The sequence below is a fragment of the Lactuca saligna genome, chromosome 5 (genome assembly GCF_052625555.1).
Source record: "Lactuca saligna cultivar CGN05327 chromosome 5, ASM5262555v1, whole genome shotgun sequence".
In the NCBI taxonomy this organism is placed as follows: Eukaryota; Viridiplantae; Streptophyta; class Magnoliopsida; order Asterales; family Asteraceae; genus Lactuca; species Lactuca saligna.
In genome coordinates, this window is record NC_136421.1 from 217,227,471 (window position 1) to 217,299,559 (window position 72,089).

General features: G+C 34.7%; 2 protein-coding genes and 1 non-coding gene across 5 annotated transcripts; 2 read left to right on the top strand and 1 right to left on the bottom strand.

Annotated features, from left to right (window-relative positions):
* Window positions 1-1,066: 1,066 nt before the first annotated feature.
* Window positions 1,067-1,173, top strand: LOC144999196 (small nucleolar RNA R71). The gene has a single exon (XR_013660716.1). It is a non-coding gene; the product is annotated as a small nucleolar RNA R71 (small nucleolar RNA).
* Window positions 1,174-16,839: 15,666 nt separating this feature from the next.
* LOC145044892 (uncharacterized) lies at window positions 16,840-22,792 on the top strand. 3 transcript variants are annotated; one of them, XR_013681696.1, is made up of 9 exons: window positions 16,840-17,989; window positions 18,071-18,358; window positions 19,724-21,019; window positions 21,104-21,253; window positions 21,437-21,754; window positions 21,842-22,105; window positions 22,266-22,330; window positions 22,421-22,525; window positions 22,607-22,792. XR_013681696.1 is itself a non-coding variant. In XM_078993241.1 (9 exons), the coding sequence occupies exons 1-8, from the start codon at window positions 17,126-17,128 to the stop codon at window positions 22,522-22,524; spliced, it is 3,333 nt and encodes a 1,110-aa protein (XP_078849367.1). In that variant the 5' UTR covers window positions 16,840-17,125; the 3' UTR covers window position 22,525; window positions 22,607-22,792. The 3 variants fall into 3 exon arrangements, 2 of the variants coding, with proteins under 2 accessions (XP_078849367.1, XP_078849368.1); XM_078993241.1 differs by having other exon boundaries at window positions 22,437-22,525; XM_078993242.1 differs by having other exon boundaries at window positions 16,841-17,989; window positions 21,107-21,253; window positions 22,437-22,525.
* A 202-nt stretch (window positions 22,793-22,994) lies between these two features.
* On the bottom strand, window positions 22,995-25,557 carry LOC145044893 (glycerophosphocholine acyltransferase 1-like). Its single transcript, XM_078993243.1, has 8 exons — window positions 25,122-25,557; window positions 24,933-25,031; window positions 24,571-24,628; window positions 24,358-24,458; window positions 24,111-24,206; window positions 23,933-24,026; window positions 23,618-23,855; window positions 22,995-23,524 (listed from the first exon to the last, which is right to left on the bottom strand). Exons 1-8 carry the CDS (start codon window positions 25,206-25,208, stop codon window positions 23,170-23,172), a joined length of 1,128 nt encoding a protein of 375 aa, XP_078849369.1. The 5' UTR covers window positions 25,209-25,557; the 3' UTR covers window positions 22,995-23,169.
* Between the last annotated feature and the right edge of the window lie 46,532 nt (window positions 25,558-72,089).

Here is a 72,089-nt window from a genome sequence, read left to right on the forward strand (position 1 = left end):
TTTTAGTAAGTTGAAGTACTTGGGTGTTGTAAGCATCGTCTCTACAAATGGCACATTGACTTGGAGGTCTTTAACATGATTCATAAAGGATTTATAAGCTTCCACTTTTTCCACAGGCATGGCTTTGATTGGGAATGGCAGAGGGGGATTGTATGGCTTTAAGTGGATGGTAGTTCTGTCTTGTACGCATGGACTCGTCGAGTCCATTTGAGGGACTCGGCGAGTCAGGTCGGGTTTAGCTGGAACTGACTCTTCTGTCTTCTCTGTCTTGCTATTAGGGACCCTTTGTGCCTGTGTGAAATTTTTTTCACAGCTGGAAGTTACCATACTCACATTTTCCATTCTTGGATTATTCTCGGTGTTACATGGAAGTTGGCCCGATCTTCTTTCATTCACTTGATGTGCAAGCTGTCCCAGCTGTTTCTCAATGTTGAGAATGGATTCCTGCTGATTCCTTAACATATTTCTGGTCTCTTGCATTGCTACATCGTGATCATTGTGTCTTTTTTTGGACGAGGTTATGAATCTAGTGAGCATTTATTCTAAATTGGCTTTCTTTTCCATCACCGGCACTTCCTTTTGATAGAATCCCCTCTCCTTCTACTTGTATTTCTCCTCCTTAGCCTTTTTATATTCTTCGTATGGGAGCCATTCCTTCTTCGGTTTCCTCCAATCTTCATCGTATCTATCGCCACTAGAGTAGAACACTTGAGCCTTTTTATTTCCATTTTCATCTAGATCACAATCCTTGGTGAGGTGGGGCCCTCTACAATTCTCACATCCAACTCGAATAGCATGGATTGTTTGATCCATTTTTGTCATCCTTCTATCTAGACTATCGAGCTTAGCTATTACCGCTGCCATGCTATCATTCACCAAGTTTACTGCTCCCCGACTTACTTCATTTCTCGGATTGTGGTATTCTCTAGAATGCTTAGAGAATTCCTCAATTAACTCCTTGATTTCCGGAGGCGGCTTTCTAGTGATCGGGCCTTGTGAATCGAGCAATTGCCTTGTGGTGACATTGACTCCATCATAAAAAATGGAGACCTCTTGTTGGCTATTAAGGTCATGGTGTGGGAAATTTCTAAGCAAACCTTTGTATCTTTCCCAAGCTTCATAAAGAGATTCACCGGGTTGTTGCTCGAAGTTGGCGATGGCTTTCTTCAACTTAGCTATCTTAGAAGGCGGGCAAAAGTGGTCTATGAAGTCCTCTTTCATATTGGCCCATGTGGTGACCGATCCGGGAGGAAGTGACTTGAGCCAATCCTTCGCAGCACCTTTAAACGTGACTGGGAGCATGCGAAGTAGCTAGGTCTCGCGAGGCACATTTGGTACACTGAAGTAGTCAGCCACGTCATTTACTTCATCCAAGTGCTTGTAGGCGTCTTCGTGATCTTTCCCATAAAAAGGAATCTCCTTGAGTTGAGCGACAATATGGCCTTTTAGCTCGAAAGTAACGGTTGCGGGAATTGTGGGTTGCACAAGTCTCGGGCCGGTGTCATCACGCATCCTCTTCTTCCATTCCCCCATGGGGATTTCATCGATATTAGCCATAGCAGTAGCTAAATCGTCTTCAAACTCGGATCCGTGCTCGTATGTGGGTTCGTCCTCTTCCTCGGTCTCGTACTCGATGTTTTTTTGAATTGGATCTTCGATTGTCAACGAGGCACTGGATGCTCCTGATTTGTTGCTCCTTTTCTTGCTGAAAACAGACTTGAGGTTTTTGAGTGGTGAGTTTCTTGAAGAAGCGGATTCTCCAACGGTTTTGCCTTTGCTCCTTCTTAGTGCGGTTTCCGGATCTTCAAGAGGGGGGACCAGAGGTGTATCAGATCCTCGGGTCATGAAACAACTGCAAACAAAACAGAAAACGCATAAAAAGAACAAAAAAAAATTAAATTAAATTAAAGTTGATTCAGCGTCGTACTCGCCGAGTCTGCGCGAATGCACTCGGCGAGTCCAAGGTAAAATCAGGTTTTTTTTTATTTTTTTATTCATTTTTTTTTTATTTTTATACTACCTACTAAATTAAACAGTAATTAACTTTGTGTAAGATAAATTTCACACAAAGGATAGATTGAATTAGAATTTAATGCTAATTTTAGAACCGTTCCACGGCAACGGCACCAAAAACTTGATGTGCGTAAACTCACTTAGTTTTAATCCTAGTTTTAGTTGTAAAATAAACACACAAAGGTAGTGTACCTATCAATTGTGGAATAGTTCAAGCAAGTAGGGTATCGAACACAGGGAACGGCAAATTAAAAATAAAAACTAATTCTATCTAAATTAATTAATAAGTAGAGGGTTTTCTCTAGTTTTACAAGACTAGAAACTTGCTAACTATTACTTAATCTAAAAACTAGAAAAAACAAAGAATTAACTAGATTCAATAATACGAAGGGACTTCTGTTTAGTTCAAGTCAATTGATCCTATGGTTGATTTCAAGGTAATAGTGCAATGGATTAATTCTTTTGTTGGTTACCGATTCAAGTGATTAGGTTCGCGTTCACTACACTAATCCTTAGCAAATAAACTAACTTAAACAGTGATCAGTTGTCTAATTCAATTTAGTTCACTAGATTAATTATTCGGATTACTTTAGACTCACAATAGTTAATCAATTTGGTTTTAAGTAACTTCTTGTTGATGGTCATCACACAAGCTTGCACATGAATTTACTTAATTTTCTTATTAATCCTAGTTTCATGTTCATTAGTCCTACACATATAACAAAGTAGTCACAAGGTATATGAGGTTGATAATCAAACAATGTTCATGCTATTTAATTACCTTCCTATTAACAGAAAACTAATTATCATTCACACACAAGGTTCTTTAGCAAGCTAAAATAACAAATAAATCACCAACATTGAATTAATCCTACCAATAATCAAACCATAGTCTCAATTTTGTATCCCCAAACAGAATTTTAAGAGTTTTAGCTCATGATTGAAGTAAATAACAGCATAAAAACGAATTCTAATTGTCTAACCATAGTGGAAAACAAAAGATTAAGTATAATGATGAAATTTGCCTCAAATCTCCTTCGGGATTGAATTGTAGCTTCTATCTTTATCTTCTAGGGTTTCTCTGGCCTCTGAATCGCAGCTAATTACTCCAGAATTATCCCATAAGTTTTTTTCCTCGATCTGAGAAGTTATCTATATACTTGCGTATCGACTCGTCGAGTCAGGTGGCGACTCATCGAGTCCGTCTCACAATATCCGTATGCGATAAGCATCTGGGTTCCCGAGTCATTATCCTCACTTGGACTCGCCGAGTAGTCGACCCTACTCACCGAGTAGTCGACCCTACTCACCGAGTAGGTGTTATTTTTGGTGTTTTTCTTCTTTATCCAATTCCCGAGCTCCTAACCGCTTCTCCTGCTTCCTTTTGCTTCCGAGCTTCATTTTTGGACTGAAAACACAATTCAAACACTTTTAAGTACCTTTTGTCCACAAAATGCAATAATTTAGCTAATAAATGAATAAAAATCTATACTTAATACAAACTAAATATGCACATATCAGAAATGAGTTGCATTTAATGTTCTAACCTTTATGGAATGAGTTGAATACTGATGTTGAAGGATGAGTATGGAATGAAGTGGGGAATAGAAATCGTCAAACGGCGATGGGATGTTTACTTTATGAAACGTGCAAACGTGGTGAGGATTTCTAGGTTGACAAGATAAGCATCTTTGAAAAGTAACCATTTGAAAAACGTTTCACCCTAAAATCCTTTAGATTTACGAAGCATTTTGGAATAAAATCAATTTTAATTTCATAAGCAAAATTTATTTTGAAAACATCTAGAGTAAACTTTGAAAACATTCTGGAGGAAAGAGAGTAATTACTACCGATCTGGATTTGAATTTCGGTATGATCTTATGAAGTGGATTCCGAGATGAGATTATGATCAATATGACTACATTGGTCCTTGGACTTCAAAAAGTTTAGAAACTATACAACTTAACACCGAGGTGGAAGGTTAGATTAAAAGACACATAAAATGACCCGAATTGTTCCGAGAGGAAATGATTCCGAAGAGTAAAATGATTTTGTTCCGGAATCAATTTATATTTTTTGATGTTGCCATCAAAGAGTACATTTCTCTTGAAAGAATAGAGGATCAGGCATCATCATACCCATTCTGTTCAGAAATCCATTGAATTTGGTTTCGTCTAATGCCTTAGTAACGATATTAGCAATTTCATCGTCAGATGGAACAAAAATAACTTCAATATTGCCATTTAAAACATGATCTTTTATGAAATGGTACTGTATATCGATGTGCTTCGTCATGGAGTGTTGAATTGGATTGTGTGAAATGGCAATTGCACTTTGAGAATCACAATAGATTGGAATCCATTGAAAATGATAACCATAATCCACAAGTTAAGACTTCATCCATAGAACTTGAGAGGTACAGCTGGCAGCATCAATGTATACAGCTTCGGCTATAGAGAGTGCAATGCAGTTCTGTTTCTTGGATGTAAAATTAAACAATCGACCACCGAAAGAATGACAAACTCTTGATGTACTTTTTCTATCAATTTGTAAACCACCATAGATTGAATCTGATTATTCTTGAAGTAAGAAGCTCTCATTTTCTGGGTACCAGATTCCGAGGTTGTTAGTACCTTTAAGGTATGTGAAATTTTGCTTAACTGCCAAGAGATGAGACATCTTTGGATTGACTTGAAATCTGGCACAAAGGCATGTTGCAAACATGATGCTCGGACGAATTGAAGTGATATAAAGTAGGGATCCAATCATTCCTTGGTACTTCTTTTCATCAAAAGCTACACCAGATGGGTCCGAAAAGATTTTGTGTCCGAAACCCATGGGTACCTTAGCTGAGGCACATGTGTCCATTGAGTACTTTTTGAGAAGTTTAGAAAATATACTTCTCTTGATGAATAAAGATTCCTCTATTGGTTTGTTTGACTTGGAGACCAAGGAAGAAACTCAATTCACGATTCATGCTCATTTTGAAATGATTGGCCATCAGTTTAGCAAATTCGTTTACCATAGATGAATCCCTAGACCCAAAAACGATATCATCAACGTATATTTAGACAAGCATGAGATGTTTTCCATTTGTTCTTCGGAACAGGGTGGGATCAAGAATACCACATTGAAAACTAGAACGCTTAAGAAAATCTATGAGATTTTCGTACCATGCACGAGGAGCTTTCTTGAGGCCACAAACAACTTTCTGGATCTTGTAACAATAATTTGGAAAAGAGAGATTAACAAAATCGGGAGGCTGTTGAATATATACTTCCATATCAAGTTCACCATTAAAAAAAGCACTCTTAACGTCCATTTGGTAAACTTTGAAGCCTTTGTAAGCAACATAAGCAAGAAAGATTCTGATAGCTTCAAGACGTGAAACAGGAGAAAACGTCTCATCATAGTCAAGGCCTTCGATCTGAGTGAATCATGTGGCCACCATTCTTGCTTTGTTTCTAATGATAACTCCAGTGTCGTCAAGTTTGTTGCGGAATATCCATCTTGCACCAACAATAGGGTGATCCAAAGGAGGAGGCACACGAGTCTACACTTCATTTCTATCGAATTCTACCAATTCTTCTTGCATGGCTGTCATCAGCATGTTCTAATGCTTTCTTGATGGATTTGGGTTCAACCATGGAGATAAATGCCAAAAAATGACATTCATTTTAAATACTTGTGGTAGAGTGAGTTTGAACACAAGCATTAGGGTTTCCAGTAACTTGGTTTGGGCGGTGATCTCGATTTTAGATGTCAAGACTTGTTAGTTCTTGAGCAGCAGAAAATTTGACATCGACGATAGGGTTGTATTGCTCCTCCTGGATGATTTGAATCTATGGGTGATGCTCCCCCTAAACATCGAAACTGGACAGGTTGATATCATCCTTATGAGGGAATTCAAAATTTTTGACTTCTTCATCATTGTTGATCGGATTGGAGTCAAAATCAGCAGTTGCATCAAGAAATCCATCTACATTTGATTCAAGAGACGGTAGACCATTCTCCCCCTTAACCTAAGAAGGTTGAAACGGTTCGGAATCAAATGGAGAAAGAGAGGGTAGAGGACCGGAAACAGGTTGTGAAGTAGGAAGGGAGAATGAGGGTTGACATGATCGAGATTCTGAATCAAATGTTGTTTCGGAAGGTCCCAAAATAGTTTCAAAATCGACTTCATGAATTATCTGAGTATCCGGACATTCTAGAGGTGGAGCATTGGACTCCATAATGTGAGTTGTAACATGTGTGAGAGCAGAATTCCGAACAAAATTGTCGTTAAAGGTGACATCAAAACTTTCTTCAATAACTCGAGTTCGACAGTTGAGAACTTTATGCGCCTTTGACTTTAAAGAGTACCCAAGAAAGATTGCTTCATCAGCTTTGGGTTGAAACTTTGTAAGCTGATCATGATTATTTTTGATGAAACATTGACATCCGAAGACATGGAGAAATGAAATACTCAGCTTTAGACCATTCATTGCTTCATACAGTGTCACGTTGAGGCGTCGATTAATGATACTCCGATTTTGAGTGAAGCATACAGTTGATACGACTTCAACTCAGAGATAGAGTGGTAGATTTGTGAAGTTAAGAATGGATCGAGCAGCTTCAACAAGAGTTTTATTATGTCTTTCAACTACACCATTCTGTTATGGAGTGTAAGGAGCTGAGAAGTTATGGTCAATTCCTTTCTCGGTGAGGAATTTCTCGATGGTTCCATTGGTGTATTCCAAACCAGTATCACTTCGGATACGCCTAACATGAAGTTTGATGAGGACTTCAATCCCTTTAATGAAGTTGATAAGTTTAGAGGCTATTTTGGATTTCAAAATAAGGAAGAAACCCCAAGTGAACCTTGTATAGTCGTCAACCAGCACAAGAATGTCTTTCTTGTGATGAAGACTTTGTACAGTGGATGGTCCACAATGATCAATGTATAGAAGCTCTAATGGTTCCGAGATTGATTTTTCGATGATTACAGGATGAAGTTTCTTCGATTGCTTTCCACACTCACATGCAGCACATAAATGATCATTTTCAAATTTGAGGAGAGGTAGACCTCTCACCATTTCACTAGTTACAAGATCATTCATGTACCGAAAGTTCAGATAAGCAAGCCCTCGGTGTCATAACCAACTGACGTTAGGAACGGCTTTGGAGAGAAGGTAGAGTTGCGGTTTTCCAATAATCTTGTTGATGTCGAGTGGGTACATATTCTTGTTGCGATTTGACTTGATTAAACATTCTTTTCGGTCTTCAATCATTACATAGTTGTGCTTCTTGCAAAATTCAACATGTCGATTTGAATCAATGAGTTGTGCTACACTTAGAAAATTATGTTTCAGATCAGCTACATAAGCCACATTTGAGATAGAGAAATTTCCACTGGAGAGAATTCCATAACCACGAATTTGAGAATTGGAGTTGTTGCCATACGTCACGTAACCAGCATTTGGAGAAAGCTTGAGACCCGCAGAAAGTTTTTCTGCCCTGTTATGTGCATGGAGCAAGCACTATCAATATACCATATTGTTTCTCTCTCCAAAGCACAAAGTGCCTGCAAAATTAGTGAGTGGTGGAGCTTTTAGGCTCCGAGTTAGGTTTAGGGACATGGGCATGGGCTTTGGACTTTGATTGTGACTTCGGAACAACTTTTGTTTCTTGGGAATGCTTTTTGAGTTCTTAGGAAACAAACAAAAGGTTAATGTCTTCTCATCTATCCAATAGTCATATTCAATGACTTGAGCATTCAGGATGGCTTTCTTCGGACATGATGTTTCTGGAGCAATGGAAGTCACTGTCTCGTTCGGAGTTCAAGATTTTTTCACTTTCCAAACAAGTTTTTTTTTCTGGAGATTTTTGTGAACTTTTTTTCTTTGAAAATTTTGCTGTGGTTGATGATACATTTGATTTTGAAAATGATTGTGGTTTAAAAGTTGTACCATCTGATTTTGCAATAAAAACTGAGGAAATGGTCCAAGAAGAGTCATTTCGGATAGATTTAGTACTGGGTACATAAGTGCTTTTGATGGTTTTCTTGGGATCTAACTGACTAGGGGGATTTGGATTTCATTTGAGAAACTTAACAAAAGCAGATGTGTGTTGATTTTGTGAAGAGGATTTGTTACTACCCCTAGGCATGTCTCTTTTGGAATTCACAAGAAATCTAGAATTTTGTCTAGATAACTTCCCTTCTTTAGGGCATTTTTAGCTTCCTCTTTAGGACTAACAACATCTTTGCAATGCAGTGAGGGTTTCTTTTTCAGATTAGATGTTGATCTTGATGTTTAACTATGTGAAGGATTATCAAACTTGGGCTGAATGGGCACCAAGGTGGTTTTGGAGGTAACCAAGGAATTCGATTCAAATGAATAAGATGAGACATTACTTGATGTTTCAACATTTTCTTCTAAGGATGCCCAAGCAAACTCAGAAGTAATAGGTTTGGATGTCATAGGAATGATTTCCTCAACTATACAATTGTTAGGAGGATTATGTTTCGGAACATAATCTATGCGATTGGAAACACTATAATGAAAATCAATGGTTCGATTCAGATACAGGTTTATCAGAGGAGGAAGAGGCACGGAATCAAGACATTTGACAATAATGGGTTGAAACTCAAGAATCAGAGATGCGAACTAGTCATTAGTCTCTGAAAGGGGTGGCAGGGGAGAGATAGGTGCGTCTGAATGTTGATGGTTCGGAACATCTCCCATAAAGGTCATATTTTGAAACTCCTTCAAGGGACTAGCTATTGGTTTCGGAAACTCACTTCCTAGACTAGGAGCTTTAGACCAAGGATGACGAAAGTTATGAGTCATTCGTTGATTTGTTTCAAGTGTGTCAATGGAATTATGAAAAGCATCTATTTTTGCATTGAGACGTTTGTTATCGGAAATTAAAATGTTTCTTTCAGAATAAGTGATTTCACATTTGTCTTTTAGAATGATACATTCATCTTTTGACATTACAAGCTCATGCTCTAAAGACTCGATTTTCAACTTTTTATCCTCAAAACGTAACCTAAGACATTTTAATTCACACTCCTTCTTCTCACTGGCTTCTATGGCGGACTCATAGGCTTTATAGATGGTGTTCATATCTGTTTGGATCTGGGTTAGATAAGGTTCACAAAGAGGCAAATCAAAATTATTATCAGAAATCATAGATTTTACTTGCTGAACGATACTTCGACCAGGTCAATCATTGTTGGCCATGTAGCAGTAGTGTGGTTCAGTACCATCATCTTCATCTTCTGACCCATAGGATACATATCTTTCATCACATTTAACAGTTTGTCTTTCCACATGTTACTTCCAATCACCATGTCATCATCATTTCCGAATGACCAATATCCTTTGACATCCCTTGATATAGTTGTTATAAAATCTTTTTCACTTTCTGCTATCTCTTGAGATTTTCGGGTGTAGTATGTAGAGTCCTTGATCTTTGGTTTTTGTGGAGCTTCATCCAAGAAATCTTTTGCAAAGTGATTTGCATGTCCACACTTGTGACACACAATTTTCGGCTTTTCAGATTTTGGATTCTGCTATGGTTCCGGAGTAGAGTTTGGCTTTACGATGTTTGGTTTATACACTGGAGGGTTTTCCGGAGTTGGTTGTGGTTCTGGAGCTGAGTATGGTTGAGGATTGTTTTGGTGAGAAGCATGAAACCGATTTTGATATGGTTTGTAAAAGGGATTGTAAGGATGTTTGTATTTCATGGAGAATAGAGCAAACTCATGTTGTAAACCGAGTTCAGAGTCCATGGCTTCAGAATCATCAACATGATAGTTAGGTGAGGGTAAGATAAGTAAGGAGGACTGAACAGATGGAACAATGGGTTTGAAGGGGTCCAATTTGGATATGTTCGGAATAGTAGGTTCAAAGGAACTGAAAAGTGCAAGAGGACCTCCGGAGAGTTCCCTTATGGTCTAAGTAACATTAGATTCGTGACCTTGAAGCTCATCAAAGAGTTGATAAAGCTTTAACTTTTTCAAAGAGCTATTACTATGGAGACAAGATTTCATATTTTCCCATCCTTTACCGAGACTGTTTATGAACTTAAGATTGTACTCCAATGGAGTTCGGACAATCCCATGAGCAATCATGTTGTTGACTATGATTTGGTAACGGTTAGAGGCTGAGGCCACCGATTCACCAGGAGTAGTAGTGAAGGTGTCAAAAATATTGACAATCGAGGTGAGACGCTTGTCTTTCATGTTTTCCGAACCTTCGATCAGGTCTTGGAGAGTGTTCCAAATCTCTTTTGCTGATTTACACAACTTAATGTGTTCAAAGAGTGAGGGAGGAACACCAAACACCATTTCTGAGAAAGAAACTTGATTAGCATGTAGCTTCTCAATATCATTTATAGTTAGAGGAGCTGGACGAGTCTCATCTTGACCCATAAGCTGAGCATCAGCATCTCTCACCACTGTTCGTACAGGAACATTGGGACCTTCTTTGATGGATCTATAAATAGCTTCACCTTTCTCCTTAGCAAGTAAAATCTTTCCATTCTAACTTTCCAGTGATCATATTCTTCCACAACTGGTAGTAGGGCACGAGTAGGGTCACCTATGCTATTTGCGATTTGCATTGAAATCATTTGTTGAGTGTTAGAAGCAGCCATTGAAGTTAAGGTATCTTCAAGCAAATGTGGTATATAAAAGAACTTTTTGATGGGTTTTGGTCATAAGACATCCTATGTACTCATACAAACCCTAATGCTCGGATCTAGGTTTCTCTATTGTACATGCTTTGAATCCAAGACTATAAACCCTAATTCTAGCATACATATAATCATATTAACATGAGAATAAGTTTATAGTGTTACCTTGATTGTTATGTAGCAATAACAATCCCAAATCTCCTTGTATTGACTTTGGAAGGCTTAGAGTCACAAGTGTCACTCCTCTAATGGCTCACAAACACCATAAGCAAGTGGAGAAGGTATAAGGAGAGAAGTGAGAGGTTAGAATTCGTATCTAGGACCTCTTGGGAAGGGATACACGAATTCATGGCCCTAGGGGTGTTTATATAGGTGTAGAGATAGGGTTTCAGTCATTATCCTTATCTAGTTGATTATCCATTAAGCAACCAATAAGATAATCCTTGAATCCTTATCATACTCGAATTCTAAGGGATTTACACCTCAAATTCGTTCACCATATATATAAGATAATCCTTACCTTATTTTGTAACTATCACATAATTACAATTTAGCCCCTCTAGTTTAATTAATTACATTCGATCACAAAACTAATTCTTAATTAATTATTGACCAATATTAATTAAACACATATGATTTCTCCTTTAATATATTATTCTTATAACATATTAATAAATCATATTATCCTCTCTCTCTTTATTCATTTCTCCAATCAAGTTGCTTTGGTGAAGGCAACCCAAAAGGACCATGCACCATCGGGTCAAGTACATACCAAAATAGTTATGGACTTAGACACTAATCCAACACTTTTATCCTTAACACGAAAATGGTTGAAATACCAAGGTAATTTCAAACCAACTATAATCTGATCTTTTGGATTCAAAGGACAATAACTCAAGCTATGATACCATTTGATAGAGCAAATAGATCTAATGCGCAGGGGCAAGGTTTGAAAACTCAAACCTTAAGTTAATGCTTAAGATCAATGTCTGCTTACTAATGAATATTCCAGTTAAGTCTAGATAGACCAATCAAATCTGAGTTAATGCATTCAACAAATATTCAAGCCATAAATGAAGAATGAGAATCAAGATCAAAGTAAAGTTAATAAATGAAGAACAAAGAGAATGTTGTAAAGAAAAAGAAAGTGAAGTAAATGAAATATTGCTAAAAAGTTTGAACAATCTGTCACTTAGATTTGCATTAAAAGCTCCTATAAATAGGAGAGCATGATACATGGTACAAGTAAGGATACATACATAGGACTGGATAAAAAAGGTGTTTCTGAAATTCTGAATGTCCAAGTTGACAAACAGACTAAGTCCTATGAAATGTCTAATCATGCTAAGTGACAAAACTAATTAATACATAGTGAAAAAGGTATTGATTCGGAAGCTCTAACATTATGGTCCTAACATTCATTATGGAATGTCTTCTATTCATCTGCTTCGGATACGACTTGAGTTCCGGACTCCAACTAATTCCGTACCAACTTATCACTTCGGAATTATTGTTGACTTCGGATCTTCGATAAGGATTGAGGTTGCTAGAGGTTCACTTTCAGGTTCCAACAGTAACAGCTGAGTATGTGGGGTGTACTCAGCCAACTTGACCTTCCCTTGATTTTTGACTTTTTGATATGGAGTTTGACCAAGTTTGACCTAGGGGCATTTTGGTTATTTTGAGCTGTGAATTGAGTCTATGTTACTGTTTTCTGTATAGGTGACCCGTAGAGTTGACAGTTGGAGCAGCATTCTTTTCTGGTATCTTTTCAGAATATGAGGTAAGTTTTCCTCACTATAGTTGTGGGTCGAAGGCACTGATGTCGGTCTAGTATATTATGTATTATGGTTTGGAATGTTGCTATACTGTAAATAAACAGTTAACATCTGCATAATTATCTAGTTGCTGTTATGTGTTTATTTTTTTACAAGTCGACATAGTGTGGTTGGGTTGAGACTGTACTGCTTTGTGCTACCAGTCAACAAACCCGAGCAAGACAACCGAAAGGTTATAGAGCGGTGACAATCCAACCATGAGGTTGTGGACCAGGAGATGTCAATCCAACCATGAGTTCATGGGCCATGGGTAATCTAACCGGGAGGTTATGGACCCAATATGTATTATCTGTATATGTTCTATTTTGTGGTACTTTGGGGGAACTCACTAAGCTTTTGTTTATAGTTTAAGTTCCATATTTTGGGCGCTTCAAATGATCGAGGGAAAGCGAAGGCGTGATCGTACACATTCTTCAGAGATATTTTTAGGAGATTTTTGTTACATTATGGTTCTGAGATATTTGTATTTGATACTTGGTTTTGTCTTGGGGGTTGTTTGAAACCCATGATTTTTCCTTAATTAAAAATAAAAAAATTTATTGTGTTTTTGGGGATGTTATATTAGATATCTTAAGATCAGAAGAAAACGGATTAAGCGTGTTTGAGTTATTCAAACTAGTCCCCACGTCATGGCCTTAGGTTACCACAATGTGACAACTGGGGAATCATCGATTGTTTTGGCATTTTGTATCAATGACATAGCCAATGAAGGCCATCACGTGGAGGGTTGGTGTTGGCAATTTTGACCTTAGCTTTGACCATTGACTTTAAGGGTTAACTTTTAGTCAAATTTCTAGTTTTAGAAAGATGGCCTAAGTTTGTATCTTGTATGGTGATATAGGTGGCAGTTAGCACCTATCTCTTGATTTGCGAGCCGTTGACCTTTGACTTCATTAGCGAGGTGAGTCTTCTCACTATACTTGAGGGTCAAAGGCACCAATGTCAGCCCACTAGATTGTGTTATGTAGGATTCTAGTTGTCCTTATGACACTTGTATGTATGTTTAGGTTGAAACATACCCCAGGGTTGGGCCCGCTATTGTATGTTGGATTGAAATATACCCTAGGGTTGGGCCCTCTAATGTGTATTGGGTTGAAATATACCCCATGGTTGGGCTTATTGATGTGTATTGGGTTGAAATATACCCCAGGGTTGGGCCCACTGATTTGTATATTTTATGTGGTATTTTGGGAAACTAACTAAGTTTTATGCTTATGGTTTTGTGGTTTAACATTTCAGGTACTTCCAATTGAAAACGAAAGGGCCCATGTGATCACACAACATCTCCTTAATTTAATTCTGTAGTGACATTTGATTTTACTCTGATGATTGAGAAGATTTTAAATTATGGTTGATTTGATACGATTGGTTGTTTTTTTTTGTTAAAAAATGAAAATTTTTACCTCTATTTTTGGGATGTTACAGTCTATGTTTGGTCCACCTCTTATATTGTAGAGGTTTACATATGTGCTCCATAGACTATATATATTTTGCTTCATAAAAAACAAACAACCCCTAAAACTTATAAGGTTGATTGGAAGGTAGAGAACCGATGTATTCTAATCAAGGTCAACCATTAGTCCGTCAAAGAAAAAACTAACAACTGAACATATATGATATGGTTAAGGTTGCCAAGGTAGCTCTCATACCATGAAATTATATATTCTCTGATTAATTGACAATGTACAAGAACCATTTATATATTTGAACAACACATGGGTAAGGGTTGTTTGGTACAACATCTAAATGAACTCTGAACAAGTCAAAATCTTTGGAACTGTCACCGAACAGTTAAGCAATCTTACATTCTCTTAACCATTAAGAGGTTGAAACCATTCAATTTAGAATTCAACGTGATACCAAACAACCACTAAGTATATAAAGCTAGTCAGAATCCTATATCAAGATTCCAAGATTTTGAAATCACGATATGAGATTTGGAGGGATTGGCTATCAAAGGGAACACTTCATTAAAATATGACATTTTAGGGAAAGAATTTTTTTTTCGAGAAAAACATGCTCCAATGTTATATAAAAAGCTTGGGCTGTTTTTTTCTTTGCTAGCTTGCAAATAAGGGTTGGAGGGATACCATACTCCTTTCACTGCCACGTAAGTCTCACGTCAGTTTTTACCATAAAAGCGTGGTTCTTTGCCACACACAAGGAGTGGTGTCACACTTGTTCTTTAACAATTTAATTTAAATAAAAACTTTAATTTTAATAAAAACAAAACATATTATTACTTCAAAATAAAAAAAATAAAAAAACATTACCTTGTCTTACTTAAAAAAAACATAAAATGATATTAAAAAAAATCTTAAACACTTAGAAATAAAATGCTAGAAATCTTAAACTTACAAAAAAAATTACATTAAATAAGAAAAACAAATACTAAAATTAAAATAAAACATACTACATGAAGTCTTCATCTGAGAACTCGTCTTCCGAGTCATCCAGTGGATTCAAATTAAGGTTAATGTGTTAAATCCCGTAGATGTGTTCCACTAAGTCCATGCAAAGATTGTGAAATATTTTAGTGCTATGTATCACTGCTTTCCTATCCATGTACTCGTCACCACCAATTTCTATTGGCTTTGTCTCGGGGATGGTTTCATGCTCGTTATACGTATATATCGCTCTTCCTTCATCTTTAATAATCATATTATGTAATATGATACATGCATACATAACTTCTTTAAGTTTTCCCTTGCTGAAAAAAATTGTTGGTTTTTTCAATATGTACCAACATTTCTTAAAAGCTCCAAAGGCCCACTCGACATGCTTCCTAGCTCTTTATTGAGCTATCTTGAATTTCTTACGTCTAGAATCATGTGGAGATGAAAATGATTTACCAAACACAACATACTCAGGATAGATTCAATAAACAAAATAATAACCATACTTATATGACGTTCCATGCATTTGAAATGAAGAATCTGGTGCAAAACCATCATATATGTTGTTAAATAAAAGTGAACAATTAAGAAGATTGATGTCGTTAATCGAGCCGAGGGAACAAAAAAAAAGCATTCTAAATCCACATATCTTGTAACGCCGCCTCTTCAAGTATGACCATCGGTTGACCATGATCACCTCACGTAAATTGACTATGGTATGAGGTAGGGAAACTTTTCCATGCGTAATGTAGACAATCTAAACTTTCTACCATTCCAGGAAAGTCATGTATGCTAGCATGATGAACTTGTAATTGTAAAATGTCATTGTGTGTAAGCTTACGTAAATATTTGGATCATAAATTCTAATAACATATTTGCAAAACAATATAGATTATCTTGTGCGGTCCTAGCGGACATCCTTAAACTCTCGTCTAAAGCATTATGAGGAGTGTCATATGCTAATTGACGAAGTGCAGTTGTGCATTTTTGTAAAGGAGTGAAACCGGGTGTATCTCTAGCATCACTACATTGTTGGAAAAACTACACTCTCTCGTTAAATCTTCGACTAGACATTCATATAAATATTTGAACATTCTGAAGCGTCTTCGAAAATAGTACCCTTAAAAAGTGGCATTCTCATCAAAGTAGTATTGATGCAAGTGTTGTTCGGTCGGTTGCTTCACGGTTTCGCTGTATATACCTTCGTGTTCTTCGTTCCGCACTTGCGGCTTCATCATTACGTAAAGTGTTATACGTTTGACAACAACATCAATCATAAACTGAAATTCTTTAGAAGGCCCAAATGACAACATTTTCTAGTGATTTTGAGAGAAATAAATATAAAAAGATATAAGAATTGGATTTTATGTTTAGAGAAATAAGGGTGTGAGGTTTTATTTATAGGTAAAAAAATCTCAAATTTAACCATTGAATGTTGGAAGAAGAGACAAATGAATAAAGGAGAAGAGTCAGATCACAATTTCAGTCTACCACATGGTGTAAAACCGTGGTCAGGAACGGTCTTGAAACCATGGCAAAGGTGCGGTAAAATCGTATACACTCCCTTGAGCCTATGAAGTTTGTGAAACAACATATTAAAAGCTTTTGATGATTTAACTTAAAGTGTTCACGAATCATAAGCGAAATCATCTTGTGTCTCGAACAATTAACGTGGGAATTCATGAAGCTTTTTTTGTCATTTTAATGGATATTTTGTGATAAGATTGTAAAACATTGTTATGTTCCCATGTTTGATTATATTAGTGATTATGTGTAGATTTATTACATAAATGTTGATTACGAGAATTCTTAATTTGACTTAATTAATAGATATTTAAGTTAGTTTAGAGATAAATGCAATGAAGACACCTACTTCATCACAATTATATAATATTCCCCATGACTTGACATGTCTTTCATTTATGGAGGTGTCATTTGCTTTCATACCTCTCTCGTCTTCTACCGGCTTCCGCCATTATTAAATTCAGCTTTCACTCTGTTTCAATTTCATCACATTTTTAAAATCCCTTTTGAGAGTCCATGATTCTGTCATCCATTACTGTTCTCAAAGCTTGACGTTTAATGCTCCTCTGTTCCGGCCATCATTTGTTGGATTACAACTTCTATTGCATCGTATTTTTTCAGAGATTTGGTTCCTGATTTCCAACAATCCAGTGACCGGAAGAGTTAAGAATAATGTCGGAGAACAGAGACGGGCTGGATTACCTCCGAATTCCGTTCGAGAAGATCAAGTTTGGTAAGAAACTCGAGGGTCACGGCTATGGAAGTGTGTTCGAAGGAGAATTTGGAGATCGACGAGTTGCGTTGAAGCAGTTGAATATCACGAACCTCGGTAACATTAAACCGAAGCTATTAGGTGAAATTTTAACGATTTCTCAATTCCGGCAACATCCAAATCTCGTTGCTCTTCTCGGTTTCTGTGACGAAAGGAGCAATGAGATCATTCTCGTTTACGAGTATGTCGCAAATGGACATCTAGCTGATACGATGAGAAAACGTCTGAATACGATCCAGCGCTTCGAGATCTGTCTCGGAGCTGCTCGTGGACTGGATTATTTGCATACCGGCGTTAACTCCACCACACCTGGAATCGTTCATGGTCATGTTAAGCTTTCGAAAATCCTGTTGAATTCTGATTCAAATTCATCGAAATTTGAAGCAAAGATTTCGAGTTTTGGATTATCCAAAATCGTGCCTGGAAAAGCTCAGAAGGATCCGGAGGATGAAGTCAACGAGAAGCCGACGAAGGAATCTGACGTCTACTCTTTCGGTGTGCTGTTGCTTGAAGTGCTGTGTGGTGTATCGGAATTGGTGGATACCGATGATTATCAGGAACGCCATGTGTCCGAATTGGTCCCGAAGAGACTTGAACAAAATAAATTACGCAAAATCGTGCATTTCGATATCAGAAGAGAAATCAAAACGGAGGCGTTGGAAACTTACGCGAAAATCGCGTGCCAGTGTGTAATGGAAAACCCTGAAACACGCCCTACCATGACTCGGGTTGTTGAAGAACTCGAAAAGGCATTGAGATTACAGGTAAGTTCTCCACAATCGACGACCCAATTTGACTGTTTGTCGACGTACTATTTGGTATTTACTTTTGAGCTTTTGATGCAGGGAGGAGAGGTCACCTATGTTCAAATTCTTCGTAGCGAAAACATCAACGACGTAGCAGATGAAACAGTCGTAGATGATGGTCAGAAAGAGGACGGCGATGATGAGACGGTGGATTCAAAAACACTTGACGAAGAACCCCAGGAGGCGGAGATTGTGGCGGTTGAAGAAGATGCTAAGCAGGTGATCTCCGATGTCGCCGGAGAAGATAAAGCAGATGAAATTAGCAAAGTTGACAAATCTTCAGAATCTACCATTGATGAGACGAATTCACACGACAATATAACTGCGGTGAGTTGTTTTTCTTTTAACTTTTTTTTTTTTTTTTCCTAATTCTAACATATAATAATGTTTATATAATAAAGGTTGATGCTACAATAAATATTGACACAATTATAATCATTAAATACCACGTTGTATACATTATCACACATAATTTTTTACCATAATAAATACAAAGACTTACACGTTATATACATTATCACATATTAGTTATTTACCATAATAAATATAACATTATGATTAAACGTTTCTATAGATTAGTTTAACTTAAATAAATACTTACATTATACTTCTCTTCTAAAAGAACCTTTTAAAATGTAATCATTGTTTTGACTTACGTTATCAAGATCTTTTTTTTTTTTTAAGAAAGAAATTATTGATGTATCACATGTGCTAATTTCTTTCACATATATAATTTATATATTTTTCTAGAAGTATTTTTTAGTATTTAACTTTTTTGCTTTTTGTAAATAATAAACCAAAAACCATTTATATATTATGGGCCATACTGTTTCAAACCAAATAAAACATTTCATTATATATCTAAACTGCGAGTTAATATTTTGTAATCAATCTTTGTCATTTAATATTTTGTAATCAATATTAAAAGTTACCAAAATTTTGCCATTTAAAAAAATATATATATTATAATTATAATATGATACTTTAAAAATGGAAATTGTAGCAGATAACCTTCTTGTGAAAGCCTAGTCCATGTCACACCACATACTCTTACCTAAAAACAGTATGAATTATGAAACGTGTTTTTTTAATTATTATATTTGATAATTTTAAGTTTATTTATTTATTATTATTGTCTTTTTTTTTATCTATCTAAATTTTTATTTAGGTATGGTATTTTTAGTATTGCAGTTTAAAAAAACTATTTATATTAGTAAAACACTTCTCTCGTAATTTATTGGAGCATATGGTATGGGCAACGAGAAGTGATATTTTTGCTGATGAGGCATCTCATAACATGGTCATAACACCATAAACACCATTTCCCCCTTGGTGTTATGGCATATCTTGTTGGCGTTATAACATATTGAAACGAGAACATTGATTAGCTACACATTTCTTCTCTCTCTAATTTTCTCCTCTTAACCTCCTCATAACATGGTCATAACACCATGAACACCATTTCCCCTTGATGTTATAAGTTGTTATAACACCACCTCAATGGACCCATACCTAATGCTTTTACAAAAGTCTTAGGTTATAATTTATTTTGATGTATAAATGGATAATGATCAAATCTATAAATTATTCGATTTTAATAAATTATTAAATTATTGACTGTGTTTAGAATGAAGTTTGTTATGATGTGTCAAAATTGTATTTTTCTTTTCCTGAAACAATGGTTTGGTGCAGCAAGAGCGGAGCTTCGATGCTTCACTTCTAAATGGCGTTAATGGTGAGAGTTTAACTGACAATTCTCATATCGAAGATGCTGAAAAGGAGAGTAGCAACACTGTGATAACGAACACCAATGATCGAGAAACCACAGAAGAAATTACCGACAATTTAAGCTCCAAAGAGGAATCAAACATCACTGAAGACGATAACCAAAACTTAGTCCAAATTGGAGACGATCTAGAGGAGAGTACCAGAACTGCGATTGCGAGCATCAATGATCCAGAAACCGCAGAAGAAATCACAGACGATTTAAACTCCAAAGAGGAATCGAACATCACAACAGAAATCGAAGATGATAACCAAAGCGAAACTCAAATTGAAGATGCTCCAGAAACCACAAACGATTCCAAGTCCGAAGAGCAATCGGACACTGGAATTCCGGAATCAGGCAATAGGTCATGGAACGAGGTTGGAGACGGACTGGATGACCTTCGAATTCCATTCCAGAAGATCAAATTTGGAAAGAGAATCGACATTGATGGTTACGGAAGCATGTTCGAAGGAGAATATGATAATCAACAAGTCGCATTAAAACAATTAAACATCACAAACCTCGGCAACATTAAACCCAAGCTTCTATCAGAAATTCTAAACGTAGCTCGTTTCCAAAACCACCCAAATGTCGTTGCTCTTATCGGCTTTTGCGACGAAAAAAACAACGAAATTACGATCGTTTACGAATACATCTCGGGGGGGAATCTAGCGGATAGTTTGAGTAAACATCTCACCACGATCCAACGACTCGAGATCTGTCTCGGTGCTGCTCGTGGAGTCGACTATTTGCACAGCGGTCTAAACCCTACGCCTGGTATAATCCACGGTGACATCAAACTTTCGAAAATTTTGTTGAAATTGGATTCAATTTCATCAAAATTGGTAGCTAAAGTTTCAAGTTTTGGGTTGTCGAAACTTCTGCCTGGAAAATCTCAGAGGATTCTGGATCCTGAAGGTAAGACGAAGGAATCTGACGTTTATTCATTCGGTGTTTTATTGCTTGAAGTTTTATGCGGGGTGCCGGAGTTAGTGGATACCGATGATTATCAAGAACGACATGTTACTGAATTGGTTCCCAAGAGGCTCGAACAAAATATGTTACGCAAGATTGTGCATTTCGATATTAGGGATGAAATACGAGCAGAAGCGTTGGAAACTTATGCCAAAATTGCATGCCACTGCGTAGTAGAAAACCCTGAAGAACGACCAACCATGGCTCATGTTGTTGAGGAACTTGAAAAAGCGTTAATATTACAGGTAAATTTCACGCTAAACAAAATATTAAACGATTTGGTTGATAACTTTTGTGTATAGATGGTGCTCATAATTTGAGCTTTGAAGCAGGGCGAGGGTGTAACCGACATTGAAGTTCTTGGTAACAGTAATGGCAATAACCTACATGAAGAAAGTGTTGATGAAGATGACAATGGTGAGACGATGGACTTGAATACAGGGGTGGAAGAATCCAAGACTGTTGATGACGTCACTATGGTGAGTTCATCTTAAATTACAATATTTAATAATTTCAATATTTTGCTTTTCCAATTCGTTCAATTAGATATTCAAAGAACTATACATTGTAGATGCTCTGGGTCTTGGACTAATACATGTCAAAACACACACAATAAAACACTTTTTGTTCAATAGATGATTTAGAAACATGGAATAATGCAGGAAATGGAGAGCTTTCCTGTTATTGATATACCCGACATAACGCATGTTGAAGATGCTAACAAAGAGATTGACGAACTGTTGGTTGAATCTGAGAGCATAGAAGAAACCACAACTGATGTACAATCCAATGAGGAATCAAACATCATTTTGGAAAACGAACTCGAAAACAAAAGCGAGATTCCACTAATATCATTAGAATCCAACAATGGTGACATTGAGAACGTCGAAAAAGAAAATGAAAACACACTTCCAACAAACACCAAAAGCAAAGAAGAAGAAATCACAGATGATAAGATTACACCCATGGAGATTACTACGGTGAGTTCATCTTAGCATATACCCTAATCATATAACAAAAGCAAATTTATTTAAAAACATTCTTCTGGCAAACTTAACCGGATGCAGGAAGTGCACAACTCGGAAGAAAATGATAATAGCAAAATTAAGTTACATGGCACCAAGAAGGAACCCGAGCCAATCATCGCCACAAGAGAAATAAATTTCAATGATTTTGACACCACCAACTTAATACCCATCACAAAACCCCAAGAATCTGAAACCAAGAGAAGCAGTAGTAATAGTAGTACAAGCTCCGAGTCTAGCAATGGCGAAGGCACCGCTCCCTCAGATTCTTTACTGCAAAAAAGTTCTCCAAATGGTAACACCACGGTAAGAAAATCTTCTAACCGCTCTTTTCCAACTGTCTGTAGTTAAGCGTTACATATTCTTCTGTCTGTAGTTAAGCGTGCTTAGGCAAAAATAATATCAGGTTGAATGACCCTTTACAAGTCCTCATGTGTCTTGTTTTTTTCTTTTACTTCTGATGCAGAAGAAAACATTGTATGGCTCAAGAAACTGTTGTTCCTGCTCGTGGTGGAACCTTATCTCCAACAGGTTCACTCTCGTCCTCGTTCTCGTTGTGTGCTTACTTATGACTCGAGCTGCTTCAGGATCGAGAATCGATTTCTGATTTCTACTTTATAGTCTTACTATGTTACAGAGTTGCTTCGTGCGGAGGTCAATTTTGGAATAAATCGAAATCATGTTGTGCGTGTATCGGAGGGCAATTTTCTAGCAAACATGACTAAGGTATGTAATTATCGCATCTAAAGTTTCATCATTGTATAATTATGTTTCATGATGTTGGCTAATATGTTGTTTATTTTACAGAACATTGTGCTCCTTGTATCTTCTGTACAAGATGGGTCATTGTTGTTTTTACTGTTTTCTTAAATGTTTTTGAAATTGAGAGAGAAATATACCCATGATTGTTTTATCATTTGTACACTATTGACTGTTGTGTGTACATATGTTGTTCTGAGCATGAGAAAGTAATATATCTACGGATTTTTTTTATTTTTGTACACAGCATGTGGATTAACTTGACGAAAAGGGCATTATTGTAACTTACCATATGTCCAAGTCTCACTGTCATGAGACGAAAACTGTCACCTAAGGTGATTAGCAATGGACATTAAGTTCATGTAAATGACCATTTTGCCCGTGTCTCCATCATCCTCTTTAATAAACCATTGTATGCAAAACAATATAACACTCGTTTAATAGCGGAAACAAACACACTTTTTACTTTCAACCATGTTTGTATAATATACAAAAAAACTAACTTACAACCAAATATATAAAAAAAAAAAAAAAACAAACAAACTAGAACATAAATTTCACCACACTAAACAAATTCGAAACACACACAAACACAAACACACTGTATACAATTACATTTCAGAAACATTATTTACCTCGGTTGATTTTTCATGATCCAACTCTTGCTGATGATTTTCTTCTACAGGCTGCACCACTTTTTGTTTCCTTTTCTCCTTAAGAACAACTTGCCTAGGCATAACTTCTAATAAAAACGAACCTCCATTCCATACAGTCGCCGAAACTTTAAGCATTTGAAAAGCAAGATGCAATTCATATGACCAAAAGATAGGCACGGTAAGAGCCATCGTTGCCACCGTAAAAAGCGCTTGCAGTAAAATATACATAAACATACGGTTTTGGTCCCCAAGCAACCCACTTAACCTCCACCACAAGTTATTCGCTTTCTGTGCCTTTTTCGAAAGCTCCCTACAATAATCATACCAGACACCAAATCAATATCAGATATCCGATACATTAACAATAATGACAAAATAAGAGAATGTTGTGTAATTTACTGACCTGTAAGAGGTCATGACTTCAGGGTCCCTTAACAACCTCTGACGACGAAGGACATTGACTATCAGAAAGTACAACGCCTGCCAGAGACTGTAGGCGATTAAGGGGACAGTAAACAGCCATGTCCAGAGGAATGATTTGTTTCCCACATAAGGCCATGAAGCTCTCATTGCAGTTCCTTCTGGATGCATTGCTTCGAAAAAAGCCGGGTCCCACCATCGTATAGTAAAAAACACCACCCCTGTAAAAAAAAAAATGGGTAATAACTTAAGTTGATCCAGAAGTTATTGGGAGAGTCTGTAACAAGTAACAACTCACCTGGTAAAAGATGTATGAGGACGCTTACGAGTTTGTCCACGGAACTAAACACTAAGCTACAACGCCAAACGATCAACGCCCATGCTAGTGGGCCCTACAAAAATAGAGATTATTATGATGAATGGGATTATTAGCAAAAAGAAAATGGAAAAATGATATAATATAGACATATAGTTACCTCCGCAAACGAGAAGCAAACCATGAAAAGTTTTTCATTTTTGGGATAAAATAAAAGCATGATCAAGAATATGGTGTTGGCATAATAGCAGAAATCCTGCATAAAATATGAAGTACATTTAACTTTTGGTATGCTTCAAGAAATTGTCAAGGATTTTTATTTAAGTCTCATTGTGAGAATTTCAAATCCAATGTCAGCCCACTGTTGTGTACACCCAATATTGAACAGTTTGGTTGTTGGAATTTACCAGAAGGTAATAATGCCATTTTTTATATCGATAATAAATCCATCGAAGTGGAACGAAGGTGACATAGATCAAACAGTAGACGTATCGGATATCTTGTGGCCCTAAAACAAACAGAATATCAATGGATTTACAAACAAATCTTCATCAATATTACATTTTAATTTCCAAAAACTAAATTAAAACCACATCCATGGCATATTTGATATTACTCACTTGCACCCAAAATAAAGCAAAATCCCCCGAAGCCAAAGACACCCATAAAATGAGTAACCTACAATAAACACATCCAGGATTAATGTTAATCCCATGCTAATATGAAAAAGTAAAAACTCTAAAATTAATCAAACTTTGACTTCTGATGCGAGCTATGAACCTTCAAAATGCATTTTGTAACGAATTGAACAAAGTATGTTTCTTGTTTGTGTTTATTACTCACAGTTTGATTAAACTTTAATGATGTATATTAGTTTTGAACTTGATAATCAACCAATTTACATCATAAAGCAATTCTATCGACTTAACTCTTTAATAGAATCAATGTATCTATCAATCCATACAACACAATATATATTTACCTTAGTGATAAAACTTTCATGTTCTTCAGCCTGTTGAGCGATCTTAACAGCTTGTTTTGACAAGATCTCCTTCGTTTTTTCTTTCGTTTGAGCAACTTTCTAAGCAAACCAACAAATTCCCAATTCAAAACTTCGAAATACTGTGTAAACAATCAACAAAAACAAACAGAATCGAACTCCAAATCATACCCTGGATCGATCTTTTAATCTCTGCTTCACTCCTTGAAACCGATGCCCATTCGATTGATAATCATCCGCCTCTTCAGTGCTCGACATGTTTTCTTTCTTTCTTTGTTTTGAAGTCTTATTATGATGATTGTACTCTATTAAATCCTTTTCAGCTTTTGATTGAGAAGTGTCTGGAGAGATCGAATAATAGATAATAAAAAAAAAATGGGCGGTGGGGTTGGGATTTGGGAAGAACGAAGGCGGTGGTGACGCTTGCTTTATGCTTCTCACTAGGTTATTGATTACAATAAAGACTTCAAGTTTTCCGATTGTTTGCTAATCGATTCTGTGATTAAAAGGGGTTTGAGGATTACAGAAATGGGTATCGTTTTGATTGAAGAGGTTTATGTCTTTTTGTAGTTTACTTAATGGTCTTAATAACACGAAGCAATTTGAAACTGTGGACACGTAAAGACCTTGTCATCACAGAATTTTGCTTGCTCAACTTATCCTACCTTAGTTTTTAATTTAAAATAAAATAAGGTAGACTTTTCTACTATTCATATGATTAGTTTTTTTTTTTTTCATTTGGGGTATTTAGTATTAAAGAACATTAAAGTTTGGAGTTTGGTTTTAAATGAACATTTAGTTTTTTTTTTAGATCTATAATATAATTAAATTTGAATTTTACCTATCTAAAATACTATTTTTGTTAAAAATTATTCGGTTTGGTTTCCCAATTATATTGCTCATTTATACATTGACTTCTAATAGTCAAACATTTTCTAAGCCAATGAAATTGAAGATTGGTTCCCAATTATTGGTCAATCTGGTAAACAACCAAAACCTAATTGAGCGACATGATTACAACTCCAATTTACCTCTTGTGAAGAGAAGAATGAAACATCAACCGACGGCGAGGAGTTCTTTTGCTTGAAGGATAGTTATTTTCTAGTGAGAGACGGTGGGATTATGACAATGTATTAGGATGTTCACATGATTGAAAGCATGTTACCAGAAGTTAATCGAGAGAAGATGGTAGAGAGTGTAATATCTTTAAGTAGAGAGAGTGTTGGGAGGATATTTTACATGCTATATTGGAGGCGCATCATCTGGTTTACATTGTTGGTTGGTTAATTTACGATAAGGTGAAGCTAATCATAGGCCAAACGTGTCATTGCCAAATGGTGAAGATTTGACTCTTAGTGAGTTTTTGAAGTATAAATTAGAAGAAGGCATAAGAATGATAATCATTCAAGATGGGCCATACCAACACTTCAACGTTTTGATCAGAAGGAAGTGAATGGTGGAGTCAATGAAAGAAGTGGTTCCCATGTTTCTCGATGCAGGTGCTAGCAATAACACAACAGTAAATGATCTCGAGTGGGAATTATTCATAAATTCTCATAATCATGAAGCAAATCCCACTACGACAGAGCCCAATAACTACAATGAGTGGGAGGTTTTCTTGAATGTTAACAATCTTGAAGCAAATTCAGGTTTAGCAGGTCAGTTTGAAGACTACAATGATGCAGAACAACTACTTCCAAAAAGGCAGTCGGGAGTCTTCGAGCAACGTGAAATGTCATGCAAATCAAGTGGAGCCGAGTAAAGCCTCTATACACAATAAATCCCTAAATTTCCAATCCCTGTGAGAAAGACAACGAGTAGAGTACGTGTATCAAAAAATCGACAGTGTGATACATATTCTTTGTTGTATATAAAACCCTAATTCGATGTTGTAAGAGGAAGAAGCGTGAGAGAGTTGAGCGTGTTTTTAAGTGATGAATAATGCAGTCAAGATGCAATGCACAAATAAAAATGTATTTTAAACAAACATTTGACAATCAAAAGTCAATGTAACCGAGAAAATGAATGATTTTTGAGCAAAATGGTATTTTAAACAGATAATTTTTTATTTTAATGGTTTAACAGGTCAAAAAAAATTTTAATAGTCATTTAAAACGAAACACAAAACTTTGATGTGCCTTAATGTCAATAACCCTTTTCATTTTAAATACACATTTTATTATTTAAATACAAAAGTTAGAATATATTGTTATCTTATAACAAAAAAATGTTTGCCACAATTTATAAAGAAGCTACTACTTTGTGCTCAAATATGTATATAAAATAGAAAAATGTCTTAATAGAACAAATTTTTTGTATGGTATAACACCATTCAATTTTGTTTCTTTTTACATTTATTATAACATTTAACTTGTTAACGTGAAAAGAAAAAAAACAATATCAATATTTGGATTAATAGGTTTGTATTGATTTGATACTTTTTAATTTGTTTTTTAATATGTATTGATGTGGTAATTACGTGTCATACAAATATCTTAAAATCTTCCTATCTATCCTAATAAATGAAGATTTTTTTACCACATATCAAATTCTCATTTAATTTGTCAAATGTCATTTTGTAGTTATTTTGAATTAATTTTTTTTCCACACGTCATTTTATAGGTTTTTTTTCTTATTTTATTAAATTCCACATAATATTTTAATGTAATAATTATAATAAATATAATAATAAATGGATATCAATATACTAATAGACTTAACTTTTAAATTCAAAATTCCTAAATTAAAGCTTATTATTTTCTTTTGTTTATTTATTTAAATTAAATTATTTGTTTAAATTTAAAAGATAAAAAAATTTCAATTTTAACAATTCACTACTTTTCTAATTTTGTTATAAACTCGAAGTTCTCAAGAATTTAGACCTTTATACTTAACATTTTTTTTTTTTAAATTAACTCATATAATACAGAACTCTCACAACTAGTTATAATAATATACTTGTTTTTAGGGACACATTTCCATAAAATAGTCATCTTCTAATTTCAATTCTTAGCCAATAATCTCTAATATATCATCAAAAATTACAATAAATCAATATACAAATCATATCCAAACTTGAATTTGGTTGAGTAGGACTTCATTTACTTCATACATACCTCGAACGTAAAAAGCAATAGATCATCTCCACACCGCCTTTCTTTTGATTCTTCTACATGATCCATAGCCACGCGACCCCATTATCATCGGTCAATGGTTGCGGACCTTTGAAACACAGACCATATCAGGTTGTAGTTATAATTTCAATCTTGATTCTAAGTTTTAATCTTGATTCCATTTTTCTAGCATAAAAATAAACGTATAATGTTGTCTTGCTTCAAAGTTTGCATGTTTCATTATTGGAGAAATTTGAGCCTCTTGGGCTCCTGATCAACTTTGGTGAAAAAGGATTTGAGAAATTCCCCCAAAACGTATCTTTTTTTCGGTTCCTCATTACATTAAAGATCTATATCTCCTTTAACCTATCGACATATAATTAAATTATCTATCAGTACTTTCATATCACTACATGTGATACAAGGAAGCTAATGGGTCAGGTTGGAAAACTTGGTGAGTACATAAGGTTTTCAACGCATAATATTATAATATTTAATTATATATTCTTCAAAATTTAGATAACCCAATCACCCCACTCACGTTATTTTCACTTACTAATCCTAATATGATGATCTCGAGGGATCGTTCTTAAAGGACCTTTATCAATAGACATCTATAATTCCTAGGTGATTAGGCACGTTAGTATGATAATAATTTGGGTAAACACGACAACATGGTAGTACATTAGTATTTTGGATAGTTACGACAATACAATAGTACTTGGGATAGACACAACAATACAAAAGTACATGGAATAAGCATGGCAGTACAAAATTACTTAGGATATACACAACAATACAAAAGTACTTGGAATAACACAACACTTAAAAGTATTTGGAATAGACACGAAAAACATAGCTTATTATTTCACGCGACTTTCACTAACCTATCATAACCACTATCTCACACAACCCTATCATCACCTCTCATTTGTTATTTAGCACAACCCTTCACTGTCCAATCATATTATTAAGTATGATAAATGTACGGTTAAATCAAGTAACAATCATATTATACGACTACATTAAACACAACAAAGACAACACATATAGCAATTAAGCATTTAGAATACTTGTATTTATGTGTAAGCAGAAAGTAACTATGTACTCACCTGAGTTAGGTGGGTGGTTGGAGAATTCGGCAGCGCTCCGCCAAACTCCTTGACCTTTTTTTCTGATGTGACCTAGATACGAATGTCACTAAGTCTTACTCTAGTGTTCCTAGTGACTAATAATAGTCTAGATTCCTCACTAATCTCAATGTCTGAATCAAGATCTATCAAGTAAAGAACAACCAGATATGATCATATCAGAGGCAGGGTCCGTTTAGTATATAAAGTATACAATTTGCAAATCTCACTTTAAACACCTCACTAAATCCAACTTAGACATCATCCCCGTAAGTGGATCAATTAGTATAATGACTTGGAATTACTGATTGTAACAACGCAAATGTTCAAACCAATTTTTTTTTTTCATTTCAAAAATAAAGTATTTTCATTCAAACCAAGCATAATTATTCCAAGTGTTATGTCAAAATAAAATTCATAGAATTCCTAAGATCTCAAAACATTAATCAGTGTGTACACATCACGCCGGCGCCTTCCCACGGTCCTCGCTAGTACCTGAAACACATACATAACAACTGTAAGCATAAATGCTTAGTGAGTTCCCCCAATATACAACTTACGAATATACGCCTTTCCAGGCCCTGACCTTCCGGTCCACAACACAACGCCTTCCGGCCCATAACATAATCGCCTTCCGGCCCATATAACATACATAGCACGCATAACAATTAACTTACCACATATAGCACGTATATCACATATCATATCCGACCTTCCGGTCACACAGTCAAACCCTTCCGGGTACAGTATAGTGAGAAGACTCACCTCGTGGATACTGAAAGCTAGCAACTCCTGAAACCACTCGTACTTGATCCGCCGATCTACAAACTCCCTATAACATCATATATCTCTTATTAACACTTTTATCTTCCAAGTTAACTGACCCTAAGAAATCACACATAGGTCAACTCTGGTCAACGGTCCACGGTCAACTCGACCGGACTCGGCGAGTACCCTGGCGACTCGGCGAGTCTAGTCGTCCTCCAATCCTCTAAGATTCCCTTTCTACTCGTCGAGTATCCTCCTTGACCCGACGAGTTACTCCTGGAAGAATCGTGGGGCCACCCCGACTCCACTCGCCGAGTCTGAAGAACAGCTCGACGAGTCCCAGTTATTCTTCAAGCTACTCGCCGAGTCTGTTCATCGGACTCGGCGAGTCCATGCCATGCAGCCGCTCAAACTGCTTCCTAAGGTCAGAACTGCTCCGACCATTCATAGGTCTGGCCTTCCTAGACTGGTCCATCACGTAAGGTCCTCATTTCGGTGCTCATGCTACACCCCAAGACTTATAATTTACATATTGACCTAAGGCATAAGGATTTCAATCCAAAACCTTCATCACTTCCCGAAATGCACAGGCATGGGACATTCTGGACCTCCAAAGGTCCCAACACGGGGTTACAATCGTTTGGGGGACTAGGGTAACATTCAATCTATCCACAAAAAGGGTTCCATAAACCCTAATCCTCTAAACACATCACCATAGCAGAGCATACTCGAATTCTTACCTGGATGATGTACTCTCTGTGTCCCCAATCCTCAGAACGTGACTCCCTTGCTGTTCCTTTAGCCAAGCCCTTCTCTTCCTTGCACAACAACTCCTTCAAGATCACCAATGGCCTTTAACCTTGCTCTAGATGCACACAATCGATTTAGGGTTCCTCTCAGAAGGCTAAAACAAACAATGACGGCCAATAAGTCCCTTTTATACGTCCCAAATCTGAACGGCTAGGGTTTTCGCTAAACAGCGCAGACTCGCCGAGTCCATATCTAGACTCGTCGAGTCCAGTCGCGAACCCGCGACCAGGTCTGCGATCCTACTCGCCGAGTCTGGCTCCAACTCGCCGAGTCCCCTCTTAGAACACCCCAAAAACATAATTTTAACAATACCTGAGATTCCGGGCTGTTACACTGATAAATCTTAATTATAGGTTTATAATAATGACTATGACTATAATTAAAAGTTACACTTGAATAAAATAAGTGTAGCTTAAATTACATAGTATTCTGATGAAAACTAGGAATTAAGTGAGCAGAACTCTGACTCAAGAGCTCCTAATTGCCGACTATCGATACTACAGGGCTTCACCGACTAAAAGCTTAAGGAAACTCTCGACAAAAATCCAGAGAATCAAGAAAGAAATGTTGGAATGGTGTGGGATTTGAACTGAAATTCGACTGCTATTTATAGGGATATTTCGTATGCGCGCTGCACATAGATAAGGTATGCATCGCGCATCTGATCGGAAGAGGGTGAAGTGTCACTTTCTGCATGGTGCCATGTGTCACACTCTAGGTGGAATGACAATGCGCGCGACATACTTTGTTAGTGCGCGCAACATACTTTGTCAGTGCGCGTGGGTGCACGCGAAGAATTTATGTTCCCTATAAAGTTCATATCTTCTTCATACGAGCCATGTTTTTGATGGGTTTTATATCCACGCGTAACTACTGACGAGATCTACCACTTTCATTTAGACTCCTTCGGCTAGTTTTAACTTTATTTTTAAAACTATATTTTTAACAGGCTTAAATAGTTAAAGCCCATTAAAAATTCATAACTCTCTTATATGACGTCCTTTCTTAACATTCTTTATATCGACAAATAGGTATTGACAAGATCTTCAACTCTCGTTTAGATTGATTTTTCCTAACAATCGACTGATTCCAGTTTCGGTTTTCTGAGTCGTATACTATATGCTGAAATATTAGAAAAATCATAACTTATTCTCACGAAGTCAAATTTAGGTTTTCTTTATATGTGCAAAATCGTTGTCACATATAATTGAACTTTGGTTAAGATTATTTATCCTTTATAATATTCTAACAAAAAGTCAAATTTTAATTCTTATAATAGTCAAATTGACTAGCCCTAATGCTTATAATAAATTCAAAATAAATTGTTAACGTTGAGAAGTTTGAGGTTGAAATTGTGGAGAAAGTTGTTGTTAAAAGGCTTGAAACTGTGGTTGATTGAATTGTGGTGATTGTTGTAGTTGGTATTAGTATGAGTGGTATGAAAGATTGGTGAATAAAAGTTTTTGTTGGATTGGAGTTGTCATCAATTGCGTGTAACTAAGATTTGCTAACGAATCATTTGGAGTGTTTGAGGTGTTTGGAGCGGGTGGAATATTTTAATTTGGATTCATAGATAGAAGATAAAAAATATATGAGATGGGTGTTTTTTGTAGAAGATAAAAAATAGAGAGTGTTTTTTGAAGTGTAAAATGTTAGTAAATTAGTGAGTATTTATATGGGTAAATGTCACTAAAGCCCAACCAACTATCAGGTTTTGTTTTAAATGGCCCCTTATGTTTTTTTTCTTGCATTTAAAGGGAATACAATTAATATTAACCTGTTTATTAAGGACATAAGACCTGTTTTAACTGGTTACTATGCCAAATCAGATGTCACATATATAAAATTTAAGGCACCTTCACCTTCAATGCCAAATAACCATTCAATCGTCCCCATCCTAAGTTCTCCTTTATCTGTGATTTTTTTTTCTTTTCCTCTGAATCACAACTTATCTATTCAACACATCGATTTCTCCATCTTATTGACTCAAGAAATATTTGTGCTATATCACATTCTCAGTAGATCACATCATTTAGATTTATTCACGATTTAGATGTTCTTCAACACATGTCTATGGAATTCAAACTACACCAACAACCATCTCCTACTACCATATCTCCACCATCGGCTGCCTCCCACCGATCATCATCATCGTTCACCTACATGGGATTTGAAAAATGATTTAAAGCACAAACGGTAACTCTTACAAGAGGAGTGATGCACACAAGAGAAGAGGTTGAAGGGAAGAGGTATAAGAACCATTAGTTGCAGATTTGAAGCAAACGGACATAGATCAGACACTTGTTCGACATCACGATTTGTCGTTTTTAAACCCAATATTTTCCCAAATTTCCAAATTTAGGTTGTGACAGAGCTGACGAAATTAGGGTTCTAGGAAGAGTCTTCATCTTTAAACATTGTGAAACTGATGGGTTACATTTCAAGCAAAATTGAAGAAGTTAACTCGATCTTCTCTACTAATTTTAGGGCTTCTAAAATGTCTTCTTCACAGATAAATTTGAGAACCCTGCAAGCTACAAAGCTCGACTCATTATGAAGGAACTAGGTTTGAGATATGGGATGAGACAAGAGGCAAATAACATGCTTTTTTTACAACTGTAGGGGCATGTGGCACTATAGCTAGTGTTTCTTGACTTTTAAAGGAAAATGATGCAGGGATAGAGTGTTATCTTCTGGATCCTCTTTGTTTTAGCTTTTTTAACAAAGAGACAAGATTAGTGATGTACACAAGAGAAAAGGCTAAAGGGAAGACTAGAAGATGTTAAAGAACCCATTTGATACGGTCAATGAAGGAATATGGATCAATAGATTGACTGAGAATTTCAAATTGGCTTAACTTGATGGAGAGTTCTAATATTTTTGTTCCTTTTATTAGATTCCTTTTAAGGAATGATGAACAATTTATTAGAAGTTCTTCAATAATGAAATGTATTGGTCTTATATCGTATGTTGCTTGTGGTGGTACTGTTCGTAATGCTGAGAGTATAACCCACTACTGTTGGTGTCACTATGACTTTTATTTAGTTTGAAACACAACATTTACATACATAATCAGATAGCTACAATAGCTATTAAAAGTAACTGAACACGTAGGCGAAATAGGAGAGTATATGGCATAATTAGACCATATGTGAAACATAAACCGGATAAAAAAGGTTAAAGTGCCCAAATTAACCGGTAATAGTCAAGTTCATGCCCTTATAATGCAAAAAAATTTAGATGAGAACCTTTTAAACCAAATCATGTTAGTTTATAGGGTTATAGTGACATTTTCCCTATTTATATTTGTACTTGATAAGATTTAAATTGAAAAAATAATTTTTTTTTTAATGTTAACAGTCAAAGAGGGTACCATTGCCAAAAAAAATTCTAACTGTTGTTTCCTTCCTTGCCATTGGCCTCGTCCTCGTTCGTCTTCACACCCACGTCACAGACAACCCACTGAACATGGGGACAGTGTTCACGTGTTCTCTGGCCTTATAGATCAGCTCCACGCATGGGTTGAGACACCCACTCCGGTTAGCCTTATATTTAAATATTGTTACCATTTTTATGATTTTAGATATTTAATTAAATTGATAATTTACCTTGATGATTTCATGAGTATTGATAATCATTTCTTTGTATTTGACTATCTATGCCACCTACTTTTTTATTATTTTTAGTTTCAAATTTAAATCATAATTTAACTAATGATTTTATGAGTATCGGTCTATATAATCATTTTGTTTTGTTTTTTGGTGTCTACTTTTGTTAGTTTGAATTTGAAATAACATTTTTTTACTTATAGTTGACTTAATGATTCTTTATGCAAGTATATAATCACGACCGGTGTTGAAAAAATAATATTTTAAATGCTTTATAAAATCTAAAAAGAATATTTCTTAAATAAAAGAGTTTTGATACTTTTGTTTATTTTATAAAATTTAGGAACTAATTTTAATGAATTTAAATATGATCTTCAAAAACACAATATCGCTATGTTATTTGTATATTATAAAAAAGAGATTAAAATTACCGACAATGTTAATTATTAAATAGTAATCTACATCATAGATGTTAAGCCCCTCACATTGTATCATTTCCCTGTATTTAAATAGCAATAGAAGAAAAGCTGATACATTACTTACCTATCAAGTTACTTGCTCTTAGATCTTTTGTGTTATGAACACTCAAATGTATTATAATTAATTATCAAAATTCAAAAGTAGAATTATTTTATAGGATAAGAATTACTTTGTAAAACAAAGATTAGCCATGTGAAAGAACACGCTTTTCATTGAAATGTCCTAATTAAGAACGTATTCATGCGAATGATTACCAACTTCCGATAAGATGCATCTAGGTTTTTCTCTTTAGGGTTTTCTCATGGGGTGTTGGGTTTGAGTGTTGCTCGGATTAAAGTGGTGAAAAATAGGGAGTTGGAAAGGAGGCGATTCCGGGCTGCCCGTTTTGCGGACCCGAGTCTAACGTTTCTGTGTACGCCAGTATATATTACTCTGCTGGTTCAAAAAAAATAACGTATTCTTTAAAAGCGTTAAAAATATAAATTGTTTAATTCAAACATGTATTATTTTAATCTTTCATGAAAAGCGTTAAAAACATTACGTAAAAATAAACAAAACACGCAATTACCATACAACCAAAGGTTGTGTCAAGTTACCACTTTCAAAGTAAATGGTAATAAACAACTAGATGTGAGACCCATGTATTACATGGGTTTAATTAAAAAAAATATAAAATTTTAACAATTTGAAAAGTTTGAATTTATAAGAAAAATAAGAAAATTTTGAATTATTAAAATTAATGAGACTTTAATGTATTGAATATATTACATATATAAATTTTTTCTAATAAATATTTTACATATATATTACCTTACACATTAAATGTGGAATTTTAATTTAATAAAATGAAAAATACAATAAAATGACAAGTAGAAAATAAAAAATTTAAAAATTCTAGAAAATACCATGTATCCAAATGAATGAGAAGAGGACATGTGGTAAAAAAAGCTTCATTTATTTATTATAGTAGATAACAAAAAAGTAAAAAATGCATTCACCACTAGCGTCGAACATAAGTTCAGTTTTCAAAATAAATAATAACAAATTTTAAAAATTAAAAATTAAAAAATAAAAATATTAATTTAATTGCCTTATTCGAATTACTCGGTTAACCGACTATAACAAGAATTAGTTAAAACAATATCCATTCAAATTACTAGATTGTAATTTATGCCAGCTGGAATATTGAAAATGTTGATAAAATTCTATATTTTAGTTAGCAAACTACATTTTTTTATGTTTTGGGACATAACTAACAATTGTCTAACCATATATTCACCAACAAAATTTTGAAGATTTTGTAAAAGTGGATGCCATTCAAGAAATCATATTAAAGGGTTTCATAATAATAGAAATATCTTCTGGTATAAGCGATATAAAGCAATAATTAAAGTAGATCTCCTTCCACATATAGAAATAGTATTGGGTCCAAGAATTAAAGTCAAAAGTAAATATCCCACCCGACTACATATATGCATGCTTGCTTGCACCTTGAACACACACCATTACACCACTACTAGCTCCGATGCTTCCATCACCACCACCACCACAACGTCAACAGTCAACGCCGATCACGGCCGGAGGATGTTGCCGTCAGGTATTCGAGTACTTCATCGAGAAGATCGATGATCCAATGGCAGAAAGGAAGGCCGACGCTCTTTTGATAGCAGCATCAGTGCTCGCCGCCATGAACTACCAGGCCGCGATCAGCCCACCTGGTGGCGCATACCAAGATACACGCTCTGTAAATGGAAAGATCGAATACGAAGCTGGACAAGCAATCGCTGCGTATGTTGCTGCGCATGAGTATAAGCGATTCTCCGTTGCTAACACCATTTCCTTCACTTTTTCAATGACCACCATGTTTTTGTTTCTTTCGGGTTTATCGTTAAAACGACGAATCTTCTCATTGCTTCTTACGGCGTCCATGTTCGCCACCATTACGGCCACTACATACAGTTTTAAATATGCAATGGAGGCTACGACTCCAGACCATGATGAGTTGAGCGCCGGGTGGAAATTCATAAACCGGTTGGTGACAGGGGCTTTGATTACGTGGTTTGTGCTTGCTGGAACCACCATTGTCATCTTTGTCTATAAGCTACTGAAACCTCTGGTGACGGTTGCTTATCGTCAGGCTACCGTAAAAACCTAATGGTGTGTGTATGTGTATCAGTGTATGTGTGTGCCTTGTAGCTTATACTTTTTTTTTTTCCTCTTGTTTGCATTTCTGGTGCTTTGATGTATTTGGTTGCTGGTTGCGACATTTGGGTGAACGCATTGCTGAGTTTTTTTTTATAAAAAGCTTAAAATGCATATAATGTAGTGTTCTTCCTTTCTTGTAGTAGTTTTTAATCTATTTCACTATATATGGAATGGTGATGGCTCAACAATCTTTCTTTTAAGCATCTCTACTTTTTTTATATAGAGAAATTAAATTAGCTCCTATTTTTTATGTTTATAATTATTCACACCTATTAAAATTATAACAAATCATCCTTCAATTTTATTTTTATTTGATATATTCCTAATATAGTGTTAATGAGTTAGTTAAAAAAACATAAAATGATCACATTTGTCAATAAAATAGTAGAACATTTTATAGATATAAAAAATAAAAATCAATTTAATTTCTCTTTTTATAAGTCCAAAAATCTCACTACTACTTAAATAGAATAGGGTGGATAGAATATGGTTATTAATTATTAGCAAAAATTACAGTTACAGTTAAATGAAGAGTCATTAGAGTACGGTTAAATGAAATGAAGAACCGCATTACATTATTGGTTTAAATAAGGGTTATTGTCACTCTGGCCCAACTATCTTTCGTATATTGGTTTAAATGGTCCCTCGTGACTATTTTTTGCTTTTAAAGGGCTTATACTTGTAAATGACCGGTTAATATGGGACTTTAACCCACAATCGAAGGTAAAAGAACATTTTGACTTGCCAACTAAGCAGCTTACTCAGCATTGAACTGGAGTCGTGTACTCATCCTCCACCTAAGTGTCCAACTAACCTTCATTAATTAGCCATTATGTCCACCAACCATCCAAGAACCCGTAGAGGACAAGGAAGAGTCGGTGGTGGGGGCATAAAGACTGCTTCACAAATCTTTGGTGCTTCAAGTAGCAGAAATCGAAAACTTTTTACCCTAATAAGCCAAACACGATTCCGACCAACACCCTAAAATCTATCAATGTCGGCTCCACCACCTCCCTCACCTGACTCGATAAATTCTGGAGAGTTTGTTAACCTCAGCGACCTGCATTCGATTTTTTGCGACTGTGGAGACAAGATTGTTGCCAACCAGATCGAGATGCAGACGCTCAAAGATCAAGTGGGTAAAGATTTCATTGTGTGCCGTGTTGATCACATCAGTCTGCATCACAAGTTGGAAGATCATGAGAGGAAGTTAAAAGCGATTGCTCTGGTGATGGGCGGCGTGATGGTGGCAATGCTTGGGATGATGATGGTTGGGGTCAAAGTCCTTATGAAGCTTGGATAAGATGATTTGGGTACAATATGAAGCTAGAATAGTTATGGATTTTCTGTTCTTAGTTTTTTTTGTTCTTTTGGGTTTCATATATAACGATCATGTTAAAAGACCTGTGTTAATGACAGGCATCTTGTGCGTATGTTAAGTTTTTTAATGGAAAAGGACCTGAGTAGCTCTCAGGCGTTTTGTATCATAGTACATTTGACCATTTTTAGTTTGGTTGTAAGATCATGCAAGAACAAGAATGATAACATATGTTGGGTTGTTGTACCCCACGTGTGTTGCACGGTGAGGGTATTTTTGTCATTTGATGCTTCTAACGGCTGTAAATAACCCTGGAAGACCATTTTGTTTTCTCTTTTTCAAAGAAACTATGATCCTTCATTTTGTTTTCTCTTTTTCAAAGGAACTGTGGAGTGAGATTCAAAAATTCGCACATGAAGATTGTGTGTGGGTGTGGAAGTCCAGCAATAATTCGCACATCGAAGACTGTCAATAACCCTGGAAGACCATTTTATGCATGTCCAAACCAGGTAATCGTATTCATATGTTTAGAACCCTAGTTTGATGATCGGTTTTTTAATGTTACCTTAATTTCTGTTTTAGGGACCACGATCAGGTTTCATTTCTTGGGTGGATGAAATAAAATGCAACAATGAAGACATAATTTTAAGTGTACTCCTGAGGTCGAAGAAAAACCTGCAAGCAGAGGTGTTGAAGCTGAAGCTGCTTTTACTTTGTAGTTGGGTGTTTTTTTTTGGGTTTAATCATTTATAAGTTGCAATCAAATGTACTTTAATCATTTATATGTTATATACTTGGATTGGTGAATTAAGAAGACTATGTAGTTATGCGGTGGTTCATTGATGTGTTGTTGTGTCATTACCCTTCATCTAGTCAAATAAAAGCAATTGTTAATGTTCTTGGGTTGCTTAATGAAAATACCCTTACTTACAAGGACCACATTCTTGTGTCAATACCCTTACTTACAAGGACCACATTTTTGTCCATTAAGCACACAAATAGCACATGAAAATAATGGGGATTGACTGCATGCTAGGTGAAAAGTAATAGGAATCCGAAAGTCTTAAAGAAGCAAAGCATGATAATATTACAAACCATTATCAATGTAAACATACTAACTTCACACAAACAAGTAAATGTCAAATCAAACAAACAAGTACAACATAAAACCATTGCCAAACATACCCATAGGAAACCATCAAATTATACCTACTCATTAAGGTCTACCGGGTTTGCACTAGTTTCATCTTTCCCATCCTTGGTCTTAACCTTCTTTGCAAGTTTCTTTTTTATGATCCTCTCAGATTTTTTCCTTTTACCACCAAATTTTGGTCCATTCCTTCCTTCATAACCTGTAGTTGGTCCACTCCTTCCTTCACCATCTCTAGTTGGTCCACTACTTCCTTCACCATATTTACCCTTGTCAACTGTTTTCCTTTTCTTGACCTTTAGTTTCATGCTCCTTAGCACCCTTGAACTTTCTACATGTGGCCTTTCAACTTTGGGACAAGTAACCTTGTTATGCCCTGATTGTCTACACACACTACACAAGACTATTTTACCTGCCTTAGACACAGTGTGCCTTGGAAGCTTTTCTGATGCATCTCTTCTTCTATTAACCTTTGGTCTACCTGGCATTCTTCTTTTCAATGGTGGTAAGGGTGGTATGAAATCAGTAACTGGCCACATGTTGCTGCCATTCATCCCATGTATATGGTATTTGTAAGTGTTCTTGTAGAAGGCAGCATACAACATTGGATCAACATAAGTGGCTACATTTCTATTCAAATATGATATAGTAGCTACTGAGTGCACACAACCATACCCATTAAGTTGCCATACTCTACAAGTACAGGTCTTATTGTCAAGGTCAACAGCATATGATTCTGCCAGGTTTCTGGTTTCAAATTGGTTAAGACCACTTGGTAAAACCTGCCAATACCCATTAAACCCACCTTATTGGTTAGTATGTCACTTATATTAAAAGTGTAAAGACTAGAAAGTACCTTTGAGCTCTTTTCAATTTATTTACTAGGAGTGTTATTGATGGGCAGGGTTTGTAATCAGGCCATGGACAACCTTTCATCTTCAAATTGTACAGCCTCTCCATAACATATAGTCTGATCTCCTCTAACATGGTGATGATTGGCTTTTTCCTTGCCTCCCTGATGACACTATTAAAGCTCTCAGACAATCCATTTTCCACTGCATCACACATCTTTCCTTCTTGAAAGAATGCTCTACTCCAAGATTTTGGGTTTGTTCCCATAAGGTAATCATAGGCTGCAAGATTAAGTACTTGAATTTCCTTCATGGCAACATTGAATAAAGGCTCAGTGGATGCTTTGCTTGCCTTCCAAAACATGTTCTCATAGTGTACACCACTAAATCTTTTCCTAAATTGGCTACAATATGCCTTGCACATTACCTATGTTCAGCAATAGGAAGCACTTCCTTAACAGCCTCTAACAACCCCTACATAATAATAGTCATATTTTAAACATCATGTAACTTAATTGTGAAATATATAAAAGTTGTAAGTATATGACATACCTTGTGTTGATCTGACATCAATGATAAACCAAAACCATCCTCTAGATGAAGGTCATCTTTTATATTTTCCAAGAACCATTTCCAATTTTCTTTGTTTTCTACACATACAACTGCCCATGCAATTGGGAATATGTGATTATTAGCATCCCTTCCTACAACAACAATTAGCTCTCCTGAACATAAACCCTTTAAGAAACACCCATCCAAATTTATAATTCTTCTGCAGCTCCCTCTCCACCCTTGCTTGAGGGCATCAAAACAAATGTAAAACTTGCTAAAATAAGTCTTACTATCTGGCATAGCATTGACATCTATTTTGACTGTTGATCTAGGATTTGATCTTCTTATCTCCTCACCATATGACCATAGCTTTGCATAGTGATCCACTAATGTTCCCTCAATCAACTCAATTGCATACTTCTTAGCTCTTTTACACTGTCCCATACTTACATCTATCCCAAATTTCTCTTTAACCTCATCCCTAAGGAACCTAACACTAACTTTTTGTTTCTGTAAGAATTGGGTGGTGTAATGGGCACCTATCCAAGCATAGTTGACAATTGAACCTAATTTGAAGTTTCTTGCACAATTATGCTCATTTATGAGACTCTTAATTTGGAAAGATTTTTCCTCACTCATCCAAGATGCCCAGAGTCTAAACTTGCAAGCACCGAAACAACATTTCACTAAAAGTCTCCTGCTATCATTTTTCTTGTAGCATAACTGATAACCATTTGCAACAGCATAGTTACACAACATGTGTTTCAGTTGTTTAGGATTCACAAATCTCATACCTAATACAGGCTTCTGTTTTTTCCAATGAACATTATCATTATAAATAGCTTGCTCATTAGATATTACTTCATCATCGACTACATGCTTATATAGCTCTTCATGAGGAGGGCTGTTAGGGGTAACTTGGTCATTTGGGCACAGTTTGCTCAAAAACTCATCATCTTTTGTCCTATTCATAGGAATACATTCATCAGGTTCATTGTCAACTTCTAAGTCAATGCCATTATCTTCCTTACCTTGCCAGTCCTCCATACTACCTTGCAGATCCTCCATATCACCTTGATCATTCTCAACTTCAATGTTAATGTCATCACCTTCCCCATCTTGCAACTCTTCCCTAGTGCCTTGCAAATCCTCCATAACACCTTGCCTATGACCCAACATATCCTCAATTTTAATTCCATCATCCATATCTTTACCACCTTGCACCTCTTCACCAACTTTAATTCTATCAGACAATTCATCTAATGAACTGCATATTTCGCCTTCCTCCTCAAGGATCCATTGATGTACATTAACACCAAGATGGTCCATGTATACATTAATAACACTACCAGAAGCATATCCTACTTCGATGAAGTGCATATAGTCCATATCAGTAGCTATTAACCTCAATCCATCAGATAACACCACATCGAGCATGCAAAAGTAAACATTGATGCATACCTCATTAGCAAATCTTTGAATGAACCCCACAAACTCGTTCTTGTCCATTCCAGCAAAATCGATATCATCGAACATTTGTTCTGCACCATCTGAGTAACAAATAGCGGGGTACCTCAAAAAAATTCCGGCAAAATGGAGATCTATCTTCATGTAGACAGCCATAGGATTGATTATGTTGGCCGATTTCAGGGAGGAAGAGTTTAAGAAACAGATTCGTGTCAATCACGATTTGAAAAAGGTATACGAATGCAAATGGTAGCAGAATAAATGAAAGGGACAGTTGAGAGGGTTTAAACGGATATAAGTTTCATTTAGTGCATAACACGTGGCATTGCAATGACGTGGCATATTTATTCTAGTTGGCATTGAGGTGGAATAAGAAAACGTCCTAGTCAGATGGGTGTGGCCGGTTGCACCCTTCAAATCTAGAAATGTGACCTTTTAAACCATAAAATGACAAGTATAAGCCCTTTAAAAGCAAAAAAGAGTCACGAGGGATCATTTAAACCAATATACGAAAGATAGTTGGGCCAGAGTGACAATAACCCTTTAAATAAAACTTTCATATTTCTTGTACATTGTTTTATCTATTTGTGTACTAGTGTAGAGACCTATAGTGGGTTAATTTAAATAAATAAATAAAGAGTTAAATATAAAAGTCAAAATATTTGAAAATTTTGAATTTATTAGAAAATAAGAAAAATAATGTATCATTATTATTGAAATTTTTTTATCTTTTAAATTTAAACAAATAATTTAAATAGATAAACAAAAGAAACTAATGAACTTTAATTTGAGAATTTTGAAACTAAAATGTAACTCTATTAATAAAATTGATATCCATTAATTTGTCTAGAGTCGTTGTGGTATATATTGGCTACAAGGGTGAGTAAAACCAAACCCGAAAACCGAGAAAACCAAAACCGAAAAGTTGACAAAAAAATGATGGTTTGGGTTTGAGTTTTCTAAAACCGAAATATTGAATTCGATTTCAGTTTCATGAATTGAGTTTACCTTATAGTATATTTTGTTTGCTAATCTTTAACTATTACAATATATTAAAGTTTTATTGTGTCCTTAAACTTATAACATATGTTTAACTAATTATTATTATCACCTATCTATGATATGAGTTATTAGGAGACTTTCCAGTCAAATCAGCTTTGAAAAAATAAACTATTATCGAAACAAAATTGTTAATATCGATGTCATATCTAAGATCGTTTACGTTTTGCAAGATCATTATCGTAAAACAAAGCGGAATCATAAGATCCAATCGGGATCAAAAGATCCTACCAAAATGAACTACTTGTCAAGTTTGCTTGCTAGATTTTGTTTGTATGTACTATTATAATTTATAACTTGATGTTTATTAAGATATCGATGATCAAATTTCATTTAATTTATTAAGTGTGGAACATATATAATTCTTGTTGACCTTATACTATATATATATATATATATATATATATATATATATATATATATATATATATATATATATATATATATATATATATATATATATATATATATATATATGATCACAAAAAGAATAACATAAGTATCATGATATTTGATCTGATTCAAGATAACCGATGAAGTGGTAATATTTTATAAGCTTTTTTGTGATCTATAATGCTTGATTTCAAGTTGAATAAGTTAATATTTGAGGCTTAACTATATAAAAAGACTAAAGACGTGAGATTTGATCGGTTTAAGATGCTAATAAAGATTTTGCTTCATATAGATTCTATTATGATCAGGATTGTTTTTGTTTTTGAGATTTTAAAATCCTAAGATCAAAATCGTAATTTTAACAACTATGGTCAAAACTTTTTCATCTTAAAATATTTTTAAACTTTAATGTGCATTTAGAAACTTTATTTATCAGAGTTTTTAAAATTTTAATAGCATTTTATTAACTGCAATTAAGTTTTGTGAAAAATAAACTTTATTTGATTGGAATATAATTTGATACTTTTGTTTGATGGCATTTAATTTGCGTAAAAAAAACACTTAATTGAACAATATTTTTATGGATGCTTTAATAATATTAAAATGTAGATAAATAGAATTTTATTAATGAATATCCAATTGGTGGGTATTATTATTTATTAGTTACAATAGTAATATAATGTTAATAATATAAACTAGTGAAGAGGTCGTGCCGTTGGACGGCTCCGATTTTTTTTTCTTTGGTAGTTCACAAAAGTAGGATGTTATAATTGGTTGAATCTGGAAGTACGATGCTTAAAAAAGAAGTAAAGTAAGCTTATTTTTGTCATTTTCTTATTTTCTTTTATCATGAATCATGTCAAAGTAGCCCGTCAAACTGCTTTCTGCAAACACACGAACCAACTTTGTTTCTCTTCCAATGGTAGCAGTTAAATCTACAAAATAGTTTCCATAATCATTAAATATCTTCTTATATGCTTGCAAACAAAGAAGATAAACATTAAAATTTCTAAAGCAAAGAGTATGCAACTAGAATCAAGATAGCAGCAGAAAGAGATAAAGCTTAACCTATGCTGGTAGGTTTCAAGCAAAGTTGGTAAGCTAATTTATATTCGTGAATATGTCCATCAAATAGCCATATCCATGTATCAGAGATAATTGCCCATAAGAATCTACAATAATTTGTTCTCTTGTGTTTGTTATAAGAGATAATTGCGGAAAAATAATAGATGATTTCTCTTTCTTGATGCTAAAAAATCTTACCGGTATAGTTCAAATTTGATATAAACTACAAAATTATATTTTATATCTTCCAATTATTTTTGTTTTCTGGTGTTCTTAACAACTTTATAATTCCTCAAGAATCCTTGAAGCCTCAATTGCTGCAATCTCTTTACCAGATATATTAAAGGCATGATGTTCAAAAGAAAAACAGTTTATTTATTTATTTATGCATTGATGAGGAGTTCATTACATTCATCAAAACATCAATGATCTTTGCAATCTCACTCTCACATTTTCTGAGTTTAGGTTATGTGTGTCCATAAACCTAAAACACCATAAGTATTTTCAGTTAGTACTATTATTTAAAGGAAAATATGATTTACTTAATATAAAACTAAAATATATTGTAACATTTAGGGCTAAAGCCAATAAATAACAATGTAGTTTATTTATTTGTATGGTTTCTATCTTACTGAATGTAATCACCTCACAGGCTTTTCTTTGACATACAATAGTTTAACCCCTGGTGGTGAAATTCAACATTTTTTTTATGTAAGATGCCATTAATTACCCTTGAATATGGACCACCAACGTCAATAACAATAATAGTACATATACTCCTCCTTTATGGATTGCACATTGCTATTATTGGTACCATTCAAGTCTTCAAAACCGTAAAAGCACCAGAGTAAAGATTGAATAAAAAAACCCTGCTTCCCATCGCTTGAAAGCATATCATAACAACAAAAACATGATAAAAAAAACAATATGAGGGTGTTGTAAAAGTACCATAAGTCATATATGTGAAGTCACATAAGGTTATTACACTTAAAGGGATAGTGGCTCTTCTCTCAAGCGCACAATTGGAGATGAAGCTGACGATCGCCCCACCCACACACCATCGTCTACCGATTGAGTCGTCTACCAATCAGAGTGTCACCACCATTATCCCTTATTCTTAATCGGTGGTTTCTTAGTCTGACCTGTGCTTTAGTCACTTGACACCTCCACCATTTACCCAACATGGAGCGATCGTCTATCACAGTGGTCATCGGCGTCGTATCCCCCCATGCGTCCTGTTCTCCCATCTCGGACGTCGCCTCCCGCTCTCTGATATCTCCATCCTCGATTTAGCTTCCAAAACGGTGGCCATCGACCTGAAAGAGAAGTCACACAACGCAATGTTTTTTACCGTCCCACCGCCACTTGTCACTTCTCCTTTAGGTCGATAGTCACCGCCTATGTTTCGAAATGCCGATAGTAACCATAAGCAAAGTGGTTCAACATTCAAATATCGTCTTTGATTATGTGAGATTTAATTTCTTTTCTATTATTGATTTCGGAATTGTCGTTCGATACCCATCCTAATCCGAATCCCGTCTTCTTATTGGCGCTTTTACATTTCCCCTGTTTCAATTTTTGACTTCGGGTTTACATTTTGCGCTCAGAATGGAATTTTTTTCAGTTGTAGGACCAAAATAATTGATATTTCACCTAATTTCTACCCTGCTACTCCGATTCCTCCTTTCTTGCACCTCAATATTCGATTATGAGCCACAGGTCCTCCTCCTTCCTGGTGACTGATTTGCAGATATATGATGACACTTTTGGTGTGCGTCTTTTATTCCACAATTTTATTGTTGTTTAAAGATGACCATCTTTAGGAATAGTGAACTCGGCAAGTGTTTGGCAGAAATGGTCCCTTGATTATCATTTAGTTGTTTTTGTTTTGTTTTTGTACCTGGGCGTTTTATGGAAATATTTACATTCTTTTTAACACCTGTTGATCATCGTTTGGGTTTATCCGCTTCTGGATCCTTCCCACGACCTCCTTATCCAGTATCTTACGTGCTCTTACGTGCTGAGGTTCTCGATTCTTCTGATTTTTCTGCTTCATTATTTTCTCGCTCTTCTCTCAAGCGCACAGGTGGAGACGAAGCTGACGATCGCCCCACCCACACACCATCATCTACCGATTGAGTCGTCTACCAATCAGAGTGTCACCACCATTATCCCTTATTCTTAATCGGTGGTTTCTTAGTCTGACGTGTGCTTTAGTCACTTGACACCTCCACCATTTACCTGACATGGAGTGATCGTCTATCACAGCGGTCGCCGGTGTCATATCCCCCATGCCTCCTGTTCTCCCATCTCGGACGTCACCTCCCGCTCTCTGTTATCTCCATCCTCGATTCAGCTTCCAAAACGATGGCCATCGAACTGAAAGAGAAGTCACATGACGCAACATTTTTTACCATCCCACGACCACCTGACACTTCTCCTTCAGGTTGATGGCCACCGCCTATGTTTCGAAACGCCGACGGTAACCATAAGCAAAGTGGTTCAACATTCAAATATCGTCTTTGATTATGTGAGTTTTAATTTCTTTTCTATTTTTGATTTCGGAATTGTCGTTTGATACCCATCCTAATTCAAATCCCGTCTTCTTATCGATGCTTTTACATTTCCCCTGTTTCAATTTTTGACTTTGGGTTAACATTTTGCGCTCAGAATGGAATTCTTCTCAGTTGTGGGACCAAAATAATTGACATTTCGCCTAATTTATACCCTACTAATTCGATTCCTCCTTTCTCACACCTCAATATTCGGTTATGAGCCACAAGTCCTCCTCCTGCCTCGTGTCTGATTTGCTGATATCTGATGACACTTTTGGTGTGCGTCTTTTATTCCACAATTTTATTGTTGTCTCCTTCAGGTTTGTTCTCGAACTTTCTTATGCGGTTTACCTTGTAAGGAACCGATGTAAGATTAAATTGCATCTCTTCTTTGACTCAGGGTCAGACGTAAGGGAAATGCTTTCAATTTCTATACATACAATACAAGTTAGATTGGTAACCATTTTTTTATATGCGGTTTAGGTTAAATTGGTGATGCTCCCTTTGACTAGACTCTAATTACAAGTTGTGTTCAAGAATGGTAGAACTAGAAGGTAATGTTTCTTCCTCTTTAACATTTCAACTTCGTCGCTTTATTCAGTATCAATTTTGCCTTTATTGATGATATTTTTTTACTAATATCAACGAAGTGAATCTCTAGATGGAACCCAACACATCCATAACGTTACGTTATCCGCTAATCTTTGATTTTTTCATAACAACGGTAGGAGCATGCCGTAAATGAGTCAAATGTAAGAAATTTGAGGGGTGCTATTGTCAAATCACATATATGTAAGTATGTAAGCAATTTAATACATAATGTGCTTTTAAGAATTTCAATACAGAGAAAAGCCTCCGGTGATAGATTTCCTCTATTACTTTTATTTCGTAAGGGAACCACAACAAATGCAAGGATGCTTATTTCATTCCACCATGGTTCATTTATTTCCATTTTTGGAGACAATATAGAGTAATTCAGATCATTCATACTAATTACTTTTTGTTTTATATTATTCATGTTTTTTAACAGAAGAAAAGATGTATGCAGAGTATTGCAGATAAGTAGATAGCAAATCTAGGTAAAACGTGTTTTGTATAGCTGGATGAATGGTTTGAGTATGGTTTTTTTTATCAATTGAGTTTTTTTTTTTTTTTTTTTTTTTTTTTTTTTTTTTGTAGATTTACACAGGAAATGATAGGTTTTGGAAAGGTTTGTTGGAAGAGATTTAATACAAACATGACAAAGTATGAACAACTTTCTAAAACAAACCAACAAATTCCCAATTCAATACTTCAAAATACTGTTTAAACAATCAACAAAAATAAACAAAATCGAACTCGAAATCATACCATGGATCGACCTTTTAACCTCAGCTTCACTCCCTGAAACTGATGCCTATTCGATTGATAATCGTCTGCCTCTTCAGTGCTCGACATGTTTTCTTTCTTTCTTTCTTTGTTTCTTTCTTTTGAAGTCCTAATATTATGATTGTACTCTATTAAATCCTTTTCAGCTTTTGATTGAGAAGTGTCTGGAGAGATTGAACAATGGATAAAAAAAATGGGCGGTGGGGTTGGGATTTGGCAAGAACGAAGGCGGTGGTCAGGCTTGCTTTAGATAAAAGGTATGCTGCTCACTAGGTTATTGATTACAATAAAGACTTCAAGTTTTCCGATTGTTTGCTAATCGATTGTGTGATTAGAAGGGGTTTGAAGATTACAGAAATGGGTATCGTTTTAATTGAACAGGTTTATGTCTTTTTTTAGTTAACTTAGAGGGTGTTTGGATAAATAGTTTTTAGCTTATTAGCTTATTGCTTATTGTCTTATTGTGGTGGGAATAAAAATTAAAATGTGTTTGGATTAGCTTATTGCGGTGGGAATAAGCAATAAGCAATAAGCATTGTAAGTGTTTGGCAAACAAAACAACTTATATGAGCAAAATGACCAATAAGCAATAAGCAATAAGCATTCCTCCATTGCTTATTAAAATCAACTTATTTAGCTTATTCCTACCGCAATAAGCTGATTTTTAAAGACTCCTATCTAAACACTTAAATTTGCTTATTGCGGTGAGATTAAGCAATAAGCAATAAGCAACCTATTTTTCCCTATCCAAACACCCCCTTAATGGTCTTAATAACAGGAAGCAATTTGAAACTGTGCACACGTAAAGACCTTGTCATTATAGAATTTTTCTTGCTCAACTTATCCTACCTTAATTTTTAATTTAATATAATGTAGGCTTTTCTATTCATATGATTAGTAATTAGTTTTTTTTTTTCATTTGGATTATTAGCATAAAAGCACATTAAAGTTTGGAGTTTGGTTTTAAATGAACATTTAACTTTTTCTTGGACCTATAATATAATTAAACTTGAATTTTACCTGTCTAAAATACCATTTTGCTAAAAATTACTTGGTTTTCCAATTACATTGCTCATTTATACATTGACTTCTAATAGTCAAACATTTTTGAAGCGAATGGAAATTGGAGATTGATTCCGATTATTGGCCCATCTGGTAAACAACCAAAACCTAATTGAGTGACACACAATTACAACTCCAATTTACCTCTTGTGAAGAGAAGAATGAAACATCAACCGACGGCGAGGAGTTTTTTTGCTTGACGGATAGTTATTTTCTAGTGAGAGACGGTGGGATTATGACTCTGTATTAGGATGTTCACACGATTGAAAGGATGTTACCAAAAGTTGATCGAGAGAAGATGGTGGAGAGTGTAATTTCTTTAAGTAGAGAGACTTTTGGGAGTATGGCTAGCAATTCTCGACACGACCAGCGACACGATACGAAATAAATGGGTTTGGGTTGATTTTTTCAACCCGCCTACCTGTTAACCCGCCAACCCGTTTATATTTTTAATAAAATATATATTTTATTTTTAAATGTATCTATGAATAAGTATTATATAATATATACTATTCATTTATAGACCATTTGACTTTTTTGACATTTTTACTCATGGTGGATAGCCTTGAATTATCTATGTGAATTATCTATGTTTGTATTAATGTTTAGTTTGAACATTTTTCTATGAATACTTTTAATTTTCATTTGGATGTTTAAGACATAAGTAGTTAAATGTCTAAAATTCGGATATGTTTGCGTCAACCATCAATCATTTATTCATGTTTAATTGTCAATTTTATTTATGGAATCTGACCCAAGAACCGAAATCTGACCCACGAACCCACCAACCTGTGAACCCAAATAAATAAATGGATTGGTGGGTCATATATGGATTTATGTTCCAAACCCGCCAACCCGTGACCTGTATATTTAAATAGGTCATCTTTGGGTTAGCATGTTTTGACCCGTCAACCCACGACATGACAACCCGAACACGACATGATTGTTAGGCCTAGGTGGGAGGATATATTACATGCTATATTGGAGGCGCATCATCTGGTTTACATTGTTGGTTGGTTAATTTATGATAAGGTGAAGCTGATCGTAGAGCCAAACGTTTCATTGCCAAATGGTGGAGATTTGACTCTTGGTGAGTTGTTGAAGTATAAATCAAAAGAAGGCATAAAGATGATGATCATTCAAGATGGTTCATACTAACCCTTTAACGTTTTGATTGGAAGGAAGTGGATGGTGGAGTCAACGAAAGAAGTGTTTACCGTGTTTCTCGATGCAGGTGCTAGCAATAACAAAACAATAGATGATCTCGAGTGGGAATTATTCCTAAGTTCTCATAATCATGAAGCAAATCCCACTACGACAGAGGCCAAAAACTACAATGAGTTGGAGGTTTTCTTGAATGTTAACAATCTTGAAGCAAATCCAGGTTTAGCAGGTCAGTTTGAAGACTACAATGATGCAGAACAACTACTTCCAAAAAGGCACTCTGGAGTCTTCGAGCAATGTGAAATGTCATGCAAATCAAGTGGAGTTGAGTCAAGCCTCTATACACAACAAATCCCTAAATTTCCAATCCCTACGAGAACAACAAGTAGAGTACATGAATCAAAAAATCGACAGTGTGCTACATATTCTTTATTGTACATAAAACCCTAATTCGATGTCGTAAGAAGAAGAAGCGTGAGAGAGTTGAGTGTGTTTTTAAGTGATGAATAATGTAGTCAAGATGCAATGCATAAATAAAAAGGTATTTTAAACAAACATTTTACTATCAAAAGTCAATGTAACTAAGAAAACGAATGATTTTTAGGCAAAATGGTATTTTAGAAAGGTAAATTACGATTTTAATGGTTTAACAGGTCCAAAAAAGAAGTTAAATAGTCATTTAAAACCAAACACAAAATTTTGATGTCCCTTAATGTCAATAACCCTTTTCATTTTGAATAGACATTTTATTATTTAAATACAAAAGTTAGAATATATCGTTATCTTATGACAAAAATTTGTTTGCCACAATTTATAAAGAAGCTACTACTTTGTGTTCAAATATGTATATAAAATAGAAAAATGTCTTAAAAGAACAAATTTTTTGTATGGTATAACATCATTCAATTTCGTTTATTTTTATTATTTATTATAACATTTAACTTGTTAAAGCGATAAAAAAAAGAGTATTGATATTGGGATTAATAGATTTGTATTGATTTGATACTTTTTAATTCGTTTTTTTTTAATGAGTGTAGATGTGGTAATTACCTGTCATACAAATATCTTAAAATCTTTCTATCTATCCTAATAGATGAATATTTTTTTTACCACATGTCACATTCTCATTTAATTTATCAAATGTTATTTTGTGGTTATTTTGAATTAATTTTTTTTTCACACGTCATTTTATAGGGTTTTTTTTCTTATTTTATTAAATTTCGTATAATATTTTAATGTAATAATTATAATAAATATACTAATAAATGGATATCAATATACTAATAGACTTACCTTTTAAATTCAAAATTCCTAAATTAAAGCTCATTACTTTCTTTTGTTTATTTATTAAATTAAATTATTTGTTTAAATTTAAAAGATAAAAAACATTTCAATTTTAACAATTCGCTATTTTTCTATTTTTTTTTTATAAATTCAAAGTTCTCAAGAATTTAGTCCTTTATACTTCAATTTTTTTTAAAATTAACTCATATAATATATGACTCTCACAACTAGTTATCATAACATACTTGTTTTTAGGGACACATGTCCAAAAAATAGTCATCTTCTAATTTCAATTCTAAGCCAATAATCTCTAATATATCATAAAAAATTACAATAAATCAATATACAAATCATATCCAAACTTGAATTTGATTAAGTAGGACTTCATCTACTACATACATACCTCGAACGTAAAAAGCAATAAATTAACTCCACACCGCCTTTCTCTTGACTCTTCTCCACGATTCATAGTCGCGCGACCCCACCATCATCGGTCAACGGATTCGGACCTTCGAAACGCAGACCATATCAAGTTGTAGTTATAATTTCAATCTTGATTCTAAGTTTTAATCTTGATTCCATTTTTATAACATAAAAATAAACGCGTAATCTTATATTGCTTCAAAGTTTGCATGTTTTATTATTAAAGAAATTTGAGCCTCTTGGGTAGGGTTGGCAAAAAAGCCTGAACCTGACGGGGAAACCCGAAACCCGATCATTTCAGGTCGGGTAATGGGTCGTTATCGGGTTCGGGCCAGGAAGTGTTCTCCTCGCCCCAACCCGCTCCGCCCCGATTATATATATATATATATATATATATATATATATATATATATATATATATATATATATATATATATATATATATACAAATCATTTTGATGTTAATTGCATACGTTCAAAGATAACATAATTATTGTGGACAATATTTTAGTTTTTTAAAATATGGTGTGAATGATCATTTTTTATGGTTTGATGTATTACAATCAACTTAAATCAAATACTCTTTTTAGTTATTAACAATTTTTTAATATTTTGATGTATTATACTAAACTTAAATCAAATAATTTGTAATATAACGATCAATTTATTTTATTAAAGTGATACATCATATTTTTAATTTAAAAAAGGAGGCTAGAACATCGATTTTTTTAATACATCGGGGCACCCTAAAACGGAATAAAGATTTCGTTATGAATTGTTATTAACCAGATAAGATACCCGAAACCCAACGGAAAATCCCGAAAACCGATGGGGCGCCCCGATAAGATACCCGAAAAATACCGTGGTGGGTTCGGGAAACCATGTTGTAACGCCCATATACCCGGGCTAGTCAATTTAGAGATAATATGGGTCGAGAACGATTTTTCGACAGAAGATTATTTAGAATAAATAATCTTTACCAAGTTATAGAATACGTCTCAAGAGATCCGTACATATAAAGAACGCCGAAATCCGAGTTATAACGAATAAGTTATGGTTCGTCGAAGTTTTACGGCAAAACCAGCACGACACCGGGAGACGTAAATAGTGATTTACGATGGAGGACTTTTTATCCTTAGAAATATAAACAAATGTTTTAGTATACGTTAAACCAACAACATAAAAAAAAAAAAAAAAAAAAAAAAAAAAAAAAAAAAAAAAAAAAAACCGCCCAAATCCGACTTCGTATGAGGAAGTTATGAATTTTCTAAGATTTGGCTTAGCAGTGCACAGCCTGAAACTCGAATTTTAGATCGAGCGGTTTTTGGCCTTCGCGACCTAAATGAGCATTGAAGATCTCATTAATAGGAACTCAATGGTTAAAAGACAGATGAAAACAGAGTGCATATGTAGAAGTTATGAATTTTACGCGGACATTTAACAATATAATCTTCTCGTACTCTTGAATTTAAGATCCGTCGTGAATTAGCCGACAAATACAAAATGAAAGTTGTAGATCTTATTTTTACTTACGCATGGATATAAAGAACTTAAAAAACACAACACGTATGTAAAAGTTACGGATTTTAAAGGTTGGAAGTGTGATGTGCGAAAATGAGCGATGTGGCACAATCTTGGCCATTGCTTTCTTCCCAAGTCTTGCCACCAGATGGTAACATGTGGCACCAAGTTCAGCCGTATTTCAACCTATAAATAGAACCTCTCCCACCCTCATTTTTTCCACACCTTTCCAATTCTTTCTTCTCTTTACTCTCTCTCTAGAACCTCTCTCAGCCCCCAAAACCCCCCGAAAAGCCTAGGGAACCTCCCTAGCACGAGGCGGTAGCCCCGGAGTGCTCGACGACTCTAAGAGTAAGAGCTTTTCGGCTCGGGAACGCTGCTCCAAGCAACGCTCGGTTTTCTATAAAACCCGTTGTTTCGTTGAAGGAAATTATTTTTAAGAAGCGAAGCGTTGTCTGAGTTCGGAATCACCACCCTTTCAAGTGAGTGCATGGTCCCTTTCATCTTACACATAGATATGAAGTATTTTATATAAACTACATGTTATGTGTGAATATTATCTGTATACTTGCTATTTATTCCGAATTAACGATTTTATACAAGTTTTATATAGGGATGTCAAAAACCCCCGTGGAACCCCGCTCCTGTGGGACCCCGATCCCGTATGGGACTAAATTTTTAAAAAAACCGGAACCGGGAGCGGGATCGGGGGCAAAATTAAACCCCGCTTATTTTCGGGACCGGGAGCGGGAGTTGGTATTCCCGTCCCGTACTCCCGCGGGGCCCCAGTTGTACATTTATGTAAAAAATATATATTTAATATAAAATACATATACAAAATAGATTTTCTAATTTTAAGTGTAGGTTAGGTTTCACTTTCCCGTTTTCAATTAATAGATATTGAAGAGGTAGTGAATTGATCATATATTTTTGGATATGTAAGTATTTTATATTTGTAATATTGGATTTGTCATATTTTATATTTTTAAGATTGATGGAATTGTCGTTTTGTAATATTGAATTCGTAATGTTGAATTTTTAATTGTTTAGTTTCTAAAAGATTATGTTTTAAACTTTTAAAGTTATTAAAAACAAGCTTTTTAGCCTAACACAAAATAGTCGTTTAGCAAAAAAAAACGAATTTTAAGCGGGGGAACCGGGGGAACGGGGGCGGGACCGGGGGTGATGGAGGTAACCGGGAGCGGGACCGGGGGCTATGTAAACGGGGGAGCCGGGGGTGGGACCGGGAGCAGGGGCAACAATTGATTTCGGGGGCGGGAGCGGGGGCAGCTATTCCCGCTCCCGTTTGGTCCCGTTGACATCCCTAGTTTTATATGATTTAACCTGTATATGTATTTATATCTACGTAATATGTTGGGTAAAACATGTATAGATGAAATATGAGTTGGATAATGAGTTGAGAGGTGATATAGACCATGAGGTAAGGGTGAGAGGTGGATGATGTGAGAATCCTTGTTCCCAAATGGTGGCCCCGTCATCTAGTAGAGTATGGATGACAACCACAAACTAATCTAGACAATCCAGTGGAACACTAGTAGGCTCGCAACCTGTAGGTGTTGTGAACGATGTGTTCACCAGTGTACTCTAAAACCCATTGACATGTATTGCGAGTGAACTCTCGAAAACGATACTGTCAATAGACGAGATAACCCTAGCAGTTGTGCTCGAAGGACAATACTAGCAGTTGCGCCTCACATAAAATGTCACAATTCTGGCAGCTGCGCCTAAGTTGTAGAACTAGCAGTTATGCTTGACAGCTGTGTCATTGACAACGATGCACTTCATACATATTCCTTAGGATAATCCTTAAGAATGAATGAATGAGAAATACTTGATTCTTAGGGTAGATTCTCAAGAGTAAAGAAGATAATGGGGATGTATAATTGGGTTAACTGTTTGATGATTAAACATAATAATTATATTATTGTGGATTGAAAACCCTTTGTACTCACCAGGTTTTCCAACCTGATCCACTCAATTTATTTATATGATAGGTGTTGATATGAAGTCACATTACACTGAGAGATTAACGAGATATAAACCACTAGTGATAATGAATGTAAGTTCGTTTATTGATATCGGCTTATTTAGTCATAGAAATCATTCATTATTTTATTAATTATTGTTGATTTTATATCATTTTATGGACAAAAGGTACTTAATTAGCTTAATATTTCAATTTCAGCAATAAAAGACATGCTTGGATGAAAAAGGAAGAGGATTGAGTGATTGGAAGCTTGGAGATCAAGGATTAAAAGAAGAAGCTAAATAAAAGAAGAAACTCGACGAGTTTTTAGCATAAACTCGATGAGTTTATTAGAATATTCTAGATTTAAGGATGCCTTGCCGTACACGCTGAACGCGCGAATTATTAAAGAAACTCGTAGAGTTATTCTCAAAAACTCGACGAGTTGGGTCGATTTTTGGAAACTATAAATAGATAACTTATAGGCCCGAAAACCTAACTTTTGCTGGAGGCTAGCTGCGACTTTTGAAGACCAGAAGGGTTCTTGAAGCTGCTATTTTCGAGATTTCAACATAAGAGACAATTTCAAAGAGAATCAAAGGCAAATAATCATTCTTCTTTTCTTAATCTTTGTTTTGAACCATGTTTGAATCATTAGATTTTGATTTTAGATTATTACTTGTTTTAGATATGAGCTAAAAGCTTTTTACTTCTGTTGGATGAGATAATCTTATGAATAGGGTTTGATTGAGTGGTTGAATTGATATTAATTTGGTTATTCATCTTGTTAAGCTTATTAAAGATCCTTATGTATTGATGATAAATGTCTTTAGTTAACAAATAAGTGATTGAGTTGCATGAATATCTTCTTGATTACTTGATTCATATAGTTTTATGAATATAAGATTATATGCCTAGGAATAGTGAATATGAAACTAGGGTTAACTATAAAATGTGTAAATCAATGTGTGAGCATGTGTGATAAACAACCATACATGAGTTGATTGAATTGAACAAATTTAATTAACTATTGTTATAATTCTTGCTTGATACGAATTGAACACTAGGAAACTTGTTAATTTAATCACTTGATCACTGTTTGAATTAACTTGTCTACTAAAGGATTGGTAATAATGAACATGAACCCAATCACATTAGGAATCGGTAACCATTGACATATTAATTCATTGCATTTGCCACAAAATCAACCATAGGAATAAGTGAATCGAATCTAAACAGAAGTCCCTTTTATCATTGAATCTAGTTGTCCTTTCTTGTTCTTCTTAATTGTTAATTGTCTTTGTTTGAAAGTTAATTGATTGATTAAGTTTCTAGTCTTGCAAAACTAGAGAAAACCCCCTCTTCTATTAATTGTTTTTAGTTAGGTAATACTAGTATTTAATTTGATTGTTACCATTCCCTGTGTTCGATACCCTACTTGCTTAAACTAAACTACTATCGATAAGTACACTGCCTGCGTGTGTTTGTTTACATTTGAGTTTGTTAGGATTAAAACTAGTTTGTTTAACACACATCATTTATGCTTATGTTTCTGTATTGATGATGACATCCTAAATGCTTTTAAATGAATAAAAATACTTTTCTTCGAAAATGCCCTAATAACGTATTTATCATGTTTCACTGGGAACAAATTCCGCACATTTTTATTAAAAAGAGGTACTTTGATTTTTATAAAGCATAAACAAAATCAGTCTTTTTTGGCCGTGAAAATGGGGATGTCACAGTTGGTATCAGAGCATTAGTTTAACCGAACTAGGAATATGGATTTATTTCTAGACTTAAACTTAGAATGCTAAGCAATGATTGTGAGGAGTGTGTCTTATGTAATACACCTGAATATACAAAAGCACTAGCTTATTTAAGGAAAATATCTAACATGCTTTTATGTGCTAAATGATTTATGATACTTTATGATGCTAAAAGTATAATCGGATCAATGGTCTGTTGCCGAACGGATCTGAAAACTTTATGTGTTCATATTTCTAAACGTTTAATTACGGTATTAGAACTGACATGTAACTTGTGACATCCCCAATTTCACGGCCAGAAAAGACCGATTTGTTTATGTTTTGTTTTTAAAATCAGAGTAATCGTTTTAGGAAAACTGATGCAGAGTTTGTTCCCAAAACAAAATATGATAAGAATTTATCAAAGCATTTCTTAAATAAATGTATTTTCATTATATAACAAAATCTCGGGATGTCATGTTTCGATACAGACGCATAAGCATAAACAAAACTTACATTTATTTACACTAATGATTTACACCTCCTTTAATCTCTCAGTGAAATATGTCTTCGTATTAATACTTATGATACAAAGAAAACTGAGTGGGTCAGGCTTGGGAGCCTAGTGGGCATATAAGGTTTTCAACCCACAATAATATAATTATTATATTCAACCATCAAACAATCAACCCAATTAACCATCCCCATTATCTTCTTTATTTCTAAGGGTTTTACCCTCAGAATTCAACTACCTGTCATTCATTCATTCCTAAGGATTGACCTAAGGAATTGGCACAAAATCTATTGCTACATAAGGCACATCTACCAACATCATCTTTTAAGCGCCTCTGCCAGGATTACGTCATACACTATGAGGCGCGACTGCCAGGTTTATAACATTCTCTTTTGGGCACATCTGCCGACATTATCCTATAAGCGCATCAGCCAGAATTATCCTATAAGCGCATCTGCTAGTATTAAGACATTCTCTATTTGGTGCATCTACCAATATTATTCTCAAGCGCATCTGCTAGTATTATGACATTCTCTACTTGGTGCATCTACCAATATTATTCTTTAAGCATCTTACATACCTCATCATTTACCTCATCATTTTATCACATACCAACTATCTCATATACCGATGTTCTACCCAACATATTAGTAGATATAAAATACATATACAGTTTAACTTATTTAAAAACCATATAAAACATCCATTCCACACTTATCTCAAATAAATAATAGTATATAAACACATAACACGCATTTCAAAGCAAATACTTCATATTTATGTGTTAGAAGAAAGTCACCACATACTCACTTGATCAGAAGATGATCGAACAACACTACGGCTTGTAGAAGTAGTATTCTTTGGTGAAACCGGAAGATCTTCACAAAAACCGGGCTTCTTGCGGGCAGAGCTTCGGCTCGCAAACTATTTTCTCTCGGGATCTTCGGGGCTTCAGGACTTGCTTCGGATCTCAAATTAATACCGGGCCTTCGGGGGTATAAAATGCCAAGAAGAAAAAAATTTAGGGTGAAGAAGTGTAAAAATTAGCAACAAAAGCCGGAGGCCTCGCTGCCCTTTTATAGTGGTTGAACCTCGCACGTACGTTGGGTGTACGAGGCACTACACGAGGCGTAGTTCGGATCAGCCTTCCACGTGTTGAGCTTCGAGTGGTGAATCGTGGATCTCTCTCCGATCGCATAAGACCGAGGTACGCTAGGTGTACTTAAATTTTACGCGGGGTGTACCCTTTGGATCAGACCGGTGACTCCTCTCTTCGGATAATATCCGAATTTCTTAATTAAATTTAATATTTTAATTATTTAATAAACTTCAAAATTTCATATCTTCTTCATACGAACTCTGTTTTTGACTTTCTTTATATCTACACGTAGGTGAGAGTACGCTCTACAACTTTTATTTAGACTTCGTCGGCTAATTTTGACTTTATTTTTATTATATTATTTTAGTAGGCGTGATAGGAAAACTTCGTTATAAATTCATAACTTCTTCATCTGATGTCCGTTTTTGTTTGTATTTTTACTATTGCACTACTATCAACAATATCTTCAATTCTCGTTTAGATTGTTTCGGCTAAAAAACCGCTTGATCTCAAATCGAGTATTCGGGCTGCATACCGCTAAGTCGAAACTTAAAAAAATCATAACTTCCTCATACGAAGTCAGATTCGGACGTTCCTTTTATGAACGCTCATGGTTTAACGAACTCTATGACTTTCGTTTAGATCGCTAAGGCTAAATATCATTCTAACGTAAATTCACTTTTTACGTCATTCAGCGTCGTGCCGGTTTTGTTGCGAAACTTCGACAAGTCATAACTTCTTCGTTATAACTCAGATTTTGGCGTTCTTTATATGTACGGAATCCTTGTAACATATAATACAACTTAGTTAAGATTATTCCTTCAAATTAATCTTCCATCAAAATGTCATTTTTGACGCTTAACTCTCTAAATTGACTAGCCCTGATCTGCGGGCGTTACATAACTTTTTGGAGTAATAGGGAGATCTACACGGCGATCGGTAGAGGTATCGCGATAGTTGCTTGTAGCTAGAAATGATACCTTTTAAGATGTGATTAGAACATGAAGAAATGTATAGTCAGTTATGTAAGACTCTAAGAGACCTGAGTCTAACATGGGAACATACGATGATAAGTCATTAGAATATGACACATCAGTCCATTGTAGTAATAAAATAACTTATCTTAAGTTTGTTAAGAAGAAGAAGCAGTCACCAATAAGGATCGATATTGTGACTTGAAGGACATCATTTGGAGTCTAACGTGAGATAAGGAGCAAGTGCAAGATCGAGCATCGCCTGCAATCAGGAAGTCTTAGAGTTAGATACTCGTTCGAAGAAGCATCGAAGTAATGGTTATTACTTAGGATGAAGAGATAACTTATGGAGTCATCATGTGAGCCCTGTTTCGTTGATGATTCCGGGACTTAATCATCCTAAGGGGGAGATAATTGTAACGCCCGTAGACCCGAGCTAGTCAATTTAGAGATAATAGGGGTCGAAAATGACTTTTCAACAAAATATTATTTAGAATAAATAAACTTAACCACGTTGTAGAATACGTCTCATGGGTTCCGTACATATAAAGAACGCCAAAATCCGAGTTATAACGAAGAAGTTATAGTCCGTCGAAGTTTTAGGGCAAAACCGGCACGACACCGGGAGACGTAAATAGTGATTTACGACGGAGGACTTTTTGGCCTTAGAAATATAAACAAATGTTTTAGTATATGTTAAACCAAGAACATACAAAAATAGAACGCCAAAATCTAACTTCGTATGAGGAAGTTATGAATTTTCTAAGATTTGGCTTAACAGTGCACAACCCGAAACTCGAATTTTAGATCGAGCGGTTTTTGGCCTACGCGACCTAAATGAGAATTGAAGATCTCATTAATAGGAACTTAAAGGTAAAAAGACAGATGAAAACAGAGTCCATATGTATAAGTTATGAATTTTATGCGGACATTTAACAATATAATCTTCTTGTACTGTTAAATTTAAGATCAGTCGAGAATTAGCCGACGGAGTCAAAATGAAAGTTGTAGATATTATTTTTACCTACGTGTGGATATAAAGAACGTCAAAAATGGAGCTCATATGTGATAGTTACGGATTAGAAGTCGGAAGTGTGCTCTGCGATAATGGGTGATGTGACATAATCTTGGTCATTGCTTTCTCTCCAAGTCTTGCCACCAGATGGTGACATGTGGCACCAAGTTCAGCCATATTTCACCCTATACATAGAACCTCTCCCACCCTCATTTTTTCCACACATTTCCAATTATTTCTTCTCTTTACTCTCTCTCTAGAACCTCTCTCTAGCCCCCAAACCCCCCGAAAAGCCTAGGGAACCTCCCTAGCACGAGGCGGTAGCCCCGAAGTGCTCAACGGCTCCGAGAGTAAGAGCTTTTCAGCTCGGGAACGCTGCTCCAAGCAACGCCCGATTTTCTATAAAACCCGTTGTTTCGTTGAAGGAAATTATTTTTAAGAAGCGAAGCACTGTCTGAGTTCGGAATCACCACCCTTTCAAGTGAGTGCATGCTCCCTTTTATCTTACACATAGATATGAAGTATTTTATATAAACTACATGTTATGTGTGAATATTATCTGTATACTTGCTATTATTCCAAATGAACGATTTTAAACAAGTTTTATATGATTTAACCTATATATGTATTTATATCTATGTAGTATGTTGGGTAAAAATGGATAGATGAAATATAAGTTGGATAATGAGTTGAGAGGTGATATAGACCATGAGGTAAGGGTGAGAGGTGGATGATGTGAGAAGCCTTGTTCCCAAATGGTGGCCCCTTCATCTAGTAGAGTATGTATGACAACCACAAACTAATCTAGACAATCCATTGGAACACTAGTAGGCTCGCAACATGTAGGTGTTGTGAACGATGTGAGTGGACTCTCGAAAACGATACTGTCAATATACGAGATAAACCTAGCAGTTGTGCTCGAAGGACAATACTAGTAGTTGCGCCTCACATAGAATGTCACAATTCTGGCAGCTGCGCCTAAGTGATAGAACTAGCAGTTATGCTTGACAGCTGTGTCATTGACAACGATGGACTTCATACATATTCCTTAGGATAATCCTTAAGAATGAATGAATGAGAAATAGCTGATTCTTAGGGTAGATCCTTAAGAGTAAAGAATATAATGGGGATGGGTAATTGGGTTAACTGTTTGATGATTAAACATAATAATTATATTATTGTGGGTTGAAAACCCTTTGTACTCACTAGGTTTCCCAACCTGATCCACTCAATTTATTTATATCATAGGTGTTGATATGCACTCACATTACACTGAGAGATTAACGAGATATAAATCACTAGTGATAATGAATGTAAGTTTTGTTTATGCTTATGTTTATGTATTGACGATGACATCCCAAATGTTTTTAAATGAATAAAAATAATTTTCTTTGGAAATTCCTGATAACGTATTTATCATGTTTCATTGGGAACAAATTCCGCATATTTTTATTAAAAAGAGGTACTCTGATTTTTATAAAGCATAAACAAAATCGGTTTTTTTTTGCCATGAAAATGAGGATGTCACACATGCCCCGCTCCGAACCCGCCCCATTGCCATTCCTACCCTTGGGCTCCTCATTAACTTTGGTGAAAAAGGATTTGAGAAACTCCCCCAAAACGTACCTTTTTTTTGGGTTCCTCATTACACTAAAGATCTATATCTCCTTGACTCTATCACCAGATAATTAAATTATCTATCAGTATATTCATATCGCTACCTGTGATACAAAAAAGCTAAGTGGGTCAAGTTAGGAAGCTTGGTGTGTACATATGGTTTTCAACCCATAATATTATAATATTTAATTATATATTCTTGAAAATTCAAATAACTCAATTACCCCACTCATGTTATTTTCACTAACTAATCCTAATATGATGATCTCGAGGGATCGCTCTAAAAGGACCTTTATCTGCAGACATTTATAATTCCTAGGTGATTAGGCACGTCGGTATGATAATACTTTGGGTAAACACCACAACATGGCAGTACATTAGTACTTTGGATAGTCACGTCAGTACAATAGTACTTGGGATAGACATAGCAGTACAAAAGTACACGGAATAAGCATGACAGTACAAAAGTACTTGTGATAGACACAACTATACAAAAGTACTTCGAATAACACAACACTTAAAAGTATTTGGAATAGACACAACAAACATAGCTTATTATTTCACACGACTTTCACTAACCTATCATAACCACTATCTCACACAACCCTATCACCACCTCTCATTTGTTATTTAGCACAACCCTTCACTGCCCAATCATATTATTAAGTATGATAAATGTATGGTTAAATCAAGTAACAATCATATTATACGATTACATTAAACACAACAAAGACAACACATATAGAAATTAAGCATTTAGAATACTTGTATTTATGTGTAAGCAGAAAGTAACAATGTACTCACGTGAATTAGGTGGGTGACTGGAGAATTCGGCAGCGCTCCGCCAAACTCCTTGACTTTTTTTTTTCTGACGTGACCTAGATATGAATGTCACTAAATCTTACTCTAGCGTTCCTGGTGACTAATAATAGTCTAGATTCCTCACTAATCCCAATGTCTACATCAAGATCTACCAAGTAAAGAACAACTAGGTTTGACGATATCAGATGTAGGGTCTGTTTGGTATACAGAGTATACAGTTTGGAAATCTCACTAAATCCAACCAAGACATCATCCCCGTAAGTGGATCAAGTAGTATAATGACTTGGAATTACTGATAAATCTTAATTTATAGTTCATAATAACTACTATGACTATAATTAAAAGTTACACTTGAATAAAATAACTGTAGCTTAAATTACATAGTATTCTGATGAAAAATAGGAATTAAGTGAGCCGAACTCTAACTCAAGAGCTCCTAATTTCCGACTATCGATACCACAGGGCTTCGCCAACTAAAAACTTAAGAAAACTCTCTACTAAAATCCAGAGAAATCGAGAGAGAAATGTTGCAATGTTGTCGGATTGAACTAAAATTCATCTGCTATTTATAGGGATATTTCGTCTGCGCGCTTCACATAGATTAGGAGTGCGTCGCACATCTAAACGAAAGAGGGTGAAGTGTCACTTTCTGCATGGTGTCACGTGTCGCATTATGGGTGGAGTGACAGTGCACGCGACATACTTTGTCAATGCGCGCGGGTGCGAGCGAAGAATTTATGTTCCCTAGAAAGTTCATATCTTTTTCATACGAGCTATGTTTTTGACAAGTTTTATATCCACTCGTAGTATCGATGAGATCTACCACTTTCATTTAGACTCCGTCGACAAGTTTTGACTTTATTTTTAAAACTATATTTTAACTGGCTTAGGCTGTTATAGTCCATTAAAAACTCATAACTCTCTTATATGACAGAGTATACAGTTTGGAAATTTCACTTTAAACACCTCACTAAATTCAACCAAGACATCATCCCTGTAAGTGGATCAATTAGTATAATGACTTAGAATTACTGATAAATCTTAATTATAGCTTCATAATAACGACTATGACTATAATTAAAAGTTACACTTGAATAAAATAAGTGTAGCTTAACTTACATAGTATTCTGATGAAAACTAGGAATTAAGCGGGTCGAACTCTAACTCAAGAGCTCCTAATTGCTGACTATCAATACCGCAAGGCTTCGACAACTAAAAACTTAAGAAAACTCTCAACTAAAATCCAGAGAAATCGAGAGAGAAATGTTGGAATGATGTGAGATTGAATTGAAATTCGACTGCTATTTATAGGGATATTTCGTCTGTGCGCTTCACGTAGATAAGGTGTGTGGCGCGTGATAAGGTGTGTGTCGCGCATCTGATCGGAAGAGGGTGAAGTGTCATGTGTCGCATTCTAGGCGGAGTGACATTGCGCGCGGCATAATTTGTCAGTGTGCGCGGGTGCACGCGAAGAATTTATGTTCCTAGAAAGTTCATATCTTCTTCATACGAGCTATGTTTTCGACGGGTTTTATATCCACGCGTAGCTATCGATGAGATCTACCACTTTCATTTAGACTTCGTCGGCTAGTTTTGACTTTATTTTTAAAACTATATTTTAACAGACTTAGACTGTTAAAGTCCGTTAAAAACTCATATCTCTCTTATATGACATCCTTTCTTAACTGTCTTTTATATTGGCAGATAGGTATTGACAAGATCTTCAACTCTATTTTAGATTGTTTTTCCCTAACGATCGACCGATTCCAATTTCGGCTTTCTGAGTCGTATACTGCTACGCTGAAATATTAGAAAAATCATAACTTCTTCTCACGAAGTCTAATTTACGCTTTCTTGATATGTGCATAATCTTTATCGCATATAATTGAGCTTTGGTTAGGATTATTTCTCCTTAATAATCTTTTATCAAAAAGTCAAATTTTAATGCTTATAATAGTCAAATTGACTAGCCCTAATGCTGAATGCCGATAATAAATTTAAAATAAATTGTTGACGTTGAGAAGTTTGAGGTTGAAATTGCGGAGAAAATTGTTTTTAAAAGACTTGAAATTGTGGTTGATGGAATTGTGGTGGTTGTAGTTGGTATTAATATGAGTGGTATGAAAGATTGGTGAATAGAAGTTTTTGTTGAATTGAAGTTGTTATCAATTGCATGTAATTAAGATTTGCTAACGAATCATTTGGAGTGTTTGAGGTGTTTGGAATAGGTGGAATATTTTGATTTGGATCCATAGATAGAAGATAAAAAATATATGAGATGAGTGTTTTTTTTGTAGAAGATAAAAAACAAAGAATGCTTTTTGAAGTGTAAAATGTTAGTAAAGTAGTGGGTATTTATATTTGTACTTGATAGGTTTTAAATTGAAAAAATATTTTCTTTTAATGTTAACGGTCAAAGACGGTACCGTTGCCAAAAACAATATTACAATTGTTGTTTCCTTCCTCGCCATTAGCTCGTCTTCGTCCGTCTTCGCACCCACATTACAGACAATCCACCGACCATGGGGACGGTATTCATGTGTTCTTTGGCCTTCTAGATCAGCTCCACGCGTGGGTTGAGACACCCACTCCGATTAACCTTATATTTAAATATTGTTACCCATTTTTATGATTTTAGATATTTAATTAAATTCATAATTTAACTTGATGATTTTATGAGTATTGATAATCATTTATTTTTATTTGACTATTTTTGCCAACTACTTTTTATTATTTTTAGTTTCAAATTAAAATCATAATTTAACTAATGATTTTATGAGTATTGGTCTATGTAATCATTTTTTTTTGTTTTTTTAGCGTCTATTGTTAGTTTGAATTTAAAATAACATTTTTTACTTATAGTTGACTTAATGATTCTTTATGCAAGCATATAAATATATAATCACAACCAGTGTTGAGAAAATGATATTTTAAATGCCTTATAAAATCTAAAAAGAATATCTCTAAATATTATTTAAATATAACCTTTAATTCACCAATTAAGTAATCAGATTCTTATTGTATTTCAACCATATGTTTTCCATCATTAGATCAAACTGATGACATCATCTTTCCTAAATAAAATTCAAAAACAATTATATTTCATTATATAATCTTTAAATTCAACAATTATTTTATCAATTGAAACATATCATTCTATTTATATAGAAGATATCAATTTTTATAATTAATATTGTTTCTAATTTAACTCTTTTATTTATAGCTTTCGGCTTCAAAATTTAAATCATTTTTTTTTTAAAATAACTCTTTAAATAAGCATATCATTAATTTGGTTATTAACTTATAAAATCTAATCTAATCCAATTAAATCTGCAAAATATTTTAGAGTCAAAAATAAAGTCACTATCATTCATAATTTATCTCAAAAAACATCCCACATAAAATGAATCGATTTGAGATAATGATTTGAATTTTAAAACTCATAAAATAAGCAAGTCAATTAATTTGTAAATTTGAATCAATATAATTGATTTCTTTCTTTTTTTCCTTGATTAATAGCCGTAAATCTCCAAGATGATATCTCAGGATCCCATTTTTTTAGAAGATAATTCTTTGATTATCCAAAAACACCCTTTATATATTATTACATTAAAGTTGTTATTCTTACAATTTTGGATTGAGTCCAACAACTTGTAATGTTCTTCTTTAGCAATTTTCTTCTTTAATTATGTTTTCTAGGTTCTTTCTTTACTTTGTTCTCTTTCTCATTCTCCAATTTCTTGCATTTACTCTCTCTTCTTATTACATGTTATTAATGTATTCCTGTTGAGAGGTCATGAAAAAAATTAATCAATCTACTTAAACATATTAGTTTCATTCATATCTAAATATTATTACAAGAGAACCCTTAATTCATCAATGAAGCAATCAGAACCCTTGATTGTACTCCAATCATATGTTTTCCACCTTTAGATCAAATTGTTGACATCACCGTCCCCAAATAAAAATCAAACACGATTACATTTAATTATGAAATCTTTAAATTCAACAATTATGTTATGAATTAAATTATATTATTCTATTTATATACGAGATATCATATTTTATAATTAATATTGTTTCTAATTTAACTCCCTTATTTACAGCTTTTGGCTAACCCATTTAAACGTTTTTTTTAAACTCATTAAATAAGCATATCAATAATTCAGTTATTAACCCATAAAATCTAATCTAATCCCATTAAATCAGCAAAATATTTATGAATCAAAATTAAAGTCAATATTATTTATAATTTATTTCTCAATATATCCCATGTAAAATGAATCAATTTGAGATAACGGTTTGAATTTTAAAACTCAATAAATAAGCAAGTTAATTAATTTAAAATTTTGAATCAATATAACTGATATCTTTTTTTTTTTCAGATGAATAGCTGAAAATCTCCAAGTTTATATCTTAAGATCCTAATTTTTTGGAATATAATGATTTTCTTATTCAAAAATATTATTATTATTATTATTATTATTATTATATATATATATATATATATATATATATATATATATATATATATATATATATATATATATATATAATTACATTGAATTTTTTATTCTTACGATTTTGAATTGAGTTGTACGATTTATAATGTTCTTCTTCAATGATCTTCTCCATTTCTTCTTTCTAGGTTCTTTCTTTACTCTGTCTCCTTCTTCTCTAATTTCATGAATTTACTCTATTCTTATTATTACCTGTTATTACAATATTCCTGTTGAAATGTCATAAAAAATTAATCAATCTATTAGAGGAAAGATACGTGCTAACATTTTGAATTTGTATTGCCCTCCATAAACCAACTGTGGTCTCATAGACCATTTCCACATATCTTAATAGGTCTTAACATTCCTCCAAATTTAGGTACAAGAAATTATGGATGCACTTGTTGAATCAATCTTCTAAACTGAAATTCATTTGTTAGTTAGATGTAGTGATCAAAATACAAGATTTGTGAAAGTTCATTATTATTTATTAGTGTTAACCTTTGGCAAATTATGAAATTAATATTATATTTTTGTTCATAACAAGGATTTTTTTTTTTTTTGTAATAATTTCTTTGATCGGAAGATATGTATATCTGATTAGGTGTAGCCGTTATAAGGAAAAAATACTTTAGAAATTGACCAAATTACAATGTCTTAGTTTGATGTTTATGGCTATGGCAATGCACTTTAATTGTAATGTTTATCAAATTTCTATACAGAACTTAACGTTACTGGTACATATAACAACTTATTGTTGCTTTTGGTTTTACATGACCAATATGAAAAGTGTCATATAAGCCTCCACGAGGATTCGTATACTGAACAAAATCAATTTATAAAGCTACTACACAACATGTTTTAATCAATGAGTCGCATCATGTTGTGATAAAACAAATATTGCGTGGATCATTTATGTTAAAAATTACTGTATTAAAACATCAAATTGTTCTAATATAAATATTAAATATTTTAATATAATAAGTTTGGTTCAAAAATTCAAAATGAATCTAACTAACATTTTTTTATTAAAATTTCACCTAAAAAAATATCATCTATTAATGTAATGTGTATTTAATTTATATTCTCCACGTTTAACGCGGATCATAATCTAGTTTTTTTAAATAAAAGAGTTTTTATATTTTTGTTTATTTTATAAATTTTAGGGCCTAATTTTAATAAATTTAAACATGGTCTTCAAAAACACAAGATCACTATGTTATTTGTATATTAAAAGAAGAGATTAATATTGTTAATTATTAAATAGTAATCTACATCATAGATGATAAGCCCCTCTCATTATAAGATGCACCCTATATCATTTCCTTGTATTTAAATAGCAATAGTAGAAAAGCTGATGCAATACGTACCTAGCAAGTTACTTGGTCTTAGATCTTTTGTGTTATCAACACTCAAATGTATTATAATTAATTATCAAAAGTAGTATTATTTTATAGGATAAGAATTACTTTGTAAAACAAAGATTAGCCATGTGAAAGAACACGTTTTTCATTGAAATGTCCTAATTAAAAACGTATTCATGCAAATGACTACCAGCTCCGCTGATAAGATGCATCTAGGTTTTTCTCTTTAGGGGTTTTCTCCTGGGAGATGGTGAGTTCGAGTATTTCTCGGATTAAGTGGTGAAAAATAGGGAGGTGGAAAGGGAGGCGATTCTGGGTTGCCCACTTTGCAGACCCGAGTCTAACGTTCTTGTGTACGTCAACATATATTAACTCCTCTGGTTAAAAAAAACGTATTCATCAAAAGCGTTAAAAACATAAATCGTTTAATTCAAACATGTTTTATTATAATCTTTCATGAATGAAAAGCGTTAAAAACATTAAGTACACAAAACACGCAATTACCATACAGTCAAAAGCTTACCACTTTCAAAGTAAATGTTAATAAACAATAACAATAAAGTAAAAAATGCATTAACCACTAGCGTAAAACGCAAGTTCAGTTTTAAAAATAAATAATAACAAAATTTAAAATTTAAAAATTAAAAATTAAAAATTACAAATATTAATTTAATTGCCTTGTTCGAATTACTCGATTAACCGACTATAACAAGAAATTAGTTAAAACAATATCCATTCAAATTACTAGATTGTAATTTATGCATAGAATATTGAAAATGTTGATAAAATTGTATATTTTAGTTAGCAAACTACATTTTTTATGTTTTGGGATCAACTCTGAAATTAGATGACATAACTAACAATTGTGTAACCATATATATTCACCTCCAAAATTAAGAAGATTGTATAAAAGTGGATGCCATTCAAGAAATCATATTCAAGGGTTTCATAATAATAGAAATATCTTCTCGTATAAGCGATATAAAGCAATAATTAAAGTAGATCTCCTTCTACATATAGAAAGAGTACTGTGTCCAAGAATTAAAGTCAAAAGTAAATATCGTGCGCTACTACATATATGGATATGCTTGCTTGCACCTTGAACACACACCAGTACACCACTACTAGCTCCGATGCTTCCACCACCAGGTCCACCACCACCACCACAACGTCAACAGTCAACACTGATCACGGCGGGAAGATGCTGCCGTCAGGTATTCGAATACTTTATCAAGAAGATCGATGATCCAATGGCAGAAAGGAAGGCCGACGCTCTTTTGGTAGCAGCATCAGTGCTCGCCGCCATGAACTACCAGGCCGCGATCAGCCCACCTGGTGGCGCATACCAAGATACACGCTCTGTAAATGGAAAGATGGAATACCAAGCTGGACAAGCAATCGCTGCATATGTTGCTCCGTATGAGTATAAATTATTCTCCATTGCTAACACCATTTCCTTCACTTTTTCAATGACCACCATGTTTCTGTTTCTTTCGGGTTTATCCTTAAAACGACGAATCTTCTCATTGCTTCTTACGGCGTCCATGTTTGCCACCCTTACGGCAACTACATACAGTTATAAGCTTGCAATGGAGGCTACGACTCCAGACCATGATGAGTTGAAAGCCAGGTGGAAATTCATAAACCGGTTGGTGACAGGGGCTCTGATTACGTGGTGTGTGCTTGCTGGTACCGCGATTGTCTTCTTTGTCGGGACGCTACTAAAACCTCTGGTAACGGCCGCATATGGCCAACCTACCCTGAAAACCTAATGGTGTGTGTGTGTATGTGTGCGTTGTATGCTTTTACTTTCTTTCATTGTCTTCTTTGACCTTTGGGTGAACGCATTGTTGAGTTTTCTTTAAACGCTTTACAAGGCATATTAACGTAGTGTTGCTTCCTTTGGTGTAAACAACTTATAGTTTCTAATTAATCTTTTTCTCATTGGAATGGTGATGGCTCAACAATCTTTCTATAAACCTCGCTACTAGAAAATTTTAAATAGGATACGGTCGAGGGTCGGTCCTGAAAACTCAAATACCTTGAACAAACCGGGAAAAAAAGATCATTTGGTCTTAACTTGGAACGAATTAAATTACATGGAACGAATTAAATTACATAAACTGTTTTTTTTAAACAACGATAAACTTTATA

What these genes read in the sequence shown, in the direction of transcription:
- LOC145044892 (XM_078993241.1), top strand. Translation starts at nt 17,126, where the DNA reads ATGTCGGAGAACAGAGACGGGCTGGATTACCTCCGAATTCCGTTCGAG. An exon ending in CTGTTGATGACGTCACTATG is followed by an intron (nt 21,254 to 21,436) that starts GTGAGTTCATCT and finishes GGAATAATGCAG; the next exon opens with GAAATGGAGAGCTTTCCTGT. An exon ending in CTCCAAATGGTAACACCACG is followed by an intron (nt 22,106 to 22,265) that starts GTAAGAAAATCT and finishes CTTCTGATGCAG; the next exon opens with AAGAAAACATTGTATGGCTC.
- LOC145044893 (XM_078993243.1), bottom strand. Translation starts at nt 25,208, where the DNA reads ATGTCGAGCACTGAAGAGGCGGATGATTATCAATCGAATGGGCATCGG. An exon ending in ATGAAAGTTTTATCACTAAG is followed by an intron (nt 24,629 to 24,932) that starts GTAAATATATAT and finishes TGTTTATTGTAG; the next exon opens with GTTACTCATTTTATGGGTGT. An exon ending in GAAGTCATGACCTCTTACAG is followed by an intron (nt 23,525 to 23,617) that starts GTCAGTAAATTA and finishes TGATTATTGTAG; the next exon opens with GGAGCTTTCGAAAAAGGCAC.